This window comes from Triticum urartu, chromosome 2A (genome assembly GCF_056163025.1).
Source record: "Triticum urartu cultivar PI428250 chromosome 2A, HENAU_Tu73, whole genome shotgun sequence".
Classification (NCBI taxonomy): domain Eukaryota; kingdom Viridiplantae; phylum Streptophyta; class Magnoliopsida; order Poales; family Poaceae; genus Triticum; species Triticum urartu.
In genome coordinates, this window is record NC_141874.1 from 178,136,438 (window position 1) to 178,208,526 (window position 72,089).

Here is a 72,089-nt window from a genome sequence, read left to right on the forward strand (position 1 = left end):
CTTGTCCGTGAGGCATGGTTTGCAAGTATCAAATGATTCATAATCAAGTGATTCCAAAAGCCCATCTGCATGGAGTTTCTTCATGCGCTTTACACCAATATGACCTAAACGGCAGTGCCACAAATATGTTGCACTATCATTATTAATTTTGCATATTTTGGCATCAATATTATGAATATGTGTATCACTATGATCGAGATTCAATAAACCATTCACCTCGGGTGTATGACCATAGAAGGTTTTATTCATGTAAACAGAGCAACAATTATTCTCTGACTTAAATGAATAACCTTGTTGTAATAAACATGATCTAATCATATTCATGCTCAACGCAAACACCAAATAACATTTATTTTAGTTCAACATTAATCCCGCAGGTAGAGGGAGTGTGCGATGGTGAACGTATCAACCTTGGAATCACTTCCAACACACATCGTCACTTCGTTCTTAACTAGTCTCTGATCATTATGCAACTCCTATTTCAAGTTACTAATCTTAGCAACTGAACCGGTATCAAATACCCATGGGTTGCTATGAACACTAGTAAATTACACATCAATAACATGTATATCATATATACCTTTGTTCACTTTGCCATCCTTCTTATCCGCCAAGTATTTGGGACAGTTCCACTTCCAGTGACCATTTCCTTTGCAGTAGAAGCACTCAGTTTCAGGCTTGGGTCTAGCTTTGGGCTTCTTCATGGGAGTGGCAACTTGCTTGCCATTCTTCTTGAAGTTTCCTTTCTTTCCCTTGCCTTCTAATTGAAACTAGTGGTCTTGTAAACCATCAACCTTGATGCTTTTTCTTGATTTCTACCTTCGCCGATTTCAGCGTCGCGAAGAGCTTCGGGAATCGTTTTCACCATCCCTTGCATATTATAGTTCATCACGAAGTTCTAGTAACTTGGTGATAGTGACTAGAGAACTCTGTCAATCACTATCTTATCTAGAAGATTAACTCCCACTTTATTCAAGCGATTGTAGTACCCAGACATTCTGAGCACATGCTCGCTGGCTGAGCTATTCTCCTCCATCTTGTAGGAAAAGTACTTGTCAGAGGTCTCATACCTCTCGACACAGGCATGAGTCTGAAATACCAATTTCAACTCTTGGAACATCTCCTATGATCCGTGGCGTTCAAAACATTTTTGAAGTCCCGGTTCTAAGCCATAAAGCACTAAACTGTTAAGTAGTCATCATATCGAGCTTGCCATATGTTCATAACATCTGTATCTGCTCCTGCAATAGGTATGTCACCCAGCGGTGCATCAAGGACATAATTCTTCTGTGCAGCAATGAGGATAATCCTCAGATCATGGACCCAGTCCGCATCATTGCTACTATCATCTTTCAACTTAGTTTTCTCTAGGAACATATCAAAAAATAAAACAGGGGAGCTATACACGAGCTATTTTCCTACAACATAGATATGCAAATACTATCAGGACTAAGTTCATGATAAATTAAGTTCAATTAATCAAATTACTTATGAACTCCCACTTAGATAGACATCCCTCGAGTCATCTAAATGATACGTGATCCAAATCAACTAAACCATGTCCGATCATCACGTGAGATGGAGTAGTCTTCAATGGTGAGCATCTCTATGTTGATCATATCTACTATATGATTAACGTTCGACCTTCCGGTCTCCAGTGTTCCGAGGCCATGTTTGTACATGCTAGGCTCGTCAAGTTTAACCTGAGTATTGTGCATGTGCAAAACTGTCTTGCACCCGTTGTATGTGAACGTAAGGCCTATCACACTTGATCATCACGTGGTGTCTCAGCACGATGAACTATCGCAACGGTGCATACTCAGGGATAACACTTATACCTTGAAATTTTAGTTAAGGAATCATCTTATAATGCTACCGCCATACTAAGCAAAATAAGATGCATAAAAGATAAACATCACATGCAATCAAAATATGTGACATGATATGGCCATCATCATCTTGTGCTTTTGATCTCCATCTCCAAAGCATCGTCATGATCTCCATTGTCACCGGCTCGACACCTTGATCTCCATCATAGCGTCGTGGTCGTCTCACCAACTATTGGTTATACAACTATCACTAACGCATAGTGATAAAGTAAAGCAATTACATGGCGTTTGCATTTCATACAATAAAGAAACAACCATAAGGCTCCTGTCGGTTGCCGATAACTTTCACAAGACATGATCATCTCATACAATAACGTATGTCACATCATGTCTTGATAATATCACATCACAGCATGCCCTGCAAAAACAAGTTAGACGTCCTCTACTTTGTTGTTACAAGTTTTACGTGGCTACTATGGGCTTCAAGCAAGAACCGTTCTTACCTACGCATCGAACCACAATGGTGTTTCATCACGTTTGCTGTTTTAACCTTCTTCAAGGACCGGACACAGTCAAATTTGATTCAACTAAAGTAGGAGAAATAGACACCCGCCAGCCACCATTATGCAAAACTAGTTGCATGTTTGTCGGTGGAACTGGTCTCATGTGCGTGGACATGTAAGGTTGGTCCGGGCCGCTTCATCCCACAATACTGCCGAATCAAAATAAGACATTGGTGGTAAGCAGTATGACTATCACCACCCACAACTTTTTGTGTTCTACTCATGCATATCATCTACGCATAGACCTGGCTCATGATGCCACTATTGGGAAACGTAGCATGCAATTTCAAAAAAAAATCAAACGCTCACACAAGATCTATCTAGGAGATGCATAGCAACGAGAGGGGGAGAGTGTGTGATAAATATGCCCTAGAGTCAATAATAAAATGGTTATTATTATATTTCATTGTTCATGATAATTGTCTATTGTTCATGCTATAATTGTGTTATCCAGAAATCGTAATACATGTGTGAATACATAGACCACAACACGTCCCTAGTGAGCCTCTAGTTGACTAGCTCGTTGATCAAAAGATAGTCATGGTTTCCTGACTATGGACATTGGATGTCATTGATAACGGGATCACATCATTAGGAGAATGATGTGATGGACAAGACCCAATCCTAAGCATAGCTCAAAGATCGTGTAGTTCGTTTGCTATAGCTTTTCCAAATGTCAAGTATCATTTCCTTAGACCATGAGATTGTGCAACTCCCGGATACTGTAGGAGTGCTTTGGGTGTGCCAAACGTCACAACGTAACTGGGTGACTATAAAGGTGCACTACGGGTATCTCCAAAAGTGTCTGTTGGGTTGGCACGAATCGAGACTGGGATTTATCACTCCGTATGATGAAGAGGTATCTCTTGGGCCCACTCGGTAATGCATCATCATAATGAGCTCAATGTGACCAAGTGGTTGATCACGGGATCATGCATTACAGTACGAGTAAAGTGACTTGCCGGTAACGAGATTGAATGAGGTATTGGGATACCGACGATCGAGCTCGGGCAAGTAACGTACCAATTGACAAAGGGAATTGTATACGGGATTGATCGAATCCTCGACATCGTGGTTCATCCGATGAGATCATCGTGGAACATGTGGGAGCCAACATGGGTATCCAGATCCCGCTGTTGGTTATTGACCGGAGAGTCGTCTCGGTCATGTCTGCGTGTCTCCCGAACCCGTAGGGTCTACACACTTAAGGTTCGGTGACGCTAGGGTTGTTGAGATATTAGTATACGGTAACCCGAAAGTTGTTTGGAGTCCCGGATGAGATCTCGGACGTCACGAGGAGTTCCGGAATGGTCCGGAGGTGAAGATTTATATATAGGAAGTCAAGTTTCGGCCATCGGGGAAGTTTTGGGGGTCACCGGTATTGTACCGGGACCACCGAAAGGGTCCCGGGGGTCCACCGGGTGGGGCCACCTATCCCGGAGGGCCCCATGGGCTGAAGTGGGAGGGGAACCAGCCCCTAGTGGGCTGGTGCACCCCCCTTGGGCCTCCCCCTGCGCCTAGGGTTGGAAACCCTAGGGGTGGGGGCGCCCCACTTGGCTTGGGGGCACTCCACCCCCTTGGCCGCTGCCCCCCCTTGGAGATTGCATCTCCTAGGGCTGGCGCCCCCCCTAGGGGTCCTATATATAGTGGGGGGAGGGAGGGCAGCCGCACGCTAGTCCCTAGCGCCTCCCTCTCCCTCCTGTGACACCTTTCCCTCTCCCTGAGCTTGGCGAAGCCCTGCCGAGATCACCGTTGCTTCCACCACCATGCCGTCGTGCTGCTGGATCTCCATCAACCTCTCCTTCCCCCTTGCTAGATCAAGTTGGAGGAGACGTCTTCCCAACCGTACGTGTGTTGAACGCGGAGGTGCCGTCCGTTCGGCGCTAGGTCATCGGTGATTTGGATCACGACAAGTACGACTCCATCAACCCCGTTCTCTTGAACGCTTCCGCTCGCGATCTACAAGGGTATGTAGATGCACTCCCCTCTCCCTCGTTGCTAGATGACTCCATAGATTGATCTTGGTGATGCGTAGAAAATTTTAAAATTCTGCTACGTTCCCCAACAGTGGCATCATGAGCTAGGTCTATGCGTAGTTTCTATGCACGAGTAGAACACAAAGCAGTTGTGGGCGTCGACATTGTCAATTTACTTGCCGTTACTAGTCTTATCTTGATTCGGCGGCATCATGGGATGAAGCGGCCCGGACCGACCTTACACGTACGCTTACGTGAGACTGGTCCCACCGACTGACATGCACTAGTTGCATAAGGTGGCTAGCGGGTGTCTGTCTCTCCCACTTTAGTCGGATCGGATTCGATGAAAAGGGTCCTTATGAAGGGTAAATAGAAATTGGCATATCACGTTGTGGTTTTGGCGTAGGTAAGAAACGTTCTTGCTAGAAACCTATAGCAGCCACGTAAAAATTTGCAACAACAATTAGAGGACGTCTAACTTGTTTTTGCAGCATGTGCCGTGTGATGTGATATGGCCAAAACCAAAAGGATGTGATGAATGATATATGTGATGTATGAGATTGATCATGTTCTTGTAATAGGAATCACGACTTGCATGTCGATGAGTATGACAACCGGCAGGAGCCATAGGAGTTGTCTTAATTTATTTATGACCTGCATGTCAATATAAACGTCATGTAATTACTTTACTTTATTGCTAAAGCATTAGCCATAGTAGTAGAAGTAATAGATGACGGGACAACTTCAAGAAGACACGATGATGGAGATCATGGTGTCATGCCGGTGACAACGATGATCATGGAGCCCCGAAGATGGAGATCAAAAGGAGCAAATGATATTGGCCATATCATGTCACTATTTGATTGCATGTGATGTTTATCATGTTTTACATCTTATTTGCTTAGAACGACGGTAGCTTAAATAAGATGATCCCTCGTAATAATTTCAAGAAAGTGTTCTCCCTAACTATGCACCGTTGCGAAGGTTCATTGTTTCGAAGCACCACGTGATGATCAGGTGTGATAGATTCTAACGTTCAAATACAACGGGTGTAAGCCAGATTTACACACGCAATACACTTAGGTTGACTTGACGAGCCTAGCATGTACAGACATGGCCTCGGAACACGGAAGACAGAAAGGTCGAGCATGAGTCGTATAGAAGATACGATCAACATGAAGATGTTCACCGATGTTGACTAGTCCGTCTCACGTGATGATCGGACACGGCCTAGTTGACTCGGATCATGTTTTACTTAGATGACTAGAGGGATGTCTATCTGAGTGGGAGTTCATTGAATAATTTGATTATATGAACTTAATTATCATGAACTTAGCCTAAAATCTTTACAATATGTCTTGTAGATCAAATGGCCCATGTTGTCCTCAACTTCAACGCGTTCCTAGAGAAAACCAAGCTGAAAGATGATGGCAGCAACTATACGGACTGGGTCCGGAACCTGAGGATCATCCTCATAGCTGCCAAGAAAGATTATGTCCTAGAAGCACCGCTAGGTGACGCACCCATCCCAGAGAACCAAGACGTTATGAACGCTTGGCAGTCATGTGCTGATGATTACTCCCTCGTTTAGTGCGGCATGCTTTATAGCTTAGAACCGGGGCTCCAAAAGCGTTTTGAGCAACACGGAGCATATGAGATGTTCGAAGAGCTGAAAATGGTTTTCCAAGCTCATGCCCGGGTCGAGAGATATGAAGTCTCCGACAAGTTCTTCAGTTGTAAGATGGAGGAAAATAGTTCTGTCAGTGAGCACATACTCAAAATGTCTGGGTTACATAACCGCCTGACTCAGCTAGGAGTTAATCTCCCGGATGACGCGGTCATTGACAGAATCCTTCAGTCGCTTCCACCGAGCTAGAAGAGCTTTGTGATGAACTTCAATACGCAGGGGATGGAAAAGACCATTCCTGAGGTATATTCAATGCTGAAATCAGCGGAGGTGGAGATCAAAAAGGGACATCAAGTGTTGATGGTTAATAAAACCACTAAGTTCAAGAAAGGCAAGGGTAAAAAGAACTTCAAGAAGGACGGCAAGGGAGTTGCCGCACCCGGTAAGCAAGCTGCCAGGAAGAAGCCAAAGAATGGACCCAAGCCTGAGACTAAGTGTTTTTATTGCAAGGGAAGTGGTCACTGGAAGCGGAACTGCCCCAAATACTTAGCGGACAAGAAGGCCGGCAACACTAAAGGTATATGTGATATACATGTAATTGATGTGTACCTTACCAGTACTCGTAGTAGCTCCTGGGTATTTGATACCGGTGCGGTTGCTCACATTTGTAACTCAAAGCAGGAGCTGCGGAATAAGCGGAGACTGGCGAAGGACGAGGTGACGATGCGCGTCGGGAATGGTTCGAAGGTTGATGTGATCGCCGTCGGCACGCTACCTCTACATTTACCTACGGGATTAGTTTTAAACCTCAATAATTGTTATTTAGTGCCAGCTTTGAGCATGAACATTGTATCAGGATCTCGTTTAATTCGAGATGGCTACTCATTTAAATCCAAGAATAATGGTTGTTCTATTTATATGAGAGATATGTTTTATGGTCATGCCCCGCTGGTGAATGGTTTATTCTTAATGAATCTCGAGCGTAATGTTACACATATTCATAGTGTGAATACCAAAAGATGTAAGGTTGATAATGATAGTCCCACATACTTGTGGCACTGCCGCCTTGGTCACATAGGTGTCAAACGCATGAAGAAGCTCCATGCGGATGGACTTTTGGAGTCTCTTGATTACGAATCATTTGACACGTGTGAACCATGCCTCATGGGTAAAATGACCAAGACTCCGTTCTCAGGAACAATGGAGCGAGCAACCAACTTATTGGAAATCATACATACTGATGTGTGCAGTCCAATGAGTGTTGAGGCTCGCGGTGGCTATCGTTATGTTCTCACCCTCACTGATGACTTGAGTAGATATGGATATGTCTACTTAATGAAACACAAGTCTGAGACCTTTGAAAAGTTCAAGGAATTTCAAAGTGAGGTTGAGAATCAACATGACAGGAAAATCAAGTTCTTGCGATCAGATCGTGGGGGAGAATACTTGAGTCACGAATTTGGCACGCACTTAAGGAAATGTGGAATAGTTTCACAACTCACGCCGCCTGGAACACCTCAGCGTAATGGTGTGTCCGTACGTTGTAATCGCACTCTATTGGATATGGTGCGATCTATGATGTCTCTTACCGATCTACCGCTGTCATTTTGGGGCTATGCTTTAGAGACTGCCGCATTCACTTTAAATAGGGCTCCGTCGAAATCTGTAGAGACGACACCGTATGAATTATGGTTTGGGAAGAAACCTAAGCTGTCGTTTCTAAAAGTTTGGGGATGTGATGCTTATGTCAAGAAACTTCAACCTGAAAAGCTCGAACCCAAATTGGAAAAATGTGTCTTCATAGGATACCCTAAAGAAACTATTGGGTATACCTTCTACCTCAGATCCGAAGGCAAGATCTTTGTTGCCAAGAATGGGTCCTTTCTAGAGAAAGAGTTCCTCTCGAAAGAAGTAAGTGGGAGGAAAGTAGAACTTGATGAAGTATTACCTCTTGAACCGAAAAGTGGCGCAACTCAAGAAAATGTTCCTGGGGTGCCTGCACCGACTAGAGAGGAAGTTAATGATGATGATCATGAAACTTCAGATCAAGTTGCTACTGAACTTCGTAGGTCCACAAGGACACGTTCCGCACCAGAGTGGTACGGCAACCCTGTCCTGGAAATCATGTTGTTAGACAACGGTGAACCTTCGAACTATGAGGAAGCGATGGCGGGCCCAGATTCCGACAAATGGCTAGAAGCCATGAAATCCGAGATAGGATCCATGTATGAAAACGAAGTATGAACTTTGATTGACTTGCCCGATGATCGGCGAGCCATAGAAAATAAATGGATCTTTAAGAAGAAGACAAATGCGGATGGTAATGTAACCATCTATAAAGCTCGGCTTGTCGCTAAGGGTTATCGACAAGTTCAAGGGGTTGACTATGATGAGACTTTCTCACCCGTAGCGAAGCTGAAGTCCATCCGAATCATGTTAGCAATTGCCGCATTCTATGATTATGAGATATGGCAAATGGACGTCAAAACGGCATTCCTTAATGGTTTCCTTAAGGAAGAATTGTATATGATGCAGCCGGAAGGTTTTGTTGATCCTAAGAATGCTGACAAGGTGTGCAAGCTCCAACGCTCGATCTATGGGCTGGTGCAAGCATCTCGGAGTTGGAACATTCGTTTTGATGAGATGATCAAAGCATTTGGGTTTAGCAGACTTATGGAGAAGCCTGCATTTACAAGAAAGTGAGTGGGAGCTCTGTAGCATTTCTCATATTGTATGTGGATGACATACTGTTGATGGGAAATGATATAGAATTCTTGGAAAGCATAAAGGCCTACTTGAACAAGTGTTTTTCAATGAAGGATCTTGGAGAAGCTGCTTACATATTAGGCATCAAGATCTATAGAGATAGATCGAGACGCCTCATTGGTCTTTCACAGAGTACGTACCTTGACAAGATATTGAACAAGTTCAATATGGATCAGTCAAAGAAGGGGTTCTTGCCTGTATTGCAAGGTACCAGATTGAGCATGGCTCAATGCCCGACCACGGCAGAAGATAGAGAAAAGATGAGTGTCGTCCCCTATGCCTCGGCCATAGGGTCTATCATGTATGCTATGTTGTGTACCAGACCTGATGTAAACCTTGCCGTAAGTTTGGTAGGAAGGTACCAAAGTGATCCCGACATGGAACACTGGACAGCGGTCAAGAATATCCTGAAGTACCTGAAGAGGACTAAGGATATGTTTCTCGTTTATGGAGGTGACGAAGAGCTCATCGTAAAGGGTTACGTCGATGCTAGCTTCGACACAGATCTGGATGACTCTAAGTCACAAACCGGATACGTGTATATTTTGAATGGTGGGGCAGTAAGCTGGTGCAGTTGCAAGCAAGGTGTTGTGGCGGGATCTACATGTGAAGCGGAGTACATGGCAGCCTCGGAGGCAGCACAAGAAGCAATCTGGATGAAGGAGTTCATCACCGACCTAGGAGTCATACCCAATGCGTCAGGGCCAATCACTCTCTTCTGTGACAACATTGGAGCTATTGCCCTTGCCAAGGAGCTCAGGTTTCACAGGAAGACCAGGCATATCAAGCGTCGCTTCAACTCCATTCATGAAAGTGTTCAAAATGGAGACATAGATATTTGTAAAGTACATACGGACCTGAATGTGGCAGATCTGTTGACTAAACCTCTCCCTAGAGCAAAACATGATCAACACCAGAACTCTATGGGTGTTTGATTCATCACAATGTAACTAGATTATTAACTCTAGTGCAAGTGGGAGACTGTTGGAAATATGCCCTAGAGGCAATAATAAAATGGTTATTATTATATTTCATTGTTCATGATAATTGTCTATTGTTCATGCTATAATTATGTTATCCGGAAATCATAATACATGTGTGAATACATAGACCACAACACGTCCCTAGTGAGCCTCTAGTTGACTAGCTCGTTGATCAAAAGATAGTCATGGTTTCCTGACTATGGACATTGGATGTCATTGATAACGGGATAACATCATTAGGAGAATGATGTGATGGACAAGACCCAATCCTAAGCATAGCTCAAAGATCGTGTAGTTCGTTTGCTATAGCTTTTCCGAATGTCAAGTATCATTTCCTTAGACCATGAGATTGTGCAACTCCCGGATACCGTAGGAGTGCTTTGGGTGTGCCAAACGTCACAACGTAACTGGGTGACTATAAAGGTGCACTACGGGTATCTCCGAAAGTGTCTGTTGGGTTGGCACGAATCGAGACTGGGATTTGTCACTCCGTATGACGGAGAGGTATCTCTTGGGCCCACTCGGTAATGCATCATCATAATGAGCTCAATGTGACCAAGTGGTTGATCACGGGATCATGCATTACGATACGAGTAAAGTGACTTGCCGGTAACGAGATTGAATGAGGTATTGGGATACCGACGATCGAGCTTGGGCAAGTAACGTACCGATTGACAAAGGGAATTGTATACGGGATTGATCGAATCGTCGACATCGTGGTTCATCTGATGAGATCATCGTGGAACATGTGGGAGCCAACATGGGTATCCAGATCCCGCTGTTGGTTATTGACCGGAGAGTCGTCTCGGTCATGTCTGCGTGTCTCCCGAACCCGTAGGGTCTACACACTTAAGGTTCGGTGACGCTAGGGTTGTTGAGATATTAGTATACGGTAACCCGAAAGTTGTTCGGAGTCCCGGATGAGATCCCGGACATCACGAGGAGTTCTGGAATGGTCCGGAGATGAAGATTTATATATAGGAAGTCAAGTTTCGGCCATCGGGAAAGTTTTGGGGGTCACCGGTATTGTACCGGGACCACCGGAAGGGTCCCGGGGTCCACCGGGTGGGGACACCTATCCCGGAGGGCCCCATGGGCTGAAGTGGGAGCATAACCAGCCCCTAGTGGGCTGGTGCGCCCCCCTTGGGCCTCCCCTGCGCCTAGGGTTGGAAACCCTAGGGGTGGGGGCGCCCCACTTGGCTTGGGGGGCACTCCACCCCCTTGGCCGCCGCCGCCCCTTGGAGATTGCATCTCCTAGGGCCGGCGCCCCCCCTAGGGGTCCTATATATAGTGGGGGGGAGGGAGGGCAGCCACACGCTAGTCCCTGGCGCCTCTCTCTCCCTCCCGTGACACCTCTCCCTCTCCCTGAGCTTGGCGAAGCCCTGCCGAGATCGTTGTTGCTTCCACCACCACGCCGTCGTGCTGTTGGATCTCCATCAACCTCTCCTTCCCCCTTGCCGGATCAAGTTGGAGGAGACGTCTTCCCAACCGTACGTGTGTTGAACGCGGAGGTGCCGTCCGTTCGGCGCTAGGTCATCGGTGATTTGGATCACGACGAGTACGACTCCATCAACCCCGTTCTCTTGAACGCTTCTGCTCGCGATCTACAAGGGTATGTAGATGCACTCCCCTCTCCCTCGTTGCTAGATGACTCCATAGATTGATCTTGGTGATGCGTAGAAAATTTTAAAATTCTGCTACGTTCCCCAACATAGGGGATCGCAACAGTTTTCGAGGGTAAAGTATTCAGCCCAAATTTATAGATTCGACACAAGGAGAGCCAAAGAATATTTGAAGGTATTAGCAGCTGAGTTGTCAATTCAACCACACTTGGAGATTAATTATCTGCAGCAAAGTAGTTTGATAGTAGTGACAGCAGCAATAGTAACAGTAACAGTGATAGCAATAATTTTGTAGCAAGTGTAATAGTGATGATAGCACTAGTAACTTAGCAGAAACAATATGGAAAAGTTCATAGGCGTTGGATCGGTGACTTGTTGGATGATATTCATCGTGTGACAGTTATAACCTAGGGCGATATGGCACTAGCTCCAGATCATCAATATAATGTAGGCATGTATTTCGTAAATAGTCATACGTGCTTTATTAAAAGAACTTGCATGACATCTTTTGTCCTACCCTCCCGTGGCAGCGGGGTCCATATTGTAAACTAAGGGATATTAAGGCCTCATTTTAATAGAGAACTGGAACAAAGCATTAACACATAGTGAATACATGAACTCCTCAAACTACGGTCATCACCGGGAGTGGGCTCGGTTGTTGTCACTTCGGGGTTGCCGGATCATAACACGTAGTAGGTGACTATAACTTGCAAGATCAGATCTAGAACATGGATATAATGATGATAACATAAACGGTTCGGATCTGAAATCATGGCACCCGGGCCCAAAGTGACAAGCATTAAGAAGCAAAGTCATAGCAACATCAATCTAAGAACATAGTGGATACTAGGGATCAAGCTCTAACAAAACTAACTCGATTACATGATGAATCTCATCCAACTCCTTACCGACCAGCGAGTCTATGAAGAAGTTACTCACTCCCAGTGGGGAGCATCATGGAATTGGTGATGGAGAAGGGTTGGTGATGACGAAGAACGAAGATCCCCCTCTCCGGAGCCCCAAACGGACTCCAGATATGCCCTCGCGAGGAAGAACAGGGCTTGGCAGCGGCTCCGCCTTGTGGATCATGATAATTCTTTCTATCTAATTTTTCTCTCCGAAAATAGGAATTTATAGTGTCAGGGTTGAGGTCTACGGGGCCACCAGGTGGGTACAACCCACCTGGGCGCGCTAGGAGAGGGGCGCACACTGGTGGGTTGTGCCCACCCAGGGGCCCCTCTCCGGTAGGTCTTGGCTCCAGAAATTCTTATATATTATATAAAAATTCCTCGAAAAGTTTCGTTCCATTCCGAGAACTTTTATTTTTGCACAAAAAATCAACACCATGGTAGTTGTGCTGAAAACAGCGTCTGTCCGGGGTTAGTTTCATTCAAATCATGCAAATTAGAGTCCAAAACAAGAGGAACAACATGAGAAAAAGTAGATACGTTGGAGACGTATCAGTGTGCACATACCCTCATAGACCGAAAGTGGAAGTGTTTGACAACACGGTTGATGTAGTCGAACTTCTTCTCGTTCCTACCGATCAAGCACCGAACGTACGACACCTCCGAGTTCTGCACCCGTTCAGCTCGATGACATTCCTCAAACTCTTGATCCAGCAAAGTGTCGAGGAAGTCAATGAGTTCCGTCAGCACAACGGCGTGGTGACAGTGATGGTGAAGTGATCCGCGCAGGGCTTCGCCTAAGCACTAAGAAGATAGGACCGGAGGCGTAAACTGTGGAGGGGGCGCCGCACACAACTAACAATTGTTGGTGTGTGTTCCAGCGGTACCCCCACCCACATATATATAGATTGGAGGGGAGGAGAGGCAGCCAAGGGAGCGCCCCGAGTAGGAGCAATCCTACTTGGGGTCCTCCTCAAATCGGCCTCCCCCTTTCCTTATTTCCGGAGGGGGAAAAGGGAAGAGGAGGGAGAGAAGGAAAGGGGGGGCCTAACCCCCTTTTCCTTCCCCACTTAGCCTCCTTCCTTAGGGGGCAGGAGCCACCCTTGTGGGCTGGTGTGCTCCCCTGCTATGGTCCATGTGGCCCATATCTTTCCCGCGGGGGTTCCAGTAACCCCCCCCCCCCGGTAGTCCGATAAATACTCGATAGTATCCGGATCACATCCGGTGTCGAAATACCATCGTACAATATATCAATCTTTACCTATCGACCATTTCGAGACTCCTCGTCATGTCCGTGATCTCATCCGGGACTCCGAACAATCTTTGATCATCAAAACACATAACTCATAATGCAAATCATCATCGAACGTTAAGCATGCGGACCCTATGGGTTCGAGAACTATGTAGACATGACCGAGACACATCTCCGATCAATAACCAACAGCGGAACCTGGATGCGCACATTGGTTCCTACATATTCTACGAAGATCTTTATCGGTCAAACCACAATAACAACATATGTTATTTCCTTTGTCATTGGTATGTTACTTGCCCGAGATTCAATCGTCGGTATCATCATACCTAGTTCAATCTCGTTACCGGCAAGTATCTTTACTCATTCCGTAATGCATCATCCCGTAACTAACTCATTAGTCACATTGCTTGCAAGGCTTATAGTGATGTGCATTACCGAGAAGGCCCAGAGATAGCTCTCCGATACTCGGAGTGACAAATCCTAATCTTGATCTATGCCAACCCAACAAACACCTTCAGAGACACCTGTAGAGCATCTTTATAATCACCCAGTTACGTTGTGACGTTTGATAGCATACAAGGTGTTCCTTTGGTATTCGGGAGTTGCATAATCTCATAGTTAGAGGAATATGTATAAGTCATGAAGAAAGCAATAGCAATAAAACTTAACGATCATTATGCTAAGCTAACGGATGGGTCTTGTCCATCACATCATTCTCTAATGATGTGATCCCGTTCATCAAATGACAACACATGTCTTTGGTCAGGAAACTACAACCATCTTTGATTAACGAGCTAGTCAAGTAGAGGCATACTAGGGACACTCTGTTTTATCTATGTATTCACACGTGTACTAAGTTTCCGGTTAATACAATTCTAGCATGAATAATAAACATTTATCATGATATAAGGAAATATAAATAACAACTTTATTATTGCCTATAGGTCATATTTCCTTCATAAGGTACAGTAGGCATTATGTGAAAACAATTATGAATCTTGTCTTTGACAATACCCAAGTGAATGATTTGCTTTTTATCATACTAACCTATCTCTCGAAGTTTCGTTAAGTTTTGTGTGATTGAAGTTTTCAAGTTTTTGGTGAGATATCGACATGAGGAGAATAAGGGGTGGCAAGACCCTAAGCTTGGGGATGCCCAAGGTAATATTCAAGGAATACCCAAGCAACTAATCTTGGGGATGCTCCAGAAGGCATCCCCTCTTTCGTCTCCAACATTATCGGTAACCTCACTTGGAGCTATATTTTATTCGTCACATGATATGAATTTTGCTTGGAGCGTCATTTTATTTTAGTTTTATTTGATTGTTGCTATTTAGAATAATGTTTTGCATCTTTTAGTTCAATAAAAATGTCAAGTATAGCCTTTACCATGCTTGTTTTGCATCTTTTGGGAGATCATGCGAAGATGTCCCGATTCTCACGGAGGAAATCAACGAGCTTGCTTTCCTATTTGCTGTCAAGGTTGGCCCCTATGACAGCATGCCTCTCCGGGTGCTCGGGTGTCTCGAGTGGCCGGCTTCTCCACCAGTTGTTGGGGCCCGCCGCCTGGTGGGTCCCACTAGTTGTGTTGTACTTTGCCGACAGGCCGCGCCCGCCGCTGGCGGGTCCTGCCGGCTGCTTAGCACTGTGGCAACGCCACTGATGATGTGTGCTTTGTCGAGGGGAGCATGGCTACAGTGTTGTCGCCTGGCGGGCATTTACTATAGACATTCCTCGTCTCTTCTGATTAATGGCGCACAGACTTTGAGGGAGGGGGAGGGCCGGCTGCTGGGAGTCAGCCTCCCCCATGCCGACTAGTCAGGGCCTGCCGTCTTCTGGCTTCTCGCAGACAGGTAGGGCCCGTCGCCTGCAGGCCGTACTGACAGCCCATAGTGGGAGCATGGCTCCTCCTGCCATGGATGATGTCATAGGCCGCATGGCAACAGTGTCGCGTCGGGCGGGGGATGTCCGCCCGTACATAGCACTGTGGCCATGCTCAGCCCTAGATTCGGGGGTGGCAGGTTGTACTGTAGCCACACCCCGTCTCCTCATCGTAATGAGGTGCAAACTTTGAGGGAGAGAGGGGATCCGACTGTCAGGAGCCGGCCTCCCTAAAGATCGCCTGGTACGAGTCGGCCCACCTCATGTCCGTCGTCCTCTAGGCCCGGCCACCATCCATCAGCCGGCTGCTTGGACCAGCCGGCCCAAAGAAGGTGGCTATTCATCTTTGAGTGTTTGAGGAGACACAGCCGACCTCGATGTCTTGAAATACCAGGGGGAGCGGATGAAGCTACCCGTGGTCATTTACTCCGACACCTAAGCACTACGACGCTATGACCGGAGGAGTAAACTGTGGAGGGGGGCACCGCACACGGCTAAGAGAACTATTGATCTGCTATGGGGTGCCCCCTGCCCCCGTATATAAAGGAGGGGAGGAGGAGGCGGCCGGCCAGGAGGGGTGCGCCATGGGGGGAGTCCTACTAGGATTCCACTCCTAGTAGGACCCCCCCCTTTCCTTTCTTCATCGGAGGGGAAAAGGAAGGAGGAGAGGGAGAGGGAAAGGGGGGCGCCGCCCCCTCCCCTAGTCCAATTCGGACTGCCATGGGGGCAGCCACCCCTTGTGGCCCTCCTCTCTCTCCACTAAGGCCCATCTAGGCCCAATACTTTCCCGGGGGGTTTCGGTAACCCCTCGGTACTCCGGTAAAATACCAGAACCACTCGAAACCATTCTGATGTCCGAATACTATCTTTCAATATATGAATATTTACCTCTCGACCATTTCGATACTCCTCGTCATGTCCGTAATCTCATCCGGGACTCCGAACAAACTTCGGTCACCAAAAACACATAACTCATAATACAAATCATCATCGAACGTTAAGCGTGCGGACCCTACGGGTTCGAGAACTATGTAGACATGACTGAGACACATCTCCGGTCAATAACCAATAGCGGAACCTGGATGCTCATATTGGTTCCTATATATTCTACGAAGATCTTTATCGGTCAAACCGCAATAACAACATACGGTATTCCCTTTGTCATCGGTATGTTACTTGTCCGAGATTCGATCGTCAGTATCCTCATACCTAGTTCAATCTCATTACCGGCAAGTCTCTTTACTCGTTCCGTAGTGCATCATCCCGTAACTAACTCATTAGTCACATTGCTTGCAAGGCTTATAGTGATGTGCATTACCAAGAGGGCCTAGAGATATCTCTCCGATACTCGGAGTGACAAATCCTAATCTTGATCTATGCCAACCCAACAAACACCTTCAGAGACGCTTGTAGAGCATCTTTATAATCACCCAGTTACGTTGTGACGTTTGATAGCACACAAGGTGTTCCTCCGGTATTCGGGGGTTGCATAATCTCATAGTCAGAGGAATATGTATAAGTCATGAAGAAAGCAATAGCAATAAAACTTAACGATCATTATGCTAAGCTAACGGATGTGTCTTGTCCATCACATCATTCTCCTAATGATGTGATCCTATTCATCAAATGACAACACATGTCTATGGTCAGGAAACTTAACCATCTTTGATTAACGAGCTAGTCTAGTAGAGGCATACTAGGGACACTTTGTTTTGTCTATGTATTCACACATGCACTAAGTTTCCGGTTAATACAATTCTAGCATGAATAATAAACATTTATCATGACATAAGGAAATATAAATAACAACTTTATTATTGCCTCTAGGGCATATTTCCTTCACCATATACCTTCCTCAAAACAGCCACCTACCTACCTATTATGGCATTTCCATAGCCATTCTGAGATATATTGCCATGCAACATTCCACCGTTCCGTTTATTATGACATGCTTCATCATTGTCATATTGCTTTCCATGATCATGTAGTTGACATCGTATTTGTGGCAAAGCCACCGTTCATAATTCTTTCATACATGTCACTCTTGATTCATTGCACATCTCGGTGCACTGCCGGAGGCATTCATATAGAGTCATATTTTGTTCTAAGTATCGAGTTGTAGTTCTTGAGTTGTAAGTAAATAAAAGTGTGATGATCTTCATTATTAGAGCATTGTCCCATGTGAGGAAAGGATGATAGAGACTATGATTCCCCCACAAGTCGGGATGAGACTCCGGACGAAAAAAGGCCCAAAAAATGAGAGAAAGCCCAAAAAATATGAGAGAAAAGAGAGAAGGGACAATGTTACTATCCTTTTACCACACTTGTGCTTCAAAGTAGCACCATGATCTTCATGATAGAGAGTCTCCTATGTTGTCACTTTCATGTACTAGTGGAAATTTTTCATTATAGAACTTGGCTTGTATATTTCAATGATGGGCTTTCTCAAATTGCCCTAGGTCTTCGTGAGCAAGCGAGTTGGATGCACACCTACTCAGTTTTTTTGAGCTTTCGTAAACTTATAGCTCTAGTGCATCTGTTGCATGACAATCCCTACTCACTCACATTGATATATATATATATATATATATATTGATGGGCATCTCCATAGCCCATTGATACGCCTAGTTGATATGATTTTGTCTTCTCCACAACCACCATATTCTATTCCACCTATAGTGCTATGTCCATGACTCACGCTCATGTATTGCGTGAAAGTTGAAAAAGTTTGAGAACATCAAAAGTATGAAAAAATTGCTTGGCTTATCATAGGGGTTGTGCATGATATGAATATTTTGTGTGATGAAGATGGAGCATAGCCAGACTATATGATTTTGTAGGGATAACTTTCTTTGGCCATGTTATTTTGAGAAGACATGATTGCCTTGTTAGTATGCTTGAAGTATTATTGTTTTTATGTCAATATTAAACTTTTGTTTTGAATCTCATGGATCTGAATATTCTTGCCACAATAGAGAAGAATACATGGATAAATATGTTAGGTAGCATTCCACATCAAAAATTCCGTTTTTATCATTTACCTACTTGAGGACGAGTAGGAATTAAGCTTGGGGATGCTTGATACGTCTCCAACATATCTATCATTTTTTATTGTTCCATGTTATTATATTATCCATCTTGGATGTTTTATATGCATTTATATGCTATTTTATATGATTTTTGGGACTAACCTATTAACCTAGAGCCTAGTGCCAGTTTCTATTTTTTTCTTCTTATTTTTTAGTTTCGCAGAAAAGGAATATCAAACGGAGTCCAAATGAGCTGAAAATTTACGGAGATTTTGTATCGACCAGAAGAAGCCCCCAAAGCAAAAGAGTTGTGCTAGAAGAGCCACGAGGCATCCACAAGGGTGGAGGGCGCCCCACCTAGGGCGCGCCCTCCAGTCTTGTGGGCTCCTCGTGGACACCCCTGACTTGTTCCCGACGCCAAAAATTCCTATAAATATAGAAACCCCCAGAAATAAACCTAGATCGGGAGTTCCGCCGCCGCAAGCCTCTATAGCCACGAAAAACTAATCGAGAGCCCGTTCCGGCACCGTGCCGGAGGGGGAAACCATCACCGGTGGCCATCTTCATCGTCCCGGCGCTCTCCATAACGAGGAGTGAGTAGTTCACCCTCGGGGCTGAGGGTATGTAACAATAGTTATGTGTTTGATCTCTCTCTCTCCCTTTCTCTCTCTCTCGTGTTTTTGATTTGGCACGATCTTGATGTACCGCGGGCTTTGTTATTATAGTTGGATCTTATGGTGTTCTTCCCCCTCTATCTTCTTGTGATGAATTGAGTCTTGCACTTTGCGGTTTCGTTATGTCGGATTGAGTATTGGATTTGAGAACACTTGATGTATGTCTTGCGATGGAATATCTGTGGTGACAATGGGATGTTCTATTGATTCACTTGATGTATGTTTTGGCACTCAACTCGTGGATTCCCTAGGTGACACTGGGATAATCTATGCATAGGGGTTGGTGCACGTTTTTGTCCTACGTTCTCCGATAGAAACTTTGGAGTGATTCTTTGTTGCACGTTGAGGGATTGTCATATGATCTAACTATGTTATCATTGTTGAGAGAACTTGCACTAGTGAAAGTATGAGCCCTAGGCCTTGTTTCCAAGCATTGCAATACCGTTTTCGTTCACTTTTGTTACTCGCTACCTTGCTGTTTTTATATTTTCAGATTACAAAAACCTATATATATCATCCATATTGCACTTGTATTACCATCTCTTCGCCGAACTAGTGCACCTATATAATTTATCATTGTATTGGGTGTGTTAGGGACACATGAGACTCTTTGTTATTTGGTTGAAGGGTTGTTTGAGAGAGATCATCTTCATCCTACGCATCTCACGGATTGATAAACCTTAGGTCATCCATTTAAAAGAAATTTGCTACTGTTCTACAAAATTCTGCGTTTGAAGGCCCAACATGAGTCTACAAGAAAAAAGTTACGTAGTAGATATCAGCTGACAACAAGGGTGTTCAGAAGATCTAGATATGGCATCAAGCTTTGCTTATGGCACGTCACCAACGAGTGCGGGAGAAATACAATGACAATATACATGAGGATCTGTGTGTCATTTTCTATTTATATAAGATTCGTGTTGTAGGAGTTGGGAAAATTTTAGGCCTTGTCGCAAAAAATTCAATGTTGTGGCAGTGGCCGTCTGCAGATCTTTCGACTCCGGCTGCTGGTTTCTCCTTTTCACTGCTTGAGAGAAAAATGAAAGGGGCATTTAGTTATAACCCACATTCTAGTTTACATTTTGAGAATTTGCCCTCTCAGTAACACGTGGGGTCTGGACCCACCAGTCAGCAACACAGTAAAGGTGGGTTAGGATCAAATTCACTAGGAAAGTGCGAAACTGGATTTGTTCCCAGTTTTTTTTTCCCTGGACAGGAAAAGCGGGGCGAAGGACGGATGGGTGCCACGTTGCGGGGGAGACTGGGAGCACAGGCAAACGAAGCAAGCCCTCTCCGGCCCTCTTATCCTCTTCCTCTCGCGACGGCGGTGGCGCCGAGGGCACCCAGGCCTCATTCCACCTTACCACGCAGGTTCGTAAGATCGCTGCCATCCTCCGTCTCCTCCCCCTGGCCTCCCCTACGGTGAAGAACCCTAACCTGCCTGGATTGTTCGACGAGTTCTGCCATTGTCGTCTTCCCTTCTGGCGTGAGCAACTTAATCCAGATATTTCCTTTCGGGATCATACTGCCGTCGATCCAATTTGTTGCGGAATCGTTTGGCGCGTGGTGGAATGCCGATAGCTGTTTGTTTAAGGAAAAGAGAAATGTGGGCGCCAACGTAATCCACATTCCCGACGTCATGACCACCCTTGAATTAGGGACGAAATTCTCGTGTTTCAGTATTGTAATTACCCCTTCTTAGTTGGAATTAGCTCTGCCTTTTGGATTGTTTCCAAAAAAATTATGTTTGTTGAGAAAACGAATTAAGTGCTTTTTAGAGAACGAACGGATCATTTATGTGATTAATAGCTCCGTGGATGTGTGAGTTCAGTGCTATATTGCTAACTTCATTTGCCTGCTTATCCAGGTAACTGTGCTTTGTGCAAGGCCGGGTTTATACAAAATGGTTCTCTGTCAAGGCTTATCTGCTGGGCAGGGGCAGCTGCTTGCTTTTCCTGCTGCTAAGCCTCCTCTCTTAAGAAGATCTTGCATTCGTATACCAGCGGGGTCACCGGGTCTAAAGAGTGCTCGGCTTTCATCCGAGAGGAAGAAACTTTCAGTGCAAGCTGTACGAGGTAATGCATGTAACGATCTAATTGTCTTTTTGTAAAGTTTACTGCAATCATGATGCTTATGCTCTTCTGAACAAATACGGTAGATCGTCCTTAACCCTTAGCCCCCCAAAGCAAAGTTATACTGATAGTTTGTTGGGTAGAAATATAGAGGGAAAACATTTTGAAGAGAAGAAGTGAGCACCAAAGGTAAGTATCATGTTTGAGATGACACTACCTGCATCAGCACCTCTTCTTTTCCATGCTTCTGGTAGGCTGGTAGGGCAGAGAAATGTGCAAAGTCTGCAGCAAATATTAACCTGCAATTGCAACGCAGGAAATATTCATACAAAGATTCTGCAAAATTTAATGGCGAAAAACACAGGAACATACACTGCTATTGGTAGGACTAGGGTTCCTACCGGCTCTACTGCGTAGGTTGTAGGGGCAAGGAGGGAGTGGACGCGGCGAGGAACGGGCGCGCCGGCGGCAGGGCGCCGTCGCGGCTAGGGTTGAGGGCGGCGGCGGCTTGGCTGCGGCGGCTAGGGTTTCCGGCTCCTCTAGGAGCCGGGCAACAAAAGATAATAATAGTCTTTATTGCTCCCTCAAAACGATGTCTTACATGAGTATTTATAATTTTAGCCTAAGATAACTTTCCTAAGGTAACTTGCCTAAGATAACTTGTGGGCCAACCCCCTAATACTAATGCCCGGTGGGCCTCTTCCTAGAATAGACCAAGCCGGTCATAACATCTCTCCCCGCCTGCGCAAACAGCTCGTCCTCGAGCTGAAAGTCTGGATAGTGTTGACGGAAATCCTCACGCTGCTCCCAAGTAGCCTCCTCCTCCGGAAGGCCCGCCCACTGAATTAGGACGAACCAGACGCCATGACGGAGCTGGGCCTGCAACACCTTTGCTGGCTCTGGAAGAATGCGACCATCGGCGGTTGGAGGAAGCGCCGGAGGAGCCGCTGGTGGCTCGCCACGGAAAGGCTTGAGCAGCCCCACATGGAACACGTCGTGGATGCGGGCGCGGGCTGGAAGCTGAAGACGATAGGCCACCTTCCCAATGCGCTCCACGACAGGGAAGGGCCCGGCGTAGCGAGGCCCAAGCTTGCGCTTCGCGCGCGGGTCAAGTGACTGCGTAGAGCGGTGGAGAAGACGCAGCCACACCCAGTCACCCACTGTGAACTCCGCCTCGCGATGATGATCGTCGTAGTAGTGCTTGGCCGTCTGCTGGGCCTGAAGGAGACGCTGACGGACCTCAGCCAGCATCTCATCACGGGTGCGGATAAGGTCACCCGCAACCGCCGTCCGAGCCGTCTCCGGGTCGACCGGAAGTATAGGCGGGGGTGGTCGACCATAGACCACCTCAAATGACGTCGCGCGCAGGGCGGAGTGATAAGAAGTGTTGTAGCAGTACTCCGCCCAAGAGAGCCGGTCCACCCAAGCGCGAGGCCGATCACCTGTCACACAACGCAAATACATGGCAATGACCTTGTTAACCACCTCAGACTGATCGTCCGTCTAAGGATGGAACGCCGTACTCAGGCGGAGCTGGACACCCGCCATCCTGAAGAGGTCGCGCAAGACATGGCCCGTGAAGACTGGGTCCCGATCACTGACGATCGACGTCGGGAACCTGTGTAGACGGACTATGCCGTCGAAGAAGGCCCGGGCCACGGACGCCGCCGTGTACGGATGGCCCAGCGCGATGAAGTGGGCGTACTTAGAGAAGCGATCGACCACCGTGAGGATGACCGACTTGCCCCCCACCTTGGGAAGGCCCTCGATGAAGTCCAAGGAGATATCCGCCCAAACCTGAGACGGCACCTCCAAGGGCTGAAGGAGCCCCGCCGGCCTCAGGGTCTCTGTCTTGTTGCGCTGGCAAGTCTGACAAGACCGAACCCAGTCGCGGACCAGGGCACGATCGCCAGGGATGTAGAAGTCGGCGCGAAGACGATGGAGGGTTTTCTGCACACCCTCATGGCCCGCCGAGTGGGCGAGCTGCAACACCTGGTGACGGAGATCATCATGCGCCGGAACAAAGATCCGGCGCCCATGGAGGAGCAGTCCATCAGAGAAGTGCCAGGGCTCCTCCAAGTCGCCGGCCGCGAGCTGCTGTTGAAGAAGTGCGGCGTCATCTGTCGTCGCAGTGGCGCGTCGAATGTCGGTGAAGAGACCGAACGATGGCCCGGAGCGGATGCACAGGGCCGTCCCGGCGGACGCGTCGGCGGGTGGCGCGAGGTCGGAATCGCGACGGGACAGCGCGTCGACCACGGTGTTAAGACGGCCTGGCCGATACTCGACAGAGAAGTCGAAGCCGAAGAGCTTGCTGATCCACTGGTGCTGTGGGACGGTCGACAGCCGTTGATCCAGCAAGAACTTCAGGCTGTAGTGGTCCGTGCGAATGTGGAAGGTCCGCCCCCACAAGTATGGCCGCCAATGACGCACGGCCTGGACGAGGCCAATGAGCTCCCGCTCGTAAGCTGCCAACTTAAGATGGCGCGGAGCGAAAGGCCGGCTGAAGAAAGCGAGGGGCCCATCGCCCTGATGAAGTACGGCGCCGAACCCGGCGCCCGAGGCGTCGCAGTCCACCATGAACGGGCGGTCGAAGTCGGGCATCTGGAGGACGGGGCCCGTCGTGAGGGCCCCCTTGAGGGCCTCGAACGCCGTCGTCGCCTCGTCGTCCCAGGCGAAGGCGTCGCGGCGAAGCAACCGCGTGAGGGGCGCCGCGATGAGTCCGAACTCCCAGATAAATTTCCGGTAGTAGCCGGCGAGTCCGAGGAACCCGCGGAGAGCCCGCGGCGAGTGAGGCGTCGGCCAGGCGGAGACGGCCGCCACCTTATCGGCGTCCATAGCCACCCCGTCGGCCGATATGACATGGCCGAGGTAGGCGACGGTAGGCGTCCCGAACGAGCACTTCGAGCGCTTAAGGTGGAGGTGGTGCGCCCGAAGCTCGTTGAAGACGATGGCGACGTGCTGGAGATGTTCGGCCCAGGTGGCGCTGTAGATAAGAATGTCATCAAAGAAAACAAGCACAAACCGCCGTAAGTAGGGTCGAAGGACGTCGTTCATCAGGGCCTGGAACGTCGCCGGGGCGTTGGCGAGGCCGAAAGGCATCACCAAGAACTCGAAGTGGCCATGGTGGGTGCGAAACGCCGTCTTGGCGATGTCGTCCGGATGCATGCGCACCTGATGATAGCCCGACCGGAGATCGAGCTTGGTGAAGAAGCGTGCCCCATGGAGCTCATCCAAGAGCTCGTCGACCACCGGTATAGGGAACTTGTCCTTGAGTGTGAGTGCGTTGAGGGCGCGGTAGTCGATGCAGAAGCGCCATGTGCCGTCTGACTTACGGACGAGAAGCACCGGCGCCGTGAAGGGCGACGTGGAGATCCGGATGATGCCTGCGGCGAGCATCAGGGCACACTGGCGCTCCAACTCATCCTTCTGCAGCCGGGGGTAGCGGTAGGGCCGCACCGCCACCGGAGTGGAACCTGGTACGAGGTGAATATGATGGTCGTACACCCGGGCAGGCGGAAGACCCCGCGGATCGTCGAAGATGTCGCTGTGCTGCTGCAGAAGAGAATCCAGCAGGGGGTGCTCGGCCTCCGAGGATGCGACAGCCAGCTGGAGGTGTGGCACGGCAGGCGCGGCGCCCCCAATGCCCTCCCACCGGATGCGGCGGCCCTGCCGCCAGAATGTCATCGTGAGCGCGTCGAAATCCCACAGGATGGGGCCGAGGGTCCGGAGAAAGTCCACCCCGAGGATGAAGTCGAAGCAGCCCAGATCGATCCCTGCACAGGTGATGGAAAAGTGTTCGCCGCCGATGGAGATGGGAATGTCGCGGGCTAGCCCATGGCACCGGAGGCGATCGCCGTTCGCCACTGTGATCCGCAGGCGCTCCCCGCCCGTCGTCGGGAGGGCTAGCCGACGCATGGTCGACTCGGGCAGAAAGTTGTGTGTGGAGCCCGTATCCAGCAGGGCCACCAGTCGCTCGTCATGGATCGTCACGGGCAGCAGCATGGTCCGCTCGCCCCGGATGCCGGCCAGGGCGTGAAGGGAGACGACGCACGCCGTCGCTACGGAATCCGCGGCCGCGTCCTCGGTCGCCGCAGGCGGATGTAACGGGTCGGGCGAGTCGTCCTCCTCGATGTAGTCGACCGTCTCTAAATAAAAGAGGCGGGGGCAGACATGGGTCGGCGTGTAGGGCTCATCGCAGTTGAAGCAGAGACCCTGACGGCGACGCTCCTGCTGCTCGGCCGGTGACAGCCGACGGAAGGGTCGTGTGGCGGCCGGGGGTGTGGCCGTCGCGGCTGGGAGAGGCTGACCCGGGGCTGAGGAAGTCGGTGCTGGCCGACTGGGCTGGCGGCCGCTCCGTCCGAGTGGCTGCTGCAGTGCCTGGGCCCGCTGCTCGAAGGCCCGGGCGTAGTACATGGCCGTCTGGAGGTCGGGGGGATCCCGGAGCTCGACGTCCACGAGGATATGGTCCGGCAGACCGCCCACAAAGAGCTCGGCGCGCTGGGTCGCGGAGACGCCCGGCGCGTGGCACGCCAGGGCCTGGAAGCGGTCGGCGTAGTCCTGCACCGTAGATGTGAACGGTAAACGGCCGAGGGCCGCCAGTCGGCTCCCGCGGATAGGAGGCCCAAAACGGAGGAGACAGAGCTCCCGGAAGCGCTCCCAAGGTGGCATGCCGCCCTCGTCCTGCTCGAGGGCGTAGTACCAGGTCTGCGCTGCGCCTCGAAGATGATAGGACGCGAGCCAGGTACGATCCGAAGCGAGCGTCCGCTGCCCTCGAAAGAACTGCTCGCACTGGTTGAGCCAGTTGAGGGGGTCCTCCGTGCCCTCGTAGGTGGCGAAGTCCAGTTTGGCGAAGCGAGGGGGTGTCGGCCCGCCGTGCCCGGGGGCGGCCGCAGTCGCCGCCGGCGCGTATGCTGGGTCGGGAAGCGCCGGGGCGTAGTTCGCCGAGCTGGAGGGGTGATCAAACCGCAGGGAGGGCGTCGGGTGTTCCAGCGCCGTGGAGTAGACCGGGCCCGGAGACGAGCCGGTCGCCCAAGCGGGGATCGGCGATGGTGACGGTGGAAACTGCACCTGGTGCAGGGGCCGACCCGTAGCCCTAGGCGCGGGTGGTGGTACTGTCGATGGCGGCGGCGCCTGGTGGAGCTGCTGCACCGGTGCCTGCGGCGTGGGGGCCGGCGGTGGCGCCGGAAGAAGCTGCTGGGTCGGGCCCCCCAGCTGCGCGGTGGAGGCCGGCCATGCTGGCCACGGCTGTCCCGCAGCCGAGTAGTGCGGCGGCAGCAGCAGCGGCGGCTGGGACGCCCCTCCGTAGGGCGCCTGGAAGGCCGGGGCAGGCCACTGTAGCGGCGGCGGTCCGTAGGCGGTGGTGCCGGCGCTCGGTGGCGGGGGCTGGTTCCCGGCGAGGTAGAGGGTAATACCCCTGACCGCCTGGACAAGCTCCCGCAGGGTGCCCGACACCTCCTCGGGCGAGAGGAGTGGAGGCGGGTCCGCCGTGATGGTGATGGGCGCTGTCGCGGTGGTGATGGTGGTGCCGGATGCGATCTCCGCCATCGCGGTGGAAGTAGCCGGCGGCAGCGAGAGCGGGGTGGAGGTGGATGGTAGCGGCGGCGGTGATGGAGATTGTGACATGATCGGCCTGGTGTCTCTGGATACCAAATTGGTAGGACTAGGGTTCCTACCGGCTCTACTGCGTAGGTTGTAGGGGCAAGGAGGGAGTGGACGCGGCGAGGAACGGGCGCGCCGGCGGCAGGGCGCCGTCGCGGCTAGGGTTGAGGGCGGCGGCGGCTTGGCTGCGGCAGCTAGGGTTTCCGGCTCCTCTAGGAGCCGGGCAACAAAAGATAATAATAGTCTTTATTGCTCCCTCAAAACGATGTCTTACATGAGTATTTATAATTTTAGCCTAAGATAACTTTCCTAAGATAACTTGTGGGCCAAGCCCCTAATACTAATGCCCGGTGGGCCTCTTCCTAGAATAGACCAAGCCGGTCATATCTCGAAGGAGTTCTTTAGTGATCAGAAAGGACAATAAGGTGTAGATGTAACACTGTTATCTGATCTAATTACAAAATTGGTGATGATATTATAAGGACAATCTCATAATGACAATATGAAATTTGTTACTTCAGTCGAATATGGGGAAATCTGAATTCATATATAGGTTATTAAGTGTATAAAGTGCATAAAAAGCTGAGTTAGGTGCCAGTTATATGAATCTGAGGCTGGATGTAACACTTTATGATGGACTTCTTTAGAATATCCATAAACTTCTTTAAGTAGATAGAATTCTGCTCCAGAGCTGGCATGGGTGCGTAGCACAAATGCAAAATTAGAAGTGCATGGTCATGTTTTCCACATCCAATCTAATCCGACAACTGCGCATGAATTTTCAATTATTAGAATTCTCAATTCTTTAATTACCGTTGGGGCATTAAATAAGTTATTAAATCTAAACAAAAAGAAGGAAAAACACAAAAATGTTAATGTTCATATAGGTCATGGTCGTAGTTTTATCTTTCTTGGCGATCCTTTGTACTAGAACCCTGCTGTAATTGGGTTGGATGAATCTTATTAGACTCCTTTCTCTTCTTAATATAATGATGCACAGCTCTCCTACGCGTTGGAGGAAAAAATGTGATGTTTGAGTAAATTGACCTGCAAGGCTGCAAGTATCATGCTGAAATTGACATTGTCCATGAATTCTCAGTTATTACCTTTTGTACAATGAAGAATTCTCACCAAGGGCCCCCTGCAAAAGCATATACATAGCAGTTATTTCATCCTTCTAGAAAAAGAAACCCCATTGGTGGCAATTGCCAGCATGTAGGAAACAGACATGGGGCAGAGCTAGAATCAGTCCAGGTTTTAGGCCAAAACATCATGGAATTAATATTTACTATCAGGAAGTGTGGAGTGGACGATTACTTAAAAAAAATCATTGGCTCTTGCTGTTGCTTTGCTGGCCTCGCCATGCATCGCCAGCCACTGGGCCCCTCTTTGCTGGAACGCTTAGCAGTTACAATAGTTAATATATAAGATTAAGTTCATGGTTTTAAGAGTTCTGCCCCCCTTGATTACTTGTAAGGAGCCAATGTTTTTAGGCAGTTTACCGTATAAAATATGGTATAGATAGTTATTTCATGGTTAAGCCAGTGGCATGAAGTAAACATGAAAGATGAATGTTTACTGATTAGTAAATCAGTCTAATAAATACCATAATGAACTTATGTTCTTTGATATTTGCTAGAACAAATATTGGAATTGAGACAGTTTTGCACATATAGTACGTGTCAGCTTATGTCTTCTTGTTAGGTATTTTCTTTACATTTCATTTCATCACCTTCTTGGATTCTGACATTCAATTCATTCTTTGATTCTGATACTTAATTCATTCTTTGATTCTGATACTTAATTTATTCTTTGATTTTCACATTTCACTGTATATCTTGCAGCCGACACTGGTTTTCTTCACCATGACATGCTCACATCATCTCTGATGGAGGATTCAATCAAGGGCATTCCATCATTATTGACCCGGCAGAATCAGTGTCGAAGATCGGAAGTTGGCTGTCGAGCTTCCTCTCTAGCATCATTCAGCTACCCTGAATTGACTTCCAAGCCCAGATGGTGGTGGAGAACCCTTGCATGTGTGCCGTACTTGCTGCCACTCCACAACATGTGGTCGTATGCCGATGTCATCTACCAGTTGCACACGTACTTGCAGGGCTTTTCTTTGGTTTATACTTTCATCGACACCATGACACTGCTTCCAGGGTGGCTCTTGCTGGTGATATTTATGACCGTGTACTTCTTCGTGGTGAGACGCAAGTGGTCACCCCACTTCATGAGGTTCCATGTGATCTTGGCCATCCTCCTGGACACCGGCTCCCAAGCAGTGGCAACAATGTGCACCTGGATGCCCAGCTTCGTGTATCAGGGGAAGCCCATGCAGTATTTCTGGATGGCCATTGCTTTCATGCAGATCTTCACGGTGCTAGAGTGCATGCGCTGTGCTCTCTGTGGGATGTATCCGAACGTTCCTTTCATATCCCACACAGCCTTTATCCATTCTGATCTGAATCTCTTCAGGTAGCCACCTGCTCACCATGTCGGGTTTTTGATATCAGAAGGATGGAAAGTGAGATGGAGGTGCAAATAGGTAGTACTTTTTTTTTTGCAGTAGCTACTTACAGTTCTATAGACTGTTTTGTTTATACTGAAATTTTGAAGTCTCATTGTAATTGCCAGGATCGTGACCTTTTTCCGTTATGACAAAATCCAAACAGTGACGCGATTGATCATTGCATCGGTTGAATTGCTTCAGTGTTTGAACTATCTGCATTTTTGTTGTCTAGACTAGAAACGTGTGAAACTTTGAACACATGTTACCTCGTGTGGTTTGAATGGAACCCCTGCTGGCCGGGCTTGGCTAAAATCTGTTATCATCTTTCAGAAATGAAGGGCGGTGTCACACATCTCATGAAATCTAAGCCATATATGTCAGCCACCTTTGTTTCCTTATTCTCAAAGGCGTTTTCCTCACAAACAGGGCCCATTATTACTAATTAATTCTCCAGGCTGTTTATTTATATTTAATCGGAAACATATATAAATCGGTAGAACGGCTTATAAAGCAGCGAGGTGGTACTAATTTATAAAGAAACAAACGTTTAGTTTTTTATCTTGATGCTTTAGCTGTGTTGGTTGCAGCTTTGGGCCTCAACGTGCAACATTATGAGTTCGATCCCATGTAAAGACGTTTATTTTCTGCCTAATCTCGGTTGCACCTCGTATTTTTTGCATGGGCCGATTTCGGGTCAAGGCCCAGTAAGGCGATTTAGCCCAGCCTGACAAAGTTGTATCGAGGATGAGGCCCAGGTAGTAGTGCACACAGATCATGTACGTACGAAAATTTTGCGACGTGGTTTCCCGAATTAGTACCACCTCGCATATATGTTTTAAATTCAAACTGAAAGCGTAAATTAACAGGAAGAAAGCATATTGTGACGATGAACCCACAGAGTAAATCCGTGCTTTATAATTAGGAAAAATAAAAGATATATATGTAGTGTGAAAATATATTCAGTGATGAATCCAATAGTATTGGATTTGGTATTGCAAATGTTAATATTTTTTATAAACTTGATCAAAGTTTACAAAGTTCCACTTAAAACAAAACTAATATGGAGTAAATAAAAACGGAAGGAGTATGTATTTGGGGGCGTTTGGTTGCGTGCAGGAGGCACAAACAGGCCCACCGCACGAACCTTAAAGCAGTCTCAAGCCAGGCTGAGGGGGAACGGGTGAATCGTCTGTTTCTCGCGAGAGCCACGCCTGCCTCTCACATGCATGAGTTGGGAAGCGCGGGAAACGACGGGGCGTCTAATAACTCTCATCCCTCTCTTCTGTCACCGTCCACTGTGCATTGACACAACACTCCCTCTCTCTCTCACTGCTCCTATGATTTCTCTGATGGTCGACCCTCAACCGTGTCGCCCCACTCCCGTCCCCACAGGCGGCAACCCAGTCCATGACTGGTGGTTGTCCGACAGGACCAGACAGGGCATTGACCTGCTGACGGGAAATTTATAAGAGAGTGGCAATTTTTCATCTATAGAATGGGAAATTTATTTTCTTATTGGCGTGTCATTTTTTATTTTTCAAAATAGAGAGCATGTCAATTTTAGTAGTTACATCATGATTTTTATTTTTAATGTCACGGCTTATTTATTATATCGGTCATGACAATTTGTTTTTTTTTGTATAAATTTTCATGTATGATTTTATATGATGGCATTTTAGTTTAAAACTTAAAATACCGTTTTGTTCACTTTGGCAACTAGCGACTTTTGATATACATAATTTCTTTTAAGATGTGGCAGTTCATATAAACTTTCTAGATACTGCAATTTATATTTGTTTTTTCTTGATGTGGCTCCACATATATTTTTCTAGACGTGACAATTTCTTTTTGTGTGATTTTTGTTTTAGAGAAAGAAAATATAGAACATGGCAATTTTAATACTTGTATCATTGCATATTTATTTTTATTGTTTGGCATCTTTATTATCATGATCATTGCATTTTTCCCTTTTTGTGCACTTTTAAATTTTACATGTACTCTCACCGTCCACTATTGTACTTTTTCTCAGAATTGGATGTATATAGACATGTTTTACTGTATTTATTCACTCATTTCAGTCCGTGTATCTCTGTATTGACATATCCAAACATATTATAATAGTAAACAGAGGGTGTATAATTTTATACGATGTTTACTAGTTAAAATATTGTTTTTTGTTCACAAGTCAACTAACAGTTTTTGCTATACATATATTTTTTGTAGATGTGGTAGTTTATATATATTTTTCTAAAAAATGTAGCTTATTCAAATTTTCTTTTGATCTTGTTTTGTAATTTGTGCTTTCTGGTATATAAGGCCTGGTACTTTTTTATCGGCGCTCTAACATGCAAAAATTGTCAATGGTGCACATTCACCTTGGTGCTGTCTAAAAAAACACTTTCTACAAAGCAAAATATTTTTTAAACCACACACACACTACATACAACAAAAAACTACATAACATTTTACTTTCAGTAGTGGCTTACAAAAAAGACAAATATGTATTTTCAAATGGGTCGCTTTTTGTTTGTTTTTTGCCAGAATTTTGCTTTCTTTGTACAGCTTACAAATTACATTTTTTCAAAACAAAATTCATGGATCCGTAGTGAACACATACAAGTTTTCACATAAATTGCTTCTATTTTTTTTACGCTTCTAAATATAGTATTTGAATATATTTTTTCCAAAAAAAAGACAAGCACCATAACTTTGCTCTCGTCTAACCTGGGCCTTTTAAGCCCATTTTTTTGCTACTACAGTGACGTTGATTAGCGATAGCTAATTCTGAATGCTATATCTCGCTTCTAGCATCCGTGAGCGCATTACCTCGCTCGTGTCGGTTTTATTCGTTCTTTTTTCTTTTTCTTTTGTTTCTTACTTTGGGGCTTCTTTTTGCGGGGAAAAAGGGAATTCATTAATTAAGTGGCAGCCATGTCTGCATTACTTTGGGGCTTTATCACAGGTTTTCTTTCTTTTTTCTTTTTTCTTCGTTATACATTGTTTCCCCATGTTTCCTCACTGATTTTCTTTGAATTTCCTTTCTTTGTTACACTTTTCCTGTTTATTTCTTCATTTCTTTGGTTTTCTTCTCTTTTTTTATTCCTTTATCAGTTTTATTGGCTTTTTTTTAACACATGTTTACTTTTTTGTCAGTACAATGTAAATTTTTTGCGCACATGTGAAACATTTTTTAGTAAACATTTTCAAAATACAGGATGTATATTTTTTTTGAATACATGGCAACACTTTGCAAATGCACGTTATACATTTTTTATAGATAATAAACAATTTTCTAAAACTACTCTAATATCTTTTAACATTGTATAAAAAATTGTTGTTTGATCCCTTTTTTTAGACACGTTGAATATATTTTTAATGGTAATACACATTTTTCTGTTTGTATAGACATTTTTTTTGTAAATGTCACAAACATATTTTTTTGAAACACGGAACATTTCTCAAAAATGTTACGTACATCTTTTTAAGAGTATGAAACATTTTTTAATTGTATACACTTTTTTACAAAAAATTTCACATACATTCTTTGAAATGCAGGAACATCTTCTCATTGTCATAATTTTTTTCTTTGAAAGTTGTCTTTTTTGGTTAATTTGTGAACATGTTTTTATATTGTGTTAACATTTTTCAAACTCACTGTTTTAAAATTTTAAAGTAAATTTTAGTTTTTAATTATTTAGTTAAGATATAAAAAGGGAAAAAATAGCGTGATGTTAGCGCACATATAAAACATTTTTTTAATACACGGTAAACATTTTCAAAATACATGATGTATATTTTTTAAATTATATTTTTTGAGTACATGGTAACACTTTGCAAATACATGTTGTAAATTTTTTAGGTAATAAACAATTTTTTTAAAACAGCCCTAATATCTTTTAACATTGTATAAAAAAATTTGTTTGATCCCTTTTTTTAAGACACGTTGAATATATTTAAAATGGTAATAAAAAAATTTCTGTTTGTATAGACATTTGTTTTAGATGTTAGAAACTTTTTTTTGAAACACATAACATTTCTTTAAAATGTTACATGCATCTTTTTAAGAGTATGAAACATTTTTTTAATTGGATACACTTTTAGAGAAAAAGGTTTCACATACATTCTTTGAAATGCAGGAACATCTTCTCATTGTCATGATTTTTTTTCTTTGAAAGCTATCAATTTTTGTTAATTGCTAACATGGTTTTATATTGTGTTATCATTTTTTAAATTCACTATTTTAAAATTTTAAAGTAAATTTTAGTTTTAAATTATATTTAGTTAAGATATAACAAAGGAAAATAGCGTGGCGTTAGTGCGACCATCCCATCGTTGGCTCCTTGTAGCATTCCCGCCGGCGAGGCAGTTGTCTGCCTTGTTTTTAGCAAGACATAGCCACGTCATAAGTAACAAGGGGGTCGCACTGGAGAGGATCTCATAGCTAATGAAAATATTCACTGCCCCCCCCCCCCCCCCCCCTCCTCCTGGGCGATCGGCTCATTCGCGCCACCCCTCTCCCAGGAGGAACGTCAACTAGATATTAGGGTCCAAAACATTCTCCCTTCTATTCTAAAATTACTTTTGGTCATGAAAATTTACATCATCTGCTGGAGATACTCCATCCGTTTTTGTTAGTCTGCATATAAATTTTGTCTGAAGTTAAATTTCATAAAATTTTGTCCAACTTTATTATAGGAAAATATCAATATTAAAAATATGAAATCAGTATTATTAGATGCATTATGAAATTATCCATACTGTACAACATTAGCATAATAGATGTTGAGAGTAATTTTTTAATATAAATTTGATCAAACTCAGCATAGTTTGACTTCAAAGGAATCTGATATATGCATAGTTTGACTCGACCCGATGAACACGCACGGACCGGAGAAACTGCAACAAACTGAAGCGGACGGACGTGACAGAGAAACGTACGCCGCCATGCCGCGCGTACGTGACGACGGTTCCCCGCCCGTCCTTCCGCCGACGGGCGTGGCCCACGTCCGGGCACACGAACTTTGACAGCCGCCCGCTCCCCGCGGACTCCACCGGCCCATCCCCCCAACTCCAATCCACCTCCGCGGTCCCCTCGGCGCGTCCGCCCGCCGCGCGCACCCACTGGACCGAGCCCACCGCCCAGGCCGCAAACGAACCACGTTTGCCACGCTCGGGCAGGGCGGCGGAGAGGGCGGTCCACCGTGCACCGGGAGCACGTGGGAGCGGGGCCACCGACGACCTTTCTTTCACCCCCGAGCGAAACCGACCTTGGGTACGGCCCCGACGGAGATACAACCGAGGCTTTCGGCGCCGAATCTCACATCCGCCACCTGCCCCGCGCGATCCGGGCCGTCCGCCCCGCCGACCGACGGCCCGATGCGCGCCCGCGTGTCCGGGCAGCGGCCGCCCCGACCCCACCGCGACGCGAGCGGTCAGCACCACCCGCCTGTTTGAAATCCCGCGCGGGGCCCTCCACGCAGTGAATTCCCATTTACAAACCCCGCACCGCGCGGATCTCCACCCTACCCAGCCGTCTCACTGACAGCGTCGCCCGACGTACCACCGGGACCACACGTCGGTGGCGGTGGAGGGCCGGGGGCTGGATCTCCGGGGGGTCGCGGGCCGCTGCGCCTGAGGAATGAGACAATTTAACTCCTCGGCACCATCACCACCACCAGTAAACTGCGAGTCCTCCTCGCTGTCCCTCTCCCTCTCTCTCTCCAGACCACTAGGCTCTGCTCCGTCCCCCAAGGCAGTTTTGGTTTCGCCTCTCCGGCGAAGGCACCCGCCGCCGGACAGGACGGGAGGAGGAGCTCCTCCGATCCAGCTCGACCGGATTGGATAGGGGTGGATCGTCCCGCGCCGGGAGGTAAATTGATACTGCTCATTTAATACTTTCCTAACAATCCTCCCCTTGCCCCCGTCGATTCCGGTGTTCGGATCGGCGTCCGCTCCCTCCTCCTGGTGCTAGCATCCCAATTGAGTTCGGCTGATTGGTTCCCTGCCATACGAGGCGGAGCTCCGATTCGTCGGCCCCGACCTTTCCTTTTCCTCGCCTTCCTTGTTGGACGATTTCTGATCCCGATTCCGGGGCCGTCTCCTCCAGCTGCTGAATCTATATAACCCCTCCTGGTCTTGCCTCTTCCGCAGATGTGTTGAGCTTGTTGTGTCCTCCTTGTCCGCTAGCACAAGCAATGGGAGACCTTCCCGATCTCGACCGCGCTCAGGCTGCCGGCGCGGGCCGGCGGGACAGGCTCGCGGCGCTGCTCGAGCTCGCCGCGGCGGACGACGTTGATGGGATGAAGGCCGCGCTCGAGGGAGCTGGCGAGGAGGCGGCCGAGCTGGCCGATGACGTCGGGCTCTGGTATGGCCGGAGCAAGGCGTACGAGCCGCGCACGCCGCTCATGGTCGCGGCCACGTACGGCAGCGCGCGGGTCGTCTCGCTGCTGCTCGGCCGCGCCGGCTGGGTCGATGTAGCTCGTCGGCCTGGCGGCGATGGCTTCACCCCGCTTCACTGTGCCGCCTCCGGCGGCTCCTGCAACGCCGTCCAGGTCGTCAAGATGCTGCTTGACGCCGGCGCGGACCCAGCTACTGCCGACTCCACCGGCCGCGTCCCGGCCGACGTCGTCCGGGCTCCTCCGGCTTCGGCAGACGCCCTGGGCGATCTCGAGATACTTCTTGGCCGCCGCCGGGCCCTCGCCGTCGCCACCTCGGCGGCTTCTGGCGCGTCGTCCCCGCCGCTTTCGTCCTCGCCAGACGACGAGGGCAACAGGTCGCCGTCGTCGCGCTCGTCGTCGCTCTCTCCCATCACCGTGGATCGCGCCAAGAAGGAGTACCCGGTGGATCCGACGCTGCCGGACATCAAGAGCAGCGTCTATGCCTCGGACGAGTTCCGCATGTTTGCTTTCAAGGTGCGTCCGTGCTCCCGTGCTTACTCGCATGACTGGACCGAGTGCCCCTTCGTGCACCCCGGCGAAAACGCGCGCCGCCGTGACCCCCGCAAGCACCCCTACACTGCGGTGCCTTGCCCCAACTTCCGGCGCCCTGGTGGCTGCCCCAGTGGCGATAACTGTGAGTTCTCCCATGGCGTGTTCGAGAGCTGGCTGCACCCGACACAGTACCGCACCAGGCTCTGCAAGGAGGGAGCTGCTTGCGCCCGCCGCATCTGCTTCTTCGCACACGATGAAGATGAGCTCCGCCATGTGCCTCACAACAGTGGTGCGGGTCTGCTATCACCCCGTGCAACTTCATCAATTGACATGACTGCCGCTGCTGCACTTGGGCTTCTTCCTGGGTCTCCCAGGCACTTTGTGCCGCCTCCTGGATCACCATCTGCCGTGAACAATGGCGGAGCTGCTTCTGCGCATTGGCTTCAAGGTAGCAGGCTGCGTTCTTCTTTCAATGCAAGAGACGCAACCGTTGAAGACCTTGGCTTGCTCCTCGATTGGGAGTCACAGTACCTTGGGGCACTCTGCCTCCCTCCCAGCAGCCGTCCGCAGCCCCGGCTTTCTACCGGCCTTAGCATCAGGCCTACAGCAATTGCCCCCACCAGTCTTGAAGATATGTATGCTTCAGAGATGGCAATGTCACCGAGGTTCACCAATGATCAAGGTCACTCAGCCTACTCACCAGCCCACAAATCAGCCATCCTTAACAAGCTTCATCAGCAGAAGGGTCTCCTCTCGCCTGTCAACACCAACAGAATGTACTCACCAAGGGCTCTTGACCCGGCAGCGCTTGTCCATTCTCCAATTGGCGGCATGTCTCCTCGATCCCCTCGGCTCATGGAGCCAACATCGCCCATGAGTGCCCGTTTCGGAGCCACTGTCCCACAGCGTGAGATGTATGAGCAGTTCTCTAACCTGAACAAGCACCAGCTACCATCCGTGGGTTCGCCGCGGAATTCTAATGCTGCTTCATGGGGCAACGTGGGTTCTTCCCCAATGGGTAAGGTTGACTGGGGTGTTGATGGTGAGGAGCTGGATCGGTTGAGATGCCCTGATCAACCAGGGTTTGCAGAGAAGGAGCCAGATGCGCCATGGGGGCGGTCACTGAACAGCAACAGGGGTGAAATGCAGCTGGGCATGTCGGGAGGCATGGCTTCTGGATCGGCAAACAGGCCTGACTGGAACAACCAGGCTGATTTATTGGATCAGATGGCCATTGGTGCTTGGCTTGAGCAGCTGCAGACGGATCAGAAGTGACTGAAAGAGGCGGCCAAGTCCCCAGTTGATGAAACCATCATTTTGCAAGGTGGTTATTTACCAAAGAATAGTTGCTGGTCCTAGTAAATAATAATTATTCATTTTTATTCTTGAATTTTTGGTGGCAAAGTCAGAGATGGTGTTGAAACAAACAAAGCATCCGGTCACAGATTGGTAGCTGAAAGCAGTTAAGGATATTCAGTAAACAACCTCTTCAGTGTCCTAACTAGTATTCTTTTGGTTAGTTCAGGCGGGTCTTGAATACAAGATTCCTCCAAAGAGACTAGAATTGTCAATTCTTGATCAAAATGAATGATTATTTTGTGATAACATTGTCGATTGCCGTCTGTTTTCGCTCTGTTTTTTTTTTCTTTAAAAATCTCATTCTGTTCTGCTGCTGATCCTGTGATGTGTGTGGTCCTCTTTCGTTTTGCCGCTCTGCGGTTTTAGTAAAACATTGAAAGCAGTATTGTTACTGGACAGTCTGTATGCTTCAAAACGTGGTTCAGATAAATGTGATTATCTGCTCTACAGATGATGTTTATCTTTGCCAGACCTGCATTTCGTCAATGACACGGGAACCGAAATATGAATGATTTTGTATAATGCCTATCTATTTTCTGTATCAAATGTTTGTGGAACTGTGGACCGAATAATTATGATTCGAACTTTTAGCTGTGAAGTGAAGAAGCAGGATCTGTAGTTGCACCCTTGCACTATCTTGCATATCGGGTAAATCAGAGTAGATTCCTTTTGTATTAGTTTGTCGCGAAATGAAACGTTCGCGAGGTAAAAATGCATTTTTACGCGGAACATTTCTCTACACATCATTGCACAAGGCACCTCGTAAGCTCAGATCACATCGTTAGGACGCATGCTCCTTTCCGTTGTTGAAGGGTTCTCTCTTCTCTTGTTCAGAGACTGAATAAAGAACGTTGGTTCAAAGTTGAATATTCACTGACTTGGCGGCATTTTTTACCAAGGACGTACTACCATAGTTCCTTGCTCCACATGTGTCTCTTCGTGCTGAGCCACCACCCTGGTCAGAGATGACGAATAAAGCAGCCGCCTCCCAACAAGAAAATGCGTGGGCGGTTCGGTCATAAGCGTTGAACGAACAGTTCTAGCCAAAGCGAGTTTCAACTACCATGACATGGCATCGTTCAGCAAATTTAGACTTTGAACCCTAGCGTGAGGTAAACGATCATCCGCAGCAGGCAGTGCACTTTATTTGCACAAGAACGTATGGATAAATTTCTAGTACAGTGGTAATTGACGAACTATGCAACACACAAAAATGCTTTGGGTGCTTCGGGTGCTGTTGCCAGAGATGAAAATGGTGATTTTATTGCTGCAGTAAGCTGGTTCATCCCTCATGTTGGTAATTGACGAACTATGCAAAACACAAAAATGCTTGGATAAATTTCTTCTGCATTGGTAATTGGCGAACTATGCAACACAAAAACGTTTGGTAATTTCTTGTATAGTGGTAATTGGCGAACTATGCAATTGCTTGAGTTTTATAAAGAATAAAAGCTATTGGTGAACTTGCACGAAGCATGATAATGAGAGTATTGACAATCCTACAACGTACGGAACTGCAAGTATATTGTAAGACTCCAGTCGATTTCAAACAGTCACCCACAAACCTGTGCTGCAACTTTTGTAGCACCATAATACGAGGAGTACTCTGATACAAGTGGACAGTATCCACTCCTATTGCTTGAAACGTAATCCGACTTGTTCAGAAACACATATTCACAGTTCTAAAGGATCATTTCTGCAGAGTGATGGTACACCAGACACATCTTGCGGGGAGACTGGCAAGTGTGGCAACCAAGCTCATGTTTCAACTCCTAGGTGTGTCTGGCTCTTCTGTCGGAGTTGAATTTGGGTCTTCAGTCACGCTAACTTCTTCTGATTGTCCAGGTTGGTCAAGCCCATTTACGATGTAATTTGCTGTTCCACACACAAGCAACACAAATTATTTTACCTCAAACTGTGAGCTTCTTATAATGTACTAAAAGATATGAAGCAGCATGGTGCAATTGCAGGTACGAGGCTAGGAATGTAAACTTGTGGACATAACTCTAAGAAGCAAGATAGCACATAAAAGGCATTGCAGTATACAGTATTAAGCTGATGAAAAGATTGTCTGTAGTTCAAAATATTAAGAAAGCATGGTGAAAATGATGAAGGATTTAGCAAGATGTTAACAATAAAACATGACTGAAATCATACTGATTGAGGGAGATTGAAATTGGCCCGATAGAGATCAATATCCATGGCCGTGCAATCATAATACCATGACCAAAATCAATGATCAGGTACAAGTTAGGGCTCCAATTTACGATCAGATATTTAAGTTATCATGTATGCCCAATATTAAGTATTGTCTGCACAAGCATTCTTTTTTTTTTGTCAATCGTAGAGGATCTAATTCTCGTTCTGTACCTGTTGTAGCACCCCTGATGGCCATGTTCTCTACAAAACGAATTTCATCTTCATGGTTGCTCACGAACTTTGTCTGGTTTTGTTGAGAATTTGATGTCCATTAGTAATATATCCATTAAAACATGTATACATACATATCAAAACACACTCACAAGTTCCTTGGACAAAATATTCAGGATTCTATCAATTTTTGCTTGATGCTTCCGGAAAAACGGGCGCAGGTATCTTCTGTACACATGCTTTGATCCCTGAAAGACAGAAAAGGACACCTCTATTAGTAATGACTAAGGACAATAATTATACCAGATAATTTAGATTTAACTTCTAGTCAATAATTATGTCATCTGGCCGAAAAGCGGCAGAAAATTTGTAACACGGACATAAACATGATGCTTAAAGCTCTATACAAAAATTTAAATCACACGCTTTCGGCTACAAAATCAATTAATCATAGCACGACTCTATCTTAAGGAAAAGAATACTGGGCCAAGGAATGCACTGAGAACAGATGACTCACAAATTCAGTTAGTGCCAAATATGCCACAAGAAAAAGGCCCTCTTCCAAATATAACACTCAGATTTTGACCAAGTCCCAAATATTCAACTTCAATTAGTTGACTGTTAACAGACAATTGAAAGGAAAAAAATTGGCCCTTTATGCTGATTTTTATACATGTCGTGTAATAAATGTGTACATCATATTCCAATTAGTTGGTAATAAAGTTTGGAAGTGATATAAAGGACCTGGTGAAATTCTGAGTGGTACTTTGAAAGAGGAACTTTTCGATGGAATATCTGGAACCGGCAAAATTCTGGCTGGCATATATGGAATTATGTTTGGTTTCAGATTGTATAGCCAAGAATCAAATGCCACCGGCTACATCATCCTATGAGAAATATAAACCTTGCAAATTGTCAGCTTCCACTACAACTGCACTCTTTAATGTCACAATCATATCAATCGACTAACCATCCGAATTCTCAACTGACCAAGTCAAGTGAGTTTTCAGTTTTATATTTCTTGATTCTGATAACCTTGGTGTAGATAAAGTTAGACATACCTCTGTCCAACATCGATATTCATATAAAACATGTATCATTTGCAAAAACTACTCCCTCTGTCCCATAATATAAGAGTGTTTTTGACACTACACTAGTGTCAAAAACGTTCTTATATTATGGGACGGAGGGAGTAGTTCGCTACATATTAAGTTAACAACAAATATCATGTAAAAAAATATGTTTTGTTTATTTACTTCTCTATGGATCATTTAAACAATAAAAAAGTTATAGCGCACAGCTTTCGGTTGTACATATAGATGTAGGAATACAAAAAAAGAGATTAACATTTTGGAAAAATAGTTGGTTTATGACTTACACCATTTGAAGGAAACTGGAGCCATATAAGGATAGCAAATTTCGCATGGTAATAGAGAGGAACACTGCAAAGCAATAACAGGGTACAGAATGATCAAAAATATTTTCTAGGAGAGGTAGAAAATAACTCGCTTACAATGGTTATAATACAATTAGATGCATCATACAAGACATTCACTAGAGAAGAAATAAGAGATGTGGCCATTGCCCGTGTTGACAAAATAACTTAATATCAAACTGAAGCGTTCCAATATTACTCTGCGTGTTTTTTAACTCAAATTATTCTCAGTGCTTCCTAGGTTTTTTCAGTCCTAAACCGTTTCTAGCAATTTCCTACTGGTTGCAAGTTCCAGTACAACTTTTATGTCCAATCATGATTAGGAATGGGTTACACCTGTATGGGTTTGTTATTCTACTGTAAACCAGACAATCTATGGCCTCCAAACCAGTCTGCCTTGATAAACTAGTTTTGAATTTCAAAAATTTCAAGATCTGATTCAGGGAAGTAATGAGTTACGCTTTAGTAAGTAATATATAGAACAACAGGAACCCGGCCACTCCTGTCCCCTTTGGTATTTGGAACTTTATTACTCACTGAAGTAAAGCAGGCACTACAGTCCATGCCAGTATGCTAACTTACCAGGCTACCAGCAATCATCAAGGGCTGCGGTGCAGAGGTTCGGTTGAAAGATAACATACACAAATTTAATAAATCATCATGGGACAGCACACCTGAGACAACTATTTACATTTTTACTGCAGTTTTACCAGTAATAACAGGATGAGGGCCAGAAATAATCACAATCCACAAATACAGGATACATTCAACAAACTGATGCTACTTAAATACTTACTATAGGTGAATACAAGCATTATGTAGTACTTTTCGTGGGAAATTCACAAATACATTTTATGGAACTATAATAGTTTGTACAAAAATCAATTTGGTTGTATATCAATTGTGTCCTATAACTATAAGGACGTATTACTTCCATATGTAGGACATATTCAGTATTCAGTATGCATATTTGCATTTAAAGATGCCTACATGGAATCTGATACCAAAATGCAAGGGGCAGCTACAAAGGGATACAAAGACCCCACATTGCAGTGTCATTACAATTCATATCAATGCCACAAATAATGAGAAAGTACTCTTCGACCTTGACAAATACTGTTCATACCTTGAAACAAGCTTATCAGCAAAGGATTCCACAATGCTAAAAGATCCATATGCTGCAAAATAATTGGATATTAAATGTTACAAGCAACAACAGATCTAGAAAATCTTGGGCATGAAATTAAACAAAAATAGAGTGAAGATACATGTGCTTTTGGAAATATCCATTTGTGTCCACGTAAAGTGAATTTTATCGTTTGTTTCCTATTGTTTAGAAATGTACATACAAATCTCGCAATAAAATTATTACACCATTGAAGCCACTGCACCGAGATTTTTTTATTTGAAGAGTATAGATACCCATATGGAAAATTTAGAAAGGTAATTTCACTTTCAATTAGCATAACTAAATACATCAATATGCCTCAAAAAATGTCCATTGAAAGAAGTTGCTTCACAGTAGAAATGAAAATTTTAGTACAAATTCATTTATTATTTACCTGCCCAATAAAGGAGCAACCGTTCTTTCTCATCTTGATCTTTCTTTTCTATAGCCCTGTAAGTGGAGTATACAGGTAGACCAATGCCCACCGCACAACTGTACCAGCACATAGTGAGGATCATATGATGAATTTCTTCCACAACAAAAATAATAGCTCATCTATTAACAGGGTTGCTACAATAAGTATAGGTTGCAACCTCCTAGACAATTATCTAACTACATTAGCATCTTGCCACTTTGATAATACAGATTGTGCTCGTCTCATGTAGCTAAAATTTAGGAGATGAGCATATGCATATGAGACGTGACACTTGCTTTCAGCATAGACCAAATAATTAGCTGTTACTAATATGAACAAAATACTTAGTGATGATGGCAACAATTTGACAGCGTGTAGCAAGATAAAAAAACTAAAAATGTGATGATCTCCAAATGATAGTACAATTATTATTCACTAACACGCTCAATGCGCCTAAAAAGCACAATAAGCAAACACCTTAACAAAACGAACTAGCCAAAGAAACAATCAACTTACGAGAAGCATGACATGAAACCAGATGAAAACCATGCCAATTAATTTACAACGTTTCAAGTATACCTGGCTGTGCGGATGACAACATTTGAGCTTAGTGGTGCCAGTAAAAGCCGCAAACCGACCTATGAGATGAAATGCAGTCTCAGGATTTCAGCACAAAGCATAACTTTTACTCGCAAGTAACGATTGTATCCAAGACGAAGTGAGAACCCATCCAGGATGCTTGCGAGTTTAGACAAGTTATCAGACAATAACACAAGACAAATTTACAATCGATTGCTCAGCCAGAAGTCAGTATCAACATAACTATCTGAAACTCGAAAATCCAAATGCAACACTTAGAGCCATTGCAAACGCTACCACTCTATGTTTCAATTCAACTACTTGGATCGCCAGAAACGAACCACAAGAACACCAAACTACACCAAACAAGATCAAACCCTGTCACACCGACATACTTTGATTTGGTCAATAGTGACTATGCACTAGAACAGAACGGTTATTTTAAGCTGACTCCAGTCATAATCTAAAAAGTCCATCAAATCGAAATCAAATTTGACCATATTGCAAATAGCAGGGTAATAATTATAATGTCTGCAGCAAAGCACTTCTCGCCTAACCTTACTCACTCTTCACCGCCTCACACGCCCTCCTAGTGCAAAATCAATGCATGCTTCGGCGCGAGCCCATCACCCAACCCAATCGTCTCCCCAACCGAGCAGACTGGGCGAAATTCCAACACGAACAAGGTGCAAGCGCGCCAACAGCAACACCCCACAGCCTCCTTACGAGGAGCGAGATTCCTCGCGCGACTCGTGCGATCTAGGGTTTCCGTACGAGGCAGGGTTTGGTGGGAGGCGCGTACCTCTCCGGAGATGGCGGGCGCCAGAAGAGCAGCCATCGGTCGCCGCGGACGAGGAGCCGGGATCCCTAGACGGCGCGCGGACCCAGGGTGGGAGGCCGCTGCGTGGAGAGCAAGGGATCCGCGGCGATCTGAGCTCCGGGCGCGAGAGGAGGAGGGCACGCGCACAAACCTGCGGGAGAAGCGACGCCGGCCGTAACGAGAAAGCCGGGAGCAAAAAAAGTGGAGATGATTTAGCGCACTAGGCCTTTTTCCGATTTAGGCGCCGTCTTCTCCGAGATTTATATGAGAGCCCCTGCTATTTCGGTTAGTAATACTATGAAAAAAGTCCATGCGTTGCAACATGACATCAGTGCGCACACAATCACAACACGTTTAAAAACGTCGATCCTAATGCATCTCTCTGGAGAAAATATGCCCTAAAAACAATAATAAAGTTGTTATTTTATATTTCCTTATATCATGATAAATGTTTATTATTCATGCTAGAATTGTATTAACCGAAAATTTGATACATGTGTGGATACATAGACAAAACACCGTGTTTCTAGTAAGTCCCTACTAGACTAGCTCATTAATCAAAGATGGTTACGTTTTCTAACCATGGACATGTGTTGTCATATAATGAACGGGATCGCATCATTAGGAGAATGATGTGATGGACAAGACCCATCCGTTAGCTTAGCATATTGATCGTTCAGTTTTATTACTATTGCTTTCTTCATGTCATATACATATTCTTTTGACTATGAGATTATGCAACTCTCGGATACTGGAGGAATACCTTGTGTGCTATCAAACATCACACGTAACTGGGTGATTATAAAGATGCTCTACAAGTATCTTCGAAGGTGTTTGTTGGGTTGGCATAGATTGAGATTATGATTTGTCACTCCGAGTGTCGGAGAGGTATCTCTATGCCCTCTTGGTAATGCACATCATAAGAAGCCTTGCAAGCAATGTGACTAATGAGTTAGTTGCGAGATGATGTATTGCGGAACGAGTAAAGAGACTTGCTGGTAACGAGATTGAACTAGGTATGAAGATACCGACGATCGAATCTCGGGCAAGTAACATACCGATGACAAGGAGAATAACGTATGTTGTCATTACGGTTCGACCGATAAAGATCTTCGTAGAATATGTAGGAGCCAATATGATCATCCAGGTTCCGCTATTGGTTATTAACCGGAGAGGTCTCTCGGTCATGTCTACATAGTTCTCGAACCCGTAGGGTCCGCACGCTTAACGTTCGATGACGATTTTGTATTATATGAGTTGTGTGATTTCATGACCGAATGTTGTTCGAAGTCCCGGATGAGATCACGGACATGACGAGGAGTCTTGAAATGGTCGAGAGGTAAAGATTGATATATAGGACGATAGTATTCGGACACCGAATGTGTTCCGGAGAGTGCCGGGTACATATCGGGTCACCGGAAGGGGTTCCGGACACCCCCAGCAAAGATATGGGTCTAATGGGCCAAGAGGGGAAACATAGCAGCCAGCAGGGGCGCTCCCATATGGGTCGAACCAGAAGAGGAAGGAAAGAGAGGAAGAGATAAGGAAGGGGAGGGATTCGGCCTCCCCTTCCTTCCCTCCTCCTTCCTTCCCCCTCTGGAAAATATGGTAAGGGGGCGGGGGTGAATTGGACAAGGACCCTCCTACTTGGGGCGCCCCCTTGGCTGCTCCCTCTCCCTCCCACCTATATATACAAGGGGGAGGCGCCTAGAAGACGCACCAATATTTGTTAGCCGTGTCGGCGCCTCCCTCCACAGATTACACCCTCGGTCATATTCTCGTAGTGCTTAGGCGAATCCCTGCGCGAGTCACATCACCGTCATCATGCCGTCGTGTTGACGGAACTCATCTACTTCCTCGATACTTTGCTGGATCAAGAGTTCGAGGGACGTCATTGAGTTGAACGTGTGCAGAACTCGAAGGTGTCGTACGTTTGGTGCTTGATCGGTCGGAACGAGAAGAAATTTGACTACATCAACCGCGTTGTCAAATGCTTCCGCTTTCGGTCTACGAGGGTACGTAGACACTCTCCCCTCTCTTTGCTATGCATCTCCTATATAGATCTTGCGTGAGCGTAGGAATTTTTTTGAAATTGCATGCTACGTTTCCCAACAGTGGCATCCGAGCCAGGTCTATGCGCAGATGATATGCACGAGTAGATCTTAAAGAGTTGTGGGCGGTGATCGTCATACTGCTTACCACCAATGTCTTATTTTGCTTCAACGGTATTGTTGGATGAAGCGGCCCGGACCAACCTTACATGACCACGTTCATTACACTGTTTCCACCGACAGACATGCAACTAGTTTTGCATAAAGGTGGCTGGCAGGTGTCTGTTTCTCCAACTTTAGTTGAATCGAATTTGATTGCGTCCGGTCCTTGTTGAAGGTTAGAACAGCAAACTTGATAAATCACCGTTGTGGTTTTGATGCGTAGGTAAGAACGGTTCTTGCTAGAAGCCCGTAGCAGCCACGTAAAACTTGCAACAACAAAGTAGAGGACGTCTAACTTGTTTTTGCAGGGCATGTTGTGATGTGATATGGTCAAGACATGATGGGATATATGTTATTGTATGAGATGACCATGTTTTGTAAAAGTTACTGGCAACCGGCAGGAGCCTTATGGTTGTCTCTTTATTGTATGAAATGCAAACACCATGTAATTGCTTTACTTTATCACTATGTGTTAGCGATAGTTGTAGAATCAATAGTTAGCAAGATGACCACGACGCTACGATGGAGATCAAGGTGTCAAGCCAGTGACGATGGAGATCATGACGATGCTTTGGAGATGGAGATCAAAGGCACAGGATGATGATGGCCATATCATGTCACATATTATGATTGCATGTGATATTTATCTTTTTATGCATCTTATTTTGCTTAGTACGGCGGTAGCATTATAAGATGATCCCTTAACTAAAATTTCAAGGTATAAGTGTTCTCCCTAAGTATGCACCATCGCGACAGTTCATCGTGCCGAGACACCACGTGATGGTCAGGTGTGATAGGCCCTATGTTCGCATACAACAGGTGCAAGACAGTTTTGCACACGCGGAATACTCAGGTTAAACTTGACGAGCCTGGCATGTACAAATATGACCTCGGAACACTGGAGACCGAAAGGTCAAACGTGAATCATATATATAGTAGATATTATCAACATAGAGATGTTCACCATTGAAGACTACTCCATCTCACGTGATGATCGGACATGGTTTAGTTGATTTGGATCATGTATCATTTAGATGACTTGAGGGATGTCAATCTAAGTGGGAGTTCTTAAGTAATATGATTAATTGAGCTTAATTTATCATGAACTTAGTCCTGATAGTTTTTGCATATCTATGTTGTAGATCAATGGCCCGTGCTACCGTTCCCTTGAATTTTAATGCGTTCCTTGAGAAAGCTAAGTTAAAAGATGATGGTAGCAACTACATGGACTGGGTCCGTAACTTGAGGATTATCCTCATTGCTGCACAGAAGAGTTATGTTCTTGATGCACCGCTAGGTGAAAGGCCTGCTACAGGAGCAGATGTTGATGTTATGAACGTCTGGCAAGCTCGATTTGATGACTACCCGATAGTTCAGTGTGCCATGCTTTACGGCTTAGAATCGGGACTTCAAAGACGTTTTGAACGCATGGACCATATGAGATGTTTCAGGAGTTGAAGTTAATATTTCAAGCAAATGCTCGAGTTGAGAGATATGAAGTCTCCAACAAGTTCTATAGCTGCAAGATGGAGGATAACAGTTCTGTCAGTGAACACATACTCGGAATGCTTGGATATCATATTCACTTGACTCAGCTGGGAGTTAATCTTCCAGATGATAGTGTTATTGACAGAGTTCTTCAATTACTGCCACCAAGCTACAAAGGCTTCATGATGAACTATAATATGCAAGGGATGGATAAGACAATTCCCAAGCTCTTCGCCATGCTCAAAGCTGCGGAGGTAGGAATCAAGAAGGAGCATCAAGTGTTGATGGTTAACAAGACCACTAGTTTCAAGAAAAAGAGCAAGGGAAAGAAGGGGAACTTCAAGAAGAATGGCAAGCAAGTTGCCACTCCTAGGAAGAAGCCCAAGTCTGGACCCAAGCCCGAAACTGAGTGCTTCTACTGCAAAGGGACTGGTCACTGGAAGCGAAACTACCCCAAGTATTTGGCGGATAAGAAGGATGGCAAAGTAAACAAAGGTATATTTGATATACATGTTATTGATGTGTACCTTACTAATGCTCGTAGTAGCGCCTGGGTATTTGATACTGGTTCGGTTGCTCATATTTGTAACTCAAAACAGGGCTACAGATTAGACGAAGATTGGCTAAGGACGAGGTGACGATGCGCGTCGGGAATGGTTCCAAAGTCGATGCGATCGCCGTCGGCACGCTACCTCTACATGTACCTTCGGGGTTAGTTTAGATCTGAATAATAATTATTTGGTGCCAGCATTGAGCATGAACAGTATATCTGGATCTTGTTTGATGCGAGACGGTTATTCATTTAAATTGGAGAATAATGGTTGTTCTATTTATATGAGTAATATCTTTTATGGTCATGCACCCTTGAAGAGTGGCCTATTTTTATTGAATCTCGATTGTGGTGATACACATATTCGTAATATTGATGCCAAAAGATGCAAAGTTTATAATCATAGTGCAACATATTTGTGGCACTGCCGTTTAGGTCATATTGGTGTAAAACGCAAGAAGAAACTCCATGCAGATGGGCTTTTGAAATCACTTGATTATGAATCATTTGATACTTGCGAACCATGCCTCATGGGCAATATGACTAAAACTCCATTCTCCGGAACAACGGAGCGAGCAAATGACTTATTGTAAATAATACATACCGATGTATGTGGTCCGATGAGTGTTGAGGCTCGCGGCGGTTATCGTTGTCTTCTGACCTTCACGGATGATTTGAGTAGATATGGGTATCACTACTGCAGGTTGCTGCTAACGCGACACTACGATCAGAGACCCTTGGACGAAACTGTGTGCGATGCCATAATCGCAAACTGTGGTGTAAAAAACCCGTCAAAAAGGTCCAAAATGTTTGCGATGGAGGATGCATCAAACACGTTTCAGATTTTAGTTGTGTGTGCGATGCAGGACATACAGTTCAACTCAATTAACTGTTTGCGATGAGGAGGAACAAAAGAAATGGGCATTCAGATGAAGGTGTGTGCGATGTACAGCATACGGTTCACTCGGATGAACTGTTTGTGATTAGGTAACACAAAATAAACGGCCAGCCAGATCAAAGGTGTATGCAATATAGGCATGCGGTTCACTCGGATGAACTGTTTGCGTTGAGACATGAGAGCAGAAACGCTTCAAATGAATAAGATGTGTGTGATACAAGGCAAACAGGTCTGTAATCGGAAACGTGTGCGAAGACCGATAACAACACAGACGATTACTGCTAACAAACCGTGTGTGTTGTGAGCAAACGATTGCTGGTATACAATTGTGAGTGATTGATGAAAACATCACCGACGTGTTCCATTGTTTAGTCCGTGTACAATGTGATTTTCTTTGTTCGCACAACATCTACGCTCTGTCTACAGAGCATCAACATATATACTTAAAAAGGCAGCATTACATAACCAAATTAAGCATACAATTACACAAGTGACTACACACATAACATTTCCACACACCAAAGTAAGCAATTACATGCATACTAAAGTAGGAGAAATGATGATCTAATCATCTGCTTATTGTTGCGACGACGCTTGCCATTGCTCTGCTTCCGGCTGGATCCCTGGACGTTTCGGGGAAGGAGGCACTTCCTCATGTTAATGATCCGCTTGTACATGTCGTAGCTCATGTACACCTCCTTGGCCGCGTACACAACGTGAGCTTTGTCGAGTTTCTCCATCCAGGGCGAGTGCCAGGCACGCTTGTCCTTGTTGCACGAATCCTTTATGTCTCTGTAGCAGGGGTCGATGATGGCCTCGGCGAGGTGAACTAGTGAGTCCTTCTCATGCTCCTTGCTGCCCCAGATCTTGTATTGGCCCTGGATGTCGACAAGTTTCTGGCAGGCGATGCCCAAATTCTCGAGCACCTTTACATTGTTGGTGATGTCCATCATAGCGAACATGTAGTGGGGGCTGTTGACAAACCTGGCGAAATGCTCGCAAGGCCTTGTGGCCAGGCAGTAGTGGTAGACAAGGACGTGGTGGCGCACACACATTTGGGCTACGGCGACCTTGGGACGAGACCCGACACAAGCGCGGGTGTACTCAAGGTCGAACCCGACCACCTTGTACTTCTCCGCGGCAAGCAACAACTCCATGATGTGGATGAAGTGCTCCACCCAGACCGGGTCGTTGGTGTACACCACCGAGAGGTCCATGAACCTTTTGTGGGTGTTCACCACGGCACGCATGGTGAACTATTGCTTGTCGTCGTCGGCCGCTCGAAGCGCCATTGGAGTAGCGCAGGATACCCTTTAAGAATTTCTCATGGTGGGTGTGCTTCTTGCAATGGTGGGGCGCGATTGAAAGGTTGAAGAGACATAAGGGTTAAATGGCCGATGTAATAAATGGGGGCCGGCCGGCCTATAATCGTCACGTCTTGTCACGGCGTTCATAGTGGAGGATTCCAGTGCACGCCTGACAACACCGCACCGCACGCGTGGGCTCGAAGAGGCGCCAAATGTATCATCGGTGAGCCTGTTCCCGCGCTACCGCGCTGTTTACATCTCAAGCTTCCCGCACGGCTAGTTTGGCCATGCGTCAGTTAAAAGAGGGACAAATCATGGGCGTTTATTGGCAAAGGCTTTGTAAAAACAAAGTGTGTGGAATGAATTATATCATAAGTTTACCCGTGGGTGATGAGGTCAAAGTTACACAGAAGGGTGATGATGGATGATACGTCTCCAACGTATCTATAATTTTTTATCGTTCCATGCTATTATATTATCTGCTTTGGATGTTTAGTGGGCTTTAATATGCTCTTTTATATTTTTTTGGGACTAACCTATTAACCAGAGGCCCAGTGCCAGTTTATGTTTTTTGCCTATTTTAGTGTTTCGTAGAAAAGGAATATCAAACGGAATCCAAACGGAACGAAACCTTCGCGAGGATCTTTCTTGGAACAAATGTAAACTAGGAGACTTGGAGTGGAAGTCTGGAACTCCGTGATGCGTCCGCGAGATAGGAGGGCGCGCCCCACGGAGCTCCACCGACGTACTTCTTTCGCCTATATATACTCTTATACCCTAAAAACATCAGGGGGAGCCAAGAAACCACTTTTCCACCACCGCAACCTTCTGTACTCATGAGATCCCATCTGGGGCCTTTTCGACGATCTGCCGGAGGGGGATTTGATCACGGAGGACTTCTACATCAACACCATAGCCTCTCCGATGATGTGTAAGTAGTTTACCACAGACCTTCGGGTCCATAGTTATTAGCTAGATGACTTCTTCTCTCTCTTTGGTTCTCAATACAAAGTTCTCCTCGATATTCTTGGAGATCTATTCGATGTAATACTTTTTGCAGTGTGTTTGCCGAGATCCGATGAATTGTGGATTTATGATCAAGTTTATCTATGAATAATATTTGGTTCTTCTCTGAATTCTTATATGCATGATTTGATATCTTTGCAAGTCTCTTCGAATTATTGGTTTAGTTTGGCCTACTAGATTGATATTTCTTGCAATGGGAGAAGTGCTTAGCTTTGGGTTCAATTTTGCAGCGTCCTTTCCCAGTGACAGTAGGGGCATCAAGGCACGTATTGTATTGTTGCCATTAAGGATAAAAAGATGGGGTTTATATCATATTGCTTGAGTTTATCCCTCTACATCATGTCATCTTGCTTAAAGCGTTACTCTGTTCTGATGAACTTAATACTCTAGATGCATGCTGGATAGTGGTCGATATGTGGAGTAATAGTAGTAGATGCAGAATCGTTTCGGTCTACTTAACACAGATATGATGCCTATATTCATAATCATTGCCTAATATTCTCGTAACTATGTGCTCTTCTATCAATTGCTCGGCAGTAATTTGTTCACCCACCGTAATACATGCTATCATGAGAGAATCCACTAGTGAAACCTATGGCCCCCGAGTCTCTTTCTTATTATATTGCATCTCTTTTTATTTACATCGCATCTCGTTTATTATTTTGCAATCTTTACTTTCCAATCTATACAACAAAAATACCAAAAATATTTATCTTACTATCTTTATCAGATCTCATTTTCGCAAGTGACCGTGAAGGGATTGACAACCCCTTTATCACTTTGGTTGCGAGGTTCTTGATTGTTTGTGCAGCTACTAGGTGACTTGCGTGTTATCTCCTACTAGATTGATACCTTGGTTCTCAAAAACTAAGGGGAATACTTGCGCTACTTTGTTGCATCACCCTTTCCTCTTCAAGGGAAAACCAACGCATGCTCAAGAGGTAGCAAGAAGGATTTCTGGCGCCGTTGCCGGGGAGATCTACGCTCAAGTCAAGACATACCAAGTACCCATCATAAACTCTTCTCCCTCACATTAAATTATTTTCCATTCGCCTCTTGTTTTCCTCTCTCCCACTCCACCTTTGCCTTTTCTTCGCCTTCTTCCCGTATGTATCTTTGTTTGTGTTTCCATGTGCCTTCTATTTGCTTGCATCTTTTCTTGCTAAAAATTTATTGATATGGATCCACTTAAAGTGTTCTACTTGGATCATCTTCGATCCTTATGCGCTCGTGCTGATACCCCAACTAGCCTAGTTGATGGGAAATCTTTAGATGAGCATGCTCATTTTGTGCGTCACTGTTTGTCTGAAAAAGGGAGACTCTTATGGGATCAACTAAACAGATTGTTGTGTTATGCTTGGAAACTTTGTGAAATTTATGATTTTACTTGTTGCTCTAAGAACCCTAGAAAACACCTCCCCTACCTATGTGAGTTTAATGATAATGAAATCTTATCTTCTTATGCAAAGGGTGTTTATAGTTCCTACGATATTGAACAAATTGAAGAATTTGTTGCTTTTAAGGGTGGTGCTTATGAAGTTGCTTCTTTGATTGAAAAGTATGATATTACTCTCTACGAATCTGAAAATTTTGACATACTTAAATATTGCTATGAAAACTATGCTCATAATGTCCATGTCAAAGAATTTATTAAAAGAATGACCGTTGCTTGGGAAGAAAATAATGATATGCATGAATCTATAGATAATTATGATTCCGATGATTTGATTGAAATATCCCTTGATGAACATGATGCTTGCTATTCTTGTGGCCATGATGCCAATATTTATGAAGACGAGCTTGCTATAGTTCCTTATGTTAAACATGAGATCGTTGCTATTGCACCCATACTTGATAGTTCCTTCGATGAAAAGCATGATTGTAATGATGTTATTATAAATTATCTTAATGACAATTGTGTTAATGATATGCAAAACCTCAAGCTTGGGGATGCTAGTTTTGCTATGACTACTATTTGTTGCAATGATCATGATTGGGGTGATTCTTCTTATGATCTTGAAAATTTATTTAAGCCCCATGATGAATATGAGATTGATAATAATGCTTGCAATAATATTGAAAGTGGGTTTGGAAGAGTGTCAACTTTAGATCCCACATATTTGGATAATGTTCAATATTATGAAGTTTTTGATAAAAGTGGGTTTGGAGAGGTCATGACTTTAGTTAATGTTAATCCCACTATTTTGAAAGAGTGTCAACTTTGCATACATGTGGATCGTGTTAAGAATATGTTTTGTGATAGCTATATTGTTAAATTTGCTTATGATCCTACATGTAATTATCATGAGAGAGGAAAATATGATTGTAGAAATTTTCATGTTACTAAATTACCTCTCGTTATGTTGAGATTGCTATTGTTTCTTTCCGCTTCCTTGCATATGCTAGTTTTTACTTGCCTTGATAATTTGTTTGCCTATAAGATGCCTATGCATAGGAAGTATGTTAGACTTAGATGTGTTTGTCATGTGTTTTGTGATGCTCTCTTTGTGCTTCAATTCTTGTCTTTCATGTGAGCGTCATTGAAATCTCAATGCCTAGCTAAAAGGCTTTAAAGAAAAGCGCTTGTTGGGAGGCAACCCAATTTTATTTTTGATCTTTACTTTTTGTTCCTGTTTAGTAATAAATAATTTATCTAGCCATTGTTATGATTGTGTTTTTTTGTTTTAATTAGTGTTTGTGCCAAGTAAAGCCTTTAGGATCTTCTTGGGTGGTTGTTGTTTGATCTTGCTGAAAAAACAGAAAGTATGCGCTCACGAAAATAATTTTTATTTTTTACCAGAGAGCGGTAAAATACCAATTCCAACTGAAGTAGATCAATATACAAATTATTTAGGTCTTATTAATTTCTCAGATTTTTTGGAGTTACAGAAGTATTCGAAACCTCCAGATTGCTACAGACTGTTCTGTTTTGACAGATTCTGTTTTTCGTGTGTTGTTTGCTTATTTTGATGAATCTATGGGTAGTATCGGGGGGTATGAACCATAGATAAGTTGGAATACAGTAGGTTTAACACCAATATAAATAAAGAATGAGTTAATTACAATACATTAAAGTGGTGGTTTGCTTTCTTATACTAACAGGGCTCATGAGATTTTCTGTTGAGTTTTGTGTTGTGAAGTTTTCAAGTTTTTGGGTAAAGATTTGATGGATTTTGGAACAAGGAGTGGCAAGAGCCTAAGCTTGGGGATGCCCAAGGCACCCCAAGATAAAATTCAAGGACAACCAAAAGCCTAAGCTTGGGGATGCCCCAGAAGGCATCCCCTATTTCGTCTTCGTCTGTCGGTAACTTTACTTGAGGCTATATTTTTATTCACCACATGATATGTGTTTTTGCTTGGAGAGTCTTGTATGATTTGAGTCTTTGCCTTTTAGTTTACCACAGTCATCCTTGCTGTACACACCTTTTGGGAGAGACACGCATGAATCAGAATTTATTAGAATACTCTATGTGCTTCACTTATATCTTTTGAGCTAGATAATTTTGCTCTAGTGCTTCACTTATATCTTTTTAGAGCACGGTGGTGGTTTTATTTTATAGAGATTATCGATCTCTCATGCTTCACTTATATTATTTTGAGAGTCTTTTTGAACAACATGGTAATTTTCTTTGGTTATAAAATTAGTCCTAATATGATGGGCATCCAAGATGGGTATAATAAAAACTTTCATATAGAGTGCATTAAAAACTATGAGAAGTTTGATAATTGATAATTGTTTTGAGATATAAAGATGGTGATATTAGAGTCGTGCTAGTTGAGTAATTGTGAAATTGAGAAATACTTGTGTTGAGGTTTGCAAGTCCCATAGCATGCACGTATGGTAACCGTTGTGTGACAAATTTGAAGCATGAGATGTTCTTCGATTGCCTTCCTTATATGTGGCGGTCGGGGAAGAGCGATGGTATTTTCCTACTAATCTACCCCCTAGGAGCATGCGCGTAGTGCTTGGTTTTGATGACTTGTAGATTTTTGCAATAAGTATGTGAGTTCTTTATGACTAATGTTGAGTCCATGGATTATACACACTCTCACCCTTCCACCATTGCCAGCCTCTCTTGTGCCGCTCAACTTTCGCCGGTACCATAAACCCATCATTTACCTTCCTCAAAACAACCACCATACCTACCTATTATGGCATTTCCATAGCCATTCCGAGATATATTGCCATGCAACTTTCCACCGTTCCGTTCATTATGACACGCTTCATCATAGTCATATTGCTTTGCATGATCATGTAGTTGACATCGTATTTGTGGCATGGCTATCATTCATAAATTTTTTATATACATGTCACTCTTGATTCATTGCACATCCCGGTACACCGCCGGAGGCATTCACATAGAGTCATATTTTGTTCTAAGTATCGAGTTGTAATTCTTGAGTTGTAAGTAAATAAAAGTGTGATGATCTTCATTATTAGAGCATTGTCCCATGTGAGGAAAGGATGATGGATACTATGATTCCCCCACAAGTCGGGATGAGACTCCGGACGAAAAATAAAAAAAGGCCATAAAAAAGGCCCAAACAAAAAAATGAGAGAAAAAGAGAGAAGGGGCAATGTTACTATCCTTTTTCCACACTTGTGCTTCAAAATAGCACCATGATCTTGATGATAGAGAGTCTCTTATGTTGTCACATTGATATACTAGTGGGAATTTTTCATTATAGAACTTGGCTTGTATATTCCAATGATGGGCTTCCTCAAATTGCCCTAGGTCTTCGTGAGCAAGCGAGTTGGATGCACACCCACTTAGTTACTTTTGTTGAGCTTTCATACACTTATAGCTCTAGTGCATCCGTTGCATGGCAATCCCTACTCACTCACATTGATATCTATCGATGGGCATCTCCATAGCCCATTGATACGCCTAGTTGATGTGAGACTATCTTCCTCCTTTTTGTCTTCTCCACAACCACCGTTCTATTCCACCTATAGTGCTATGTCCATGGCTCGCGCTCATATATTGCATGAAAGTTGAAAAAGTTTGAGAATGCTAAAGTACGAAACAATTGCTTGGCTTGTCATCGGGGTTGTGCATGATGGGAGCATTTTGTGTGACGAAAATGAAGCATGGCCAAACTATATGATTTTGTAGGGATGAGCTTTCTTTGGCTATGCTATTTTGAGAAGACATAAGTGCTTGGTTAGTATGCTTGAAGTATTTTTTATGTCAATATTAAACTTTTGTCTTGAATCTTTTGGATCTAAACATTCATGCCGCAATAAAGAAAATTACATTGAAAATTATGTTAGGTAGCATTTCACATCAAAAATTCTATTTTTATCATTTACCTACTCGAGGACGAGTAGGAATTAAGCTTGGGGATGCTTGATACGTCTCCAACGTATCTATAATTTTTGATTGTTCCATGCTATTATATTATTTGTTTTGGATGTTTAATGGGCTTTAATGTGCTCTTTTATATTATTTTTGGAACTAACCTATTAACCGGAGGCCCAGTGCCAGTTTCTGTTTTTTTGCCTATTTTAGTGTTTCGCGGAAAAGGAATATCAAACGGAATCCAAACGGAACGAAACCTTCGCGAGGATCTTTCTTGGAACAAACGCAAACCAGAAGACTTGGAGTGGAAGTCTGGAACTCCGTGAGGCGTCCACGAGATAGGAGGGCGCGCCCACGGGGGTAGGTGCGCCCCACAGAGCTCCACTGACGTACTTCTTTCACCTATATATACTCTTATACCCTAAAAACATCAGGGGAGCCACGAAACCACTTTTCCACCACCGCAACCTTCTGTACCCGTGAGATCCCATATGGGGCCTTTTTCTTACGATCTGCCGGAGGGGGATTTGATCACGGAGGGCTTCTACATCAACACCATAGCCTCTCCGATGATGTGTGAGTAGTTTACCACAGACCTTCGGGTCCATAGTTATTAGCTAGATGACTTCTTCTCTCTCATTGGTTCTCAATACAAAGTTCTCCTCGATGTTCTTGGAGATCTATCCGATGTAATACTTTTTGCGGTGTGTTTGCCGAGATCCGATGAATTGTGGATTTATGATCAAGTTTATCTATGAATAGTATTTGGTTCTTCTCTGAATTCTTATATGCATGATTTGATACCTTTGCAAGTCTCTTCAAATTATCGGTTTAGTTTGGCCTACTAGATTGATCTTTCTTGCAATGGGAGAAGTGCTTAGCTTTGGGTTCAATCTCGCGGTGTCCTTTCCCAGTGACAGTAGGGGCAGCAAGGCACGTATTGTATTGTTGCCATCGAGGATAAAAAGATGGGGTTTATATCATATTGCTTGAGTTTATCCCTCCACATCATGTCATCTTACTTAAAGCGTTACTCTGTTCTTATGAACTTAATACTCTAGATGCATGCTGGATATTCATAATCATAGCCTAGATATTCTCATAACTATGTGCTCTTCTATCAGTTGCTCGACAGTAATTTGTTCACCCACCGTAATACATGCTATCATGAGAGAAGCCACCAGTGAAACCTATGGCCCCCGGGTCTCTTTCTTATTATATTGCATCTCTTTTTATTTACATCGCATCTCGTTTACTATTTTGCAATCTTTACTTTCCAATCTATACAACAAAAATACAAAAAATATTTATCTTAGTATCTTTATCGGATCTCATTTTCGCAAGTGACCGTGAAGGGATTGACAATGCGTTGGTTGTGAGGTTCTTGATTGTTTGTGCAGGTACTAGGTGACTTGCGTGTTATCTCCTACTGGATTGATACCTTGGTTCTAAAAAACTGAGGGAAATACTTACGCTACTTTGCTGCATCACCCTTTCCTCTTCAAGGGAAAACCAATGCATGCTCAAGAGGTAGCAATGGACACTCGAGTGCAATAATTAATTCTGCGCTCTACAGTGCATACGGTGGAAGAAACCAAACTGTGTGGAATAATGTCGAAGATCGCAGTCGAGTTAGCTATACAGATCGTGTGTTGTGAGATCGACAAGGTAAATTGATTTGAGAATGGTTAATAAAATCTAAGACCATTGCATATTAATGTCAAAATAGTGTTAGCAATATACGAGTCTCATACGATGCCATTTCAACGATTGTACCACAAAAGATCGAAATGTTACAAGGTTCAAATTCCAGAGTTATATGGCTCAAATTCGAAGATTACAAGGTTCAAACTGATATTATAAATGAAATTCAGCTCATCAGCAAACGCTCGCGCTGATTCGCTGAGCATGGATATCAGAGAGGTTAGAACTAATATCACCGCTTCTAAGTTTGGTTTCAAAACCTCACAATTTTTGCAAAGGGGCCAGCCACTGAGAAGTCATGTATGGGGTTGACACGATGACTTCCGATTACTCTGTCATCTGAAGTTCCAAAATGAAATTCAGCATTTTTGGAGCCTACTCCACTCTGCCGCAGGCGCCGGCGCTGATCAACAAACCATTCATTTTTGCGAAATAAATGTAGGGAAAACCTCATTTCCTTCAACACCCTTGCTCTGAGAACAAAGAACCTGGCAAATATAATCTCCGATAAGGTCCCTCGATAGGAGTTCAAAGTAATTTCTGAGAGATGCAGATCTAGGCATTCGACGTGATTGTTATATTGTATCACATTATCCACAACTGGGCCTAATCTTATCTGCAAAAGAAGAAAATGTGTTAGTGCCTACATGTAGTTTTGAACATTACTACATGCCTATTTGGTTTGCAGGATTTGTAAAATGCATTAACATGCCATCTTCGATCTGACATGATTAACATGGGCATTTGATTACATTCTAGAAAATTGTAGCCTTCTTCACAAGAGGTTGGAGTGGATGAAAAGTTCCCTAAGGGCTTGTTCGGTTGAGGTGGATTTGAAGGGGATTGAGGGGGAATTAATCCCCTGCAAGCCAAAATCTCTGCAAATCCCCTCCAATCCACCTGGGGTTGGGATTAACCGAACAAAGCCTAAGAAAACTTGAACTCCCTTATGGTTAACATTTAATAGGAAAGGAACATCACCTCGATATATAGCTTATCCAGGCACGGAAAGCATCTCAGGAAACTTACAACTTGCTCCAGGTTAGGGCCGATAGATTCTAGTGCCAAGACCTTTACTATGCGCAGTTTCGGGGTCAAGCTTGTCGGAATCATTTTTCGAATGACACATGAACAAACATCTTCGAAATTATAAATAATGTTAATTTGTAGAAGGAGAGGTAGAAGGCGGCTGTTGTACCTGAATGGGTGTGGATCCAATAATAAGTTCGGAGTATTTGTGAGACGAGTAGCCCACCACTGTCAATTTCGGCGCAAAAATGACATCGATTCTTGTTGGACGTTCTTGATCAACTACAAATAATCTCTCAAGTGCAAGTGTGTCCTCAATGACCATACTGTGGTACACATCCTGTGATGTCTTCCTGCCGCACCAGCAACACACATAAATAGTCCGGAGAGTCATGGAGGTGATGTGGAAGGTACTCAACCCATTGGTCACCTGAAGATGAAGGTACTCGAGTGTAGTACAGCCACAGAGTAGGCGCTTCATGTCACCGTTTGAGAGGCAGACGACAACGAGCTCAAGGTGCTTCAATCATGGTAGAATAAGAGCGGGCGCGTCATTAAGGGGGGGGATGGTAGTTCCTGAACTTGGCGATGCGCAGCGTGGGCGCGAGGCGGAGTGCGGACGTTGGCAGCCACCGCATATGCCCATCATCAAAAGTGAGCTCCTCGAGCTGATCTAGGTCGGGGGATCGGAACCAGTCGTCAAGCTTGGCTCAGTCCTTGCCGTTGGAACGGAACTTGACCATTCTATAGCCTTTGGTTGGGCCAAGGTGACTGCCGAGGATGTTGGAGAACGCATCCAAGCTTTTGCGATAGCCATGGCAGAGCTCGTGGGTGTCGATGAGGTCGAGAGGGTTGGAGTTCCATAGGGGGCGCCACTGCCGGGAAAGGACGGTTGTCCGCTCCCCATATTTGATTGGGAGGAGGGAGATGACGACTCTCAACATATCATCGGGGAGGCTACCGATGAAGTCTATGCCTGCTGGAGTCGCTTGAGGTTCTAGCTCGCCCCGCCTCCGCTTGTTGGCAGCCCCGTTCTCCACCTCCGGAGTCTCATTGTCAGCGGCGCTTTCTGATAGAAATGGGAGTACAGGGAATATTTAGTTAAAACAGGGCCATAGAAAAGTGTATTGGTAACTAGAAGTTATTAGGTAGGAATATAGTAAGAAAAGGGAATAACAATTGGTTGCTTAAATACTACACAATTCATTTGACATTCCTGGGTAAGTCAACATGCAGATAGTTGAAAAGAAAACTTACTTCGAACAAAGTCTGGACGGATGATTTTGTCGGGGAAGTTAGCATATATCTCATGACCAGGCCCTTTTATGTGTAGTGCAATTTTAGTGCCAGCTTTCAGTACATAAAACTTTGCAATTTCTTTCCAAAAGCCAGTGCCAAAATAGGAGTCACCACGTTCATCAAGTCTTACAATAGCATCGATTGTAAATCCATGGTTTGTGTGCAGTATGACATCCATGGAGCCTTCATCTATGTAAAGGGAAAAATTATGCACTACATAATCTGTTGCATAGCAAGGGATGTTCTGCAGAAAATGGTAGGATTGTTAAACAAAATATGGTAACATGCAAATATGGGCCCAAATTGAAAGAACTGTACAACAGTTGAAATCGAAGGACAAAAATCTATAATTAAACAGATAGGATAAACATGATGTCATGGAAATATGAGAGTAATCGAAAGAACAATACATCACTAATTTACCTAATATAGAAAGAAGAGGGGAAAAATCCCCTTTGACGTATATGGTGCATGTGGCACCTTTTATCCAAATGTAGCAATATTTAGAATATGTTCAGGAAAGTAGGCCATGCCAACCGATTTAGGGTGAGATTGAACATACCGCGCACGTCCTCAAGTTATCTGGTACGGTGAGATGGAATCTCTGGCGGAGGTTGCAAAGTCCTGAAGTGACGGCACACTGTATATTATATGAATGAAAGAAAACCCTCAAATCGGCTCGAATAAAAATGAATTCACGGCGATTTCCACCGGGTGATTAAAGGAGGCAGATGAACTGGGATAAGAGATGAGATAATATCTCGTTAAATTAGTTATCTTGTCGTCCATGAGAAAGAACCCTCAATACGACAGATTCCCCAACCGAGCGGAGCTGGGTCGACCGCGAGCAGCGTCGAGAAAGTCGATGGCAATAGGCGGTGGCAAGCGGAAGTGGCGAAATGCGGTGGGCTTTGCCAGCAGCCTGGCGGCGGCGGCAGGCGGCGACCTAAGTGTTTACCACCGCGATAGGCGGTGCCATGGCATAGACGCGGAGGATCTTGTGCAGGTGTGAACGGGGAACATACCAGAGGGGCCGAGGGGGTGGCGGGCGGGGTGAGGGTTTTTGTGACGTGGGGATGATGAGGTTTTTTTTTGAATTGGGTGGTGAGGGTTTTCTGTTCCACAAAGAATTTTGGGGGCGACGGTTTGCTAGAGCGAACCGTGTGTGATTGACGCAACAGGCAAAATGAAAGTCATTGCACACGGTTCCAATTTTGGGAACCGTGTGTGATTGACGTACTACCTTCGTCCTGGTTTATTGTTCCCCCTTTGTAATTTTTACCAAATTTTGACCAAATATTTAACATACTCACACATAGATAATAAGCGACATGTACATAAGCATAGTTCAACCATAAGTACATAGTTCAATCGCATTAAGCATATATACTCAAGCATACTGATAACCCACAAGTATAGGGGATCGCAACAGTTTTTGAGGGTAGAGTATTCAACCCAAATTTATTGATTCGACACAAGGGGAGCCAAACAATATTATCAAGTATTAGCAGCTGAGTTGTCAATTCAACCACACCTGGAAACTTAATATCTGCAGCAAAGTGTTTAGTAGCAAAGTAATATGATAGTAGTGGTAATGGCAGCAAAAGGTAACGATGGCAAAAGTAATATTTTTGGTGTTTTGTAGTGATTGTAACAATAGCAACGGAAAAGTAAATAAGTGGAGAACAATATATGGAAAGCTCGTAGGCAATGGATCGGTGATAGAGAATTATGCCGGATGTGGTTCATCATGTAACAATCATAACATAGGGTGACACAGAACTAGCTCCAATTCATCAATGTAATGTAGGCATGTATTCCGAATATAGTCATACGTGCTTATGAAAAGAACTTGCATGACATCTTTTGTCCTACCCTCCTGTGGCAGCGGGGTCCTAGAGGAAACTAAGGGATATTAAGGCCTCCTTTTAATAGAGTACCGGACCAAAGCATTAACACATAGTGAATACATGAACTCCTCAAACTACGGTCATCACCGGGAGTGGTCCTGATTATTGTCACTTCGGGGTTGCCGGATCATAACACATAGTACGTGACTATAGACTTGCAAGATAGGATAAAGAACTCACATATATTCATGAAAACATAATAGGTTCAGATCTGAAATCATGGCACTCGGGCCCTAGTGACAAGCATTAAGCATAGCAAAGTCATAGCAACATCAATATCAGAACATAGTGGATACTAGGGATCAAACCCTAACAAAACTAACTTGATTACATGACAGATCTCATCCAACCCATCACCGTCGAGCAAGCCTACGATGGAATTACTCACGCACGGCGGTGAGCATCATGAAATTGGTGATGGAGGATGGTTGATGATGACGATGGCGACGGATTCCCCTCTCCGAAGCCCCGAACGGACTCCAGATCAGCCCTCCCGAGAGAGTTTAGGGCTTGGCGGCGGCTCCGTATCGTAAAACGCGATGAATCCTTCTCCTTGATTTTCTTCTCCCCGAAAGTGAATATATAGAGTTGGAGTTGAGGTCGGAGGAGCTCCAGGGGGCCCACGAGGCAGGGGGCGCGCCCCGACGCTCGTGGCTAGGGTGTGGGCCCCCTGGCCTTGATTCTTTGCCAGTATTTTTTATTATTTCCAAAAATAATCTCCGTGGAGTTTTAGGTCATTCCGAGAAGTTTTGTTTCTGCACATAAATAACACCATGGCAATTCAAATCATGCAAGTTAGAGTCCAAAACAAGGGCAAAATTGTTTGGAAAAGTAGATACGACGGAGACGTATCAACTCCCCCAAGCCTAAACCTTTTCTTGTCCTCAAGCAATTCAGTTGATAAACTGAAAGTGATAAAGAAAAACTTTTACAAACTCTGTTTGCTCTTGTTGTTGTAAATATGTAAAGCCAACATTCAAGTTTTCAGCAAAGATTATGAACTAACCATATTCACAATAACGCTTAGGTCTCATATTTACTCATATCAATGGCATAATCAACTAGCGAGAAATAATAATAAATCTCGGATGACAACACTTTCTCAAAACAATCATAATATGATATAGCAAGATGGTATCTCGCTAGCCCTTTCTGAGACCGCAAAACATAAATGCAGAGCACCTTTAAAGATCAAGGACTGACTAGACATTGTAATTCATGGTAAAAGAGATCCAGTCAAGTCATACTCAATGTAAACTAATCAGTAATGAATGCAAATGACAGAGGTGCTCTCCAGTGGGTGCTTTTTAATAAGAGGGTGATGACTCAACATAAAAGTAAATAGATAGGCCCTTCGCAGAGGGAAGCAGGGATTTGTAGAGGTGCCAGAGCTCGATTTTAAAATAGAGATGAATAATATTTTGAGCGGCATACTTTCATTGTCAACATAACAACCAAGAGATGGCGATATCTTCCATGCTACACACATTATAGGCGGTTCCCAAACAGAATGGTAAAGTTTATACTCCCCCTCCACCAACAAGCATCAATCCATGGCTTGCTCGAAACAACGAGTGCCTCCAACTAACAACAGTCCCAGGGGGAGTTTTGTTTGCAATTATTTTGATTTGATTTGCATAAAGCATGGGACTGGGCATCCCGGTGACCAGCCATTTTCTCGTGAGTGAGGAGCGGAGTCCACTCCTCTTGAGAATAACCCGCCTAACATGGAAGATACAGACATCCCTAGTTGATACATGAGCTATTCGAGCATACAAAACAGGATATTTATTTGAAGGTTTAGAGTTTGGCACATACAAATTAACTTGGAACGACAGGTAGATACCGCATATAGGAAGGTATAGTGGACTCATATGGCACAATGATACGTCTCCAACGTATCTATAATTTTTGATTGCTCCATGCTATATTATCTACTATTTTGAATGTTTATGGGCTTTATTATCCACTTTTATATTACTTTTGGGACTAACCTATTAACCGGAGGCCCAGCCCAGATTTGCTGTTTTATGCCTATTTCAGTGTTTTGAAGAAAAGGAATATCAGACGGAGTCAAAACGGAATGAAATCAACCGGAGAAGTTAATTTTGGAAGGAAACACACCCGATGGACTTGGACCCCACGTCAAGGAAGGAACGAGGTGCTCACGAGGGTGGGGGACGCGCCCCCCCTAGGGTGCGCCCCCTGTCTCATGGGGCCCTCGTGGCTTCCCAGACCTACCTCCTGCACCCATATATACTTACGTGACCTAAAACTTCCAGAACGCACAATAGATCGGGAGTTCCGCCGCCAGAAGCCTCCGTAGCCACCGAAAACCAATCTATACCCGTTCCGGCACCCTGCCGGAGGGGGCAATCCTTCTCCGGTGGCCATCTTCATCATCCCGGTGCTCTCCATGACGAGGAGGGAGTAGTTCTCCCTCGGGGCTGAGGGTATGTACCAGTAGCTATGTGTTTGATCTCTCTCTCTCTCTCTCTCTCGCGTTCTTGATTTGGCACGATCTTGATGTATCGCGAGCTTTGCTATTATAGTTGGATCTTATGTTTCTCCTCCCCCTCTTCTCTCTTGTAATGAATCGAGTTTCCCCTTTGAAGTAATCTTATCGGATTGAGTCTTTAAAGACTTGAGAACACTTGATGTATATCTTGCCGTGGATATCTGTGGTGACAATGGGATACCACGTGCCACTTGATGTATGTTAAGGTGATCAACTTGCGGGTTTCGTGACATTGGGAACCTATGCATAGGGGTTGGCACACGTTTTTGTCGTGATTCTCTAGTAGAACTTTGGGGCACTCTTTGAGGTCCTTTGTGTTGGTTGAATAGATGAATCTGAGATCGTGTGATGCATATCGTATAATCATACCCACGGATACATGAGGTGACATTGGAGTATCTAGGTGACATTAGGGTTTTGGTTGATTTGTATCTTAAGGTGTTATTCTAGTACGAACTCTAGGGCTGTTTGTGACACTTATAGGAATAGCCCAACAGATTGATTGGAAAGAATAACTTTGAGGTGGTTTCGTACCATACCATAATCTCTTCGTTGGTTCTCCGCTATTAGTGACTTTGGAGTGACTCTTTGTTGCATGTTAAGGGATAGTTATGTGATCCAATTATGTTACTATCGTTGAGGGAACTTACACTAGCGAAAGTATGAACCCTAGGCCTTGTTTACCATCATTGCAATACCGTTTACGCTCACTTTTACACTTGCTACCTTGCTGTTTTTATTATTTCAGATTACAAATACCTTTATCTAATATCCATATACCACTTGTTTCACTATCTCTTCGCCGAACTAGTGCACCTATATAATTTACCATTGTATTGGGTGTGTTGGGGACACAAGAGACTCTATGTTATTTGGTTGCAGGGTTGCTTGAGAGAGACCATCTTCATCCTACGCCTCCTACGGATTGATAAACCTTAGGTCATCCACTTGAGGGAAATTTGCTACTGTCCTACAAACCTCTGCACTTGGAGACATCAAGCTCTTTTCTGGCACCGTTGCTGGGGAGGTTAGCGCTTGAAGGTATATCTTTAGATCTTGCAATCGAGTCTTTTAGTTTCTTGCTTTATCACTAGTTTAGTTTATAAAAGAAAACTACAAAAATATGGAATTGAGTTTGTCTCATACGCTTCACCTTTTTAATATCTTTCGTGAGTATGATGGAAAGGATAATTGTGCTCAAGTGCTAGAAGAAGAAATCTATAAAATGTTTGGAACTAAATATTTGAATGATGAGCATGATTTCAATGTTGTTAGTATGAATTCCTTGAATATTCATGATCCTAATGATATGCAAAGCCACAAGCTTGGGGAAGCTATGTTTGATGAAGATGATATTTTTTGTCCCCCAAGTTTTGATGAGCAAATTTATTATGATGAAAGCATGCCTCCTATCTATGATGATTATTGTGATGACATGTATGCTTTAAAGAATAATTATAACCATGAAACTTGTCATCTTGATCTTAATTTTCAATCACATGATAGTTATTTTGTTGAGTTTGCTCCCACTATTATTCATGAGAAGAATTTTGCTTATGTGGAGAGTAGTAAATTTTCTATGCTTGTAGATCATGAAAAGAATGCTTTAGGTGCTGGTTATATTGTTGAATTCATTCATGATGCTACTGAAAATTATTATGAGTGAGGAATATATGCTTTTAGGAGTTTCAATAATATCAAGTTTCCTCTCTATGTCCTTAAAATTTTGAAACTATGTTTGTTTTGCCTTCCTATGCTAGTTGATTATTGTTCTCATAAGTTGTTTGCTCACAAAATCCCTATGCATAGGAAGCATGTTAGACTTAAATGTGCTAGTCATATTCTTCATGATGATCTCTTTATGTTTCAATTCTTATCTTTTATGTGAGCATCATTGAAATCATTGTGCCTAGCTAGGGGCGTTAAACGATAGCGCTTGTTGGTAGGCAACCCAATTTTATCTTAGCTCCTTGATTTTTGTTCCTGTTTAGTAATAAATAATTCATCTATCCTCTGTTTAGATGTGGTTTTATGCTTTTAATTAGTGTTTGTGCCAAGTAGAACCTTTGGGAAGACTTGGGGAAAGTCTTGTTGATCATGCTGTCAAAAACAGAATCTTTAGCGCTCACGAGAACTGCTTCCATTTTTATTTGGAGATTGCTATTTAGTTAATTCCTTTTGCAGATTATTAATAGATAAATTACTCAGGTTCAGCAATTTATTTGAGAATTTTATGAGTTCCAGAAGTATACGTTTGATTCAGATTACTACATACTATTCTGTTTTAGACAGATTCTGTTTTTCATGTGTTGTTTACTTATTTTGATGAATCTATGGCTAGTAAAATACTTTATAAACCATAGAGAAGTTGGAATACAGTAGGTTTAACACCAATATAAATAAATAATGAGTTCATTATAGTGACTTGAAGTGGTGATTTATTTTCTTATACTAACGGAGCTTACGAGTTTTCTACTTTAAGTTTTGTGTTGTGAAGTTTTCATGTTTTGGGTAAGTATTCGATGGACTATGGAACAAGGAGTGGTAAGAGCCTAAGCTTGTGGATGCCCAAGGCACCCCAAGATAATATTCAAGGATAGCCAAGAGCCTAAGCTTGGGGATGCCCAGGAAGGCATCCCCTCTTTCGTCTTCGTTCATCGGTAACTTTACTTGGAGCTATATTTTTATTCGCCACATGATATGTGTTTTGCTTGGAGCGTCAATTTATTTTGTTAGTATTTGCTTGCTATTATTTATAACAATGTTTTGCATCTTTTATTTCAATAAAAGTGGCATTGATAGCCTTTACTATGCCTATGTTACAAGTGTACATGTCGCTGTTTGCAAACAGAAAGTTTACCGCTGTTGCAATAATTCCCTATAAAAGTCAGAATGTGATAAAATGTTGAAACCTTTTGCATATTAAGCTCCGATAAATTTACTACAGTGGGAATTTTCTTTCATAATTGTTGGAGTTAGGGAAGTATGGATGTTGCAGCATTCTTTACAGACTATCCTGTTTAGGCAGACTGCTGTTATGTTTGCATTGTTTGCATATGTTTGCTTCTTTAATGATTCTATTTGAGGATAGGACTATTAAATATGCAGAGGCATTTAGTATGCAATGTTGAATAGTAATTTTAGTGATTTTCTACAGTAGAGTATGATAAGGTTTTTGCAATGGTCTATACTAACTTATCTCAAGAGTCCTTGTTGAGTTTTGTGTGGATGAAGCTTTTGAGATTTAGGGAGACCGTGATATGAGAGGAATTAAGGAGACACAAAAAGCTCAAGCTTGGGGATGCCCAAGGCACCCCAAGATAATATTTCAAGAAGTCTCAAGCATCTAAGCTTGGGGATGCCCCGGTTGGCATCCCACCTTTCTTCTTCAACAATTATCGGTTAGTATCGGTTGATCCTAAGTTTTTGCTTCTTCACATGATGTTTGCTATTTTTAGAATGTCATTTTATTTAGATTTGCTTGCTGTTTGAATAGAATACCAAGATCTGAAATTATTAAATGTTAGAGAGTCTTCACATAGTTGCATAATTATTCGACTACTCATTGATCTTCACTTATATCCTTCGGAGTAGTTTGTTGTTTGCTCTAGTACTTCACTTATATCTTTTAGAGCACGGTGGTGGATTCGTTTTATAGAAACTATTGATCTCTCATGCTTCACTTAGATTATTTTGAGAATCTTAAATAGCATGGTAATTTGCTTAAAATCCTAATATGCTAGGTATTCAAGAAAAGTAAAATTCTCTTATGAGTGTGTTGAATACTATGAGAAGTTTGATGCTTGATAATTGTTTTGAGACATGGAGATGGTAATATTAGAGTCATGCTAGTTGAGTAGTTGTGAATTTGAGAAATACTTGTGTTGAAGTTTGTGATTCCCGTAGCATGCACATATGGTGAACCGTTATGTAACGAAGTCGGAGCATGAGGTGTTTATTGATTGTCTTCCTTATGAGTGGCGGTCGGGGACGATCGATGGTCTTTTCCTACCAATCTATCCCCCTAGGAGCATGCGCATAGTACTTTGTTTCGATAACTAATAGATTTTTGCAATAAGTATGTGAGTTCTTTATGACTAATGCAGAGTCCATGGATTATACGCACTCTCACCCTTCCACCTTTGCTAGCCTCTCTAGTACCGCGCACCTTTCGCCGGTACCATAAACCCACCATTTACCTTCCTCAAAACAGCCACCATACCTACCTATTATGGCATTTTCATAGCCATTCCGAGATATATTGCCATGCAACTTTCCACCGTTCCGTTTATTATGACACACTCCATCATTGTCATATTGCTTTGCATGATCATGTAGTTGACATAGTATTTGTGGCAAAGCCACCGTTCATAATTTCTTCATACTTGTCACTCTTGATTCATTGCATACCCCGGTACACCGCCGGAGGCATTCATATAGAGTCATACTTTGTTCTAGTATCGAGTTGTATCATTGAGTTGTAAATAAATAGAAGTGTGATGATCATCATTCAATAGAGCATTGTCCCAAAAAAGGCCAAAAAAGGCCAACTAAAAAATAAATAAAAAAATAAAAGGGACAATGCTACTATTCCTTTTTCCACACTTGTGCTTCAAAGTAGCACCATGATATAGCGAGTCTCATATATTGTGCTTCAAAGTAGCACCATGTTCTTCATATAGAGAGTCTCATATGTTGTCACTTTCATATACTAGTGGGAATCTTTCATTATAGAACTTTGCTTGTATATTCCAATGATGGGCTTCCTCAAAATGCCCTAGGTCTTTGTGAGCAAGCAAGTTGGATGCACACCCACTAGTTTCTTTTGTTGAGCTTGCATACATTTATAGCTCTAGTGCATCCGTTGCATGGCAATCCCTACTCACTCACATTGATATCTATTGATGGGCATCTCCATAGCCCGTTGATACGCCTAGTCGATGTGAGACTATCTTCTCCCTTTTTGTCTTCTCCACAACCACCATTCTATTCCACCTATAGTGCTATGTCCATGGCTCACGCTCATGTATTGCGTGAAGATTAAAAAAGTTTGAGAACATTAAAAGTATGAAACAATTGCTTGGCTTGTCATCGGGGTTGTGCATGATTTAAATACTTTGTGTGGTGAAGATGGAGCATAGACAAACTATATGATTTTGTAGGGATAACTTTCTTTGGCCATGTTATTTTGAGAAGACATGATTGCTTTATTAGTATGCTTGAAGTATTATTATTTTTATGTCAATATGAACTTTTGTCTTGAATCTTTCGGATCTGAATATTCATATCACAAGTAAGAAGAATTACATTGAAATTATGCCAACTAGCATTCCACATCAAAAATTATCTTTTTTTTATCATTTACCTACTCGAGGACGAGCAGGAATTAAGCTTGGGCATGCTGATACGTCTCCAATGTATCTATAATTTTTGATTGCTCCATGCTATATTATCTACTGTTTTGAATGTTTATGGGCTTTATTATCCACTTTTATATTACTTTTGGGACTAACCTATTAACCGGAGGCCCAGCCCAGATTTGCTGTTTTATGCCTATTTCAGTGTTTTGAAGAAAAGGAATATCAGACGGAGTCGAAACGGAACGAAATCAACTAGAGAAGTTATTTTTGGAAGGAAACACACCCGATGGACTTGGACCCTACGTCAAGGAAGGAACGAGGTGCTCACGAGGGTGGGGGGCACCCCCCCTTGGGCGTGCCCCCTATCTTGTGGGGCCCTCGTGGCTTCCCTGACGTACCTCCTGCACCCATATATACTTACGTGACCTAAAACTTCCAGAACGCACAATAGATCGGGAGTTCCGCTGCCAGAAGCCTCCGTAGCCACCGAAAACCAATCTAGACCCGTTCCGGCACCCTGCCGGAGGGGGCAATCCTTCTCCGGTAGCCATCTTCATCATCCCGGTGCTCTCCATGATGAGGAGGTAGTAGTTCTCCCTCGGGGCTGAGGGTATGTACCAGTAGCTATGTGTTTGATCTCTCTCTCTCTCTCTCTCTCTCGTGTTCTTGATTTGGCATGATCTTGATGTATCGCGAGCTTTGCTATTATAGTTGGATCTTATGTTTCTCCTCCCCCTCTTCTCTCTTGTAATGAATCGAGTTTCCCCTTTGAAGTAATCTTATCGGATTGAGTCTTTAAAGACTTGAGAACACTTGATGTATGTCTTGCCGTGGATATCTGTGGTGACAATCGGATACCACGTGCCACTTGATGTATGTTAAGGTGATCAACTTGCGGGTTTCGTGACATTGGGAACCTATGCATAGGGGTTGGCACACGTTTTCGTCGTGATTCTCCGGTAGAACTTTGGGGCACTCTTTGAGGTCCTTTGTGTTGGTTGAATAGATGAATCTGAGATTGTGTGATGCATATTGTATAATCATACCCACGGATACTTGAGGTGACATTGGAGTATCTAGGTGACATTAGGGTTTTGGTTGATTTGTATCT

The 72,089-nt window shown here is 44.4% G+C and overlaps 3 protein-coding genes across 4 annotated transcripts; 2 read left to right on the top strand and 1 right to left on the bottom strand.

Annotated features, from left to right (window-relative positions):
* The first annotated feature begins 20,350 nt into the window (after window positions 1-20,350).
* LOC125537174 (protein TIC 20-I, chloroplastic) lies at window positions 20,351-29,481 on the top strand. 2 transcript variants are annotated; one of them, XM_048700482.2, is made up of 3 exons: window positions 20,351-20,484; window positions 20,981-21,188; window positions 28,628-29,481. In XM_048700482.2, the coding sequence occupies exons 2-3, from the start codon at window positions 21,017-21,019 to the stop codon at window positions 29,266-29,268; spliced, it is 813 nt and encodes a 270-aa protein (XP_048556439.1). In that variant the 5' UTR covers window positions 20,351-20,484; window positions 20,981-21,016; the 3' UTR covers window positions 29,269-29,481. The 2 variants fall into 2 exon arrangements, with proteins under 2 accessions (XP_048556439.1, XP_048556440.1); XM_048700483.2 differs by having other exon boundaries at window positions 20,387-20,599.
* A 5,481-nt stretch (window positions 29,482-34,962) lies between these two features.
* LOC125537175 (zinc finger CCCH domain-containing protein 50) lies at window positions 34,963-37,832 on the top strand. The gene is made up of 2 exons (XM_048700485.2): window positions 34,963-35,167; window positions 35,449-37,832. The coding sequence occupies exon 2, from the start codon at window positions 35,493-35,495 to the stop codon at window positions 37,500-37,502; it is 2,010 nt and encodes a 669-aa protein (XP_048556442.1). The 5' UTR covers window positions 34,963-35,167; window positions 35,449-35,492; the 3' UTR covers window positions 37,503-37,832.
* A 1,261-nt stretch (window positions 37,833-39,093) lies between these two features.
* Window positions 39,094-44,612, bottom strand: HVA22K (HVA22-like protein K). Its single transcript, XM_048700486.2, has 8 exons — window positions 44,356-44,612; window positions 43,554-43,612; window positions 42,954-43,051; window positions 42,518-42,569; window positions 41,335-41,398; window positions 40,109-40,204; window positions 39,957-40,029; window positions 39,094-39,461 (listed from the first exon to the last, which is right to left on the bottom strand). The coding sequence occupies exons 1-8, from the start codon at window positions 44,389-44,391 to the stop codon at window positions 39,352-39,354; spliced, it is 588 nt and encodes a 195-aa protein (XP_048556443.1). The 5' UTR covers window positions 44,392-44,612; the 3' UTR covers window positions 39,094-39,351.
* Between the last annotated feature and the right edge of the window lie 27,477 nt (window positions 44,613-72,089).

What these genes read in the sequence shown, in the direction of transcription:
- LOC125537174 (XM_048700482.2), top strand. Translation starts at nt 21,017, where the DNA reads ATGGTTCTCTGTCAAGGCTTATCTGCTGGGCAGGGGCAGCTGCTTGCT. An exon ending in TTCAGTGCAAGCTGTACGAG is followed by an intron (nt 21,189 to 28,627) that starts GTAATGCATGTA and finishes TATATCTTGCAG; the next exon opens with CCGACACTGGTTTTCTTCAC.
- LOC125537175 (XM_048700485.2), top strand. Translation starts at nt 35,493, where the DNA reads ATGGGAGACCTTCCCGATCTCGACCGCGCTCAGGCTGCCGGCGCGGGC.
- HVA22K (XM_048700486.2), bottom strand. Translation starts at nt 44,391, where the DNA reads ATGGCTGCTCTTCTGGCGCCCGCCATCTCCGGAGAG. An exon ending in TCCAGTTTCCTTCAAATGGT is followed by an intron (nt 40,205 to 41,334) that starts GTAAGTCATAAA and finishes TCTGTCTTTCAG; the next exon opens with GGATCAAAGCATGTGTACAG. An exon ending in CATCAGGGGTGCTACAACAG is followed by an intron (nt 39,462 to 39,956) that starts GTACAGAACGAG and finishes TGTGTGGAACAG; the next exon opens with CAAATTACATCGTAAATGGG.